The 72,089-nt window shown below is 36.9% G+C and overlaps 3 non-coding genes across 3 annotated transcripts; 2 read left to right on the top strand and 1 right to left on the bottom strand.

Moving 5' to 3' along the window:
* Positions 1-15,994: 15,994 nt before the first annotated feature.
* Positions 15,995-16,101, top strand: LOC121204319 (small nucleolar RNA R71). Its single transcript, XR_005899247.1, has one exon. It is a non-coding gene; the product is annotated as a small nucleolar RNA R71 (small nucleolar RNA).
* Positions 16,102-22,329: 6,228 nt separating this feature from the next.
* Positions 22,330-22,437, top strand: LOC121204221 (small nucleolar RNA R71). The gene has a single exon (XR_005899150.1). It is a non-coding gene; the product is annotated as a small nucleolar RNA R71 (small nucleolar RNA).
* A 6,371-nt stretch (positions 22,438-28,808) lies between these two features.
* Positions 28,809-28,915, bottom strand: LOC121204100 (small nucleolar RNA R71). The gene has a single exon (XR_005899028.1). It is a non-coding gene; the product is annotated as a small nucleolar RNA R71 (small nucleolar RNA).
* Between the last annotated feature and the right edge of the window lie 43,174 nt (positions 28,916-72,089).

Here is a 72,089-nt window from a genome sequence, read left to right as displayed (position 1 = left end):
CACCCCCATCCTCTACACATCATCTTTGACCATCCCTACACACCATGTGCAGTTTAAAAACACCCACCCAGCCCTACACACCATATTGTATCGATGCGGTACATAACAGATTAAGTGCAGCCAAGCTGCCAAAATATAGGCAATAAATGCCTTTCAGAACACTTCCTCTATAAATATATATATCATCCCAACCTTAATATCAGATATAGAATATTCAGTTTCAGACATATAGATTAACCATTTCACATGCTTACATACAGATATAACACACATATACTATCATGCTCAATATAGAATATCAGTCAAAAAGATCATACAGTTTAGGGTTTCGTTAGTCTTACTGATCCTACAGTAGGCAACAATTGTTTAGGACAACCCGTGCAACCCTAGGGAAAAATACAGATAAATAGGCCTACACGCCTAATCTGGCCTAGCCCGTGTGGCTCACATGACCATAATCTGGCCATCACACGGTCGTGTCTTGCGCACGGCCTAGCTTTCGTCGTTTACACGGCCGTGTTGACCACACGGCCGTGTAGTATCGAGAGAGAGGTTTTTCGGCTTTTGTCGAATTCCGTTTTTCTATGTTTCGGGTACACACCTGGTACTGTTTTGCAGCAAAGACACTCTCAAGCCTCCTCAAACCTAAAATTGACCAGTTAACCCCTAATTAATTGCTTGGAAATGACATTAAACCAAACCACACCATAATGGATAACCCAAAAAACAACTAAAACCCTTATCTTAGAATGCTTAACAACAATTCTGCACAATCAAAGCACCAATTGGGAACTTCCAGCCCCTTGACCTTTTCCTAAACATAAAACGAACCCCAATTAACTTAAGATTCATTAGCCAAAACAAAAATCACACTTATCAAACTTACTGATAACACCCAAGAACACAGATATAACGATTCATAGAACTTGATAATAAGTAGGAGATAAAAAAAAATTGGCAACAAGAAAGGAAAGGGAAAACGACAAGGGGAGAAAGAGAACGTCAGTTTTTTTTTCTGCAAAGAATTTTGGAAAAGAAAGATTTTCTCAAATTCCACTACCTACCCTATCATAACCACTAACTATCAGAATTCTAATTTCACCAAAACTCTGTCCCATAACCGATCAAAAATAAATACCTACACTCATGCAGGTTTCATACACAGGACCTCTCCACAACACACAGACTCCCTTACCAGTCAAACTAGTAGGCTCATTCTGATATGGTTTTACAAATAACTTAATATAAGCCCACTGAGGAAGTATAAAGCTTAAATCAGAAAAATATCAAAATTTACCAAAGTTAAGGCTTGATCTTGGGACCTCACACACACACTCAGAACACTTTACCACTGAAGTAGATACAAACTTGTGTTAAAACTATACAGAAACAAAAATAAATATTTCGGGACGTTACAACTCTACCCCCAAAAGAAATTTTGACCTCGAATTTACCTAATTAAAATAGGTAAGGATACTGATGACGCATCGAGTCCTCAAGTTCCCACGTGGCATTTTTAGTGCTATGATTCCACCGCAGAACCTTTTCTGAGGGAATGGATTTCCTCCTTAGAAGTTTAACGTCTCGCTCTAGAATTTGAATCGGCTCCTCCTCAAATGTCAAATCTGGCCCAACCTTGATATCCTCAATCGAGACAACGTTGTATGGATCAGAGCGATACTGCCTCAACATTGAAACATGGAATAAGTCATGAATATGGTCTAATTCAGGGGTTAACTTCAACTGATAGGCAACTGGTCCCACACGTTTCAAAATTCGGTACGACCCAATAAACCTAAGGCTCAACTTGCCCTTACGATGAAAACTTCAGATCCTTCTTTCATGGGGAGACCTTAAGGAAAACAAAGTCCCCCACAGAATACTCAATCTTAAGCCGCTTTTAGACTTTCTTGAATCAGTCTAACCTTATCCTCAGTCTTAGAAACTAACTCAGGACCCAAAACTCGACATTCACCCAACTTAGTCCAACATAGTGGAGTGCGACACTTTTGAACATATAGAGCCTTGTAAGGTGCCATCTGAATACTCGTTTGGAAACTATTATTATAGGCGAACTCAGCTAATGGCAGATAATCCTCCCAACTGCCTAGGAAATTAATCACACAGGTCCAAAGCATATACTCCAGTATCTGAATCACCCTCTCAGATTGACCATCGGTTTGAGGATGGAACGCAGTACTGAAGTCCAATCTTAAACCCAGAGCCTTATGTAATTTCTTCTAGAATCGATATGTTAAATGAGGATCTCTGTCAGAAATAATCGACACTAGAACCCTATGCATTCTGACTATCTCAGAGATATACAGCTTCGCCAACTTCTGAGGAGAAAAGTCTGTCTGAACCGAAATGAAGTGAGTAGGCTTGGTCAATCAATCTATGATGACCTAAGGCTTGGTCAATCAATCTATGATGACCTAAACAGAATCCTTCTAAGGGGGTTTTAAGGGAAACTCACTAACGAAATCCATAGTCACTCTTTCCCATTTCCATAAGGGAATCTTGACTGGCTGCAATAAAGTTGAAGGCAACTGGTGCTTAGCCTTAACTTGCTGGCACGTCAGACATCAAGCTACAAAGTCAGTAACCTCACACTTCAAACCTGGCCACTAGTATAACTCACGAAGGTCGCGATACATCTTATTATCCCCGAGATGCATAGTATGAGGGCTACTATGTGCCTACCTCAGAATAGACTGCCTTAGATCAAAATCGTTCGGCACACAAATCCAACCTCGGAAACATAAAATACCATCCCTATTCAACCCAAAATCAGAAGTAGTACCACTATCCACCTAATGGAACCGTACACCCAGAGTCTCATCCACTAACTATTTATTTTGAATCTGCTCAATCCAAGTCAGCTTAACCTACAACTCGGTTAATAGATTCCCATCATCAAACAGGCTAAGGCGAGCAAACATCGCCCTCAAATCAAACATCATTCTTCGGCTTAGAGTGTCGGCTACACATTGGCCTTACTAGGATGATACTCGATGGTATAGTCATAATCTTTGGGCAGCTCAATCCAACGACGCTGCCTAAGGTTCAACTCCTTCTGAGTAAGGAGACACTTAAGGCTATTGTGATCAGTGTAGATGATACACCTTTCACCATACAGATAGTGCCTCCAAATTTTTAGTGTAAAAACCACAGCAGCTAACTCGAGATCATGCATTGGATAGTTCCCCTTGCGTGTCTTAAGCTGACGGGACGCATAGGCCACAACCTTACCATCCTGCATCAGAACGCAACTCAGTCCAACATGAGACGCATCACTGTATACTACTAACTCCTTCTAGATTCAGGCTGTATCAGAATAGGAGCCTGAGTCAGAACAGATTTGAGCTTCTCAAAGCTCGATTGCTGTACATCAGTCTAGACAAATGTCACACCCTTACGCAAAAGCTTAGTTAACGGTGCAGCAATCAAAGAGAACCCCTCAACTAAACGCCGACAATATCCTGCCAGACCCAGGAAACTACAGATTTCAGACACATTCTTAGGTAGTTTCCAATCCAAAACCGCCTCGATCTTCTTAGGATCAACTCGAATCCCCTCAGCAAAAACTACGTGCCCCAGAAAAGTCACTTCACATAGCTAGAACTAACACTTGCTGAATTTAGCCTAAAGTTACTTCTCACGTAGAATTTGAAGCACTACTCAAAGATGCTCATCATGCTCATCCTCAGTCTTAGAGTATACCAAAATGTCATCGATGAAGACCACGACAAATTGATCCAAATAAGGCTGAAACACATGGTTCATCAGATCCATGAATGCGGCCGGAGTATTAGTCAACCTAAAAGGCATAACTAGGAACTCATAATGCCCATAACGAGTCCTAAATGCAGTCTTATATACATCCACCTCTTTAACCCTCAACTGATACCCTGAATGGAGATCGATCTTAGAGAATACAAAAGGCCTTCAAAACTAATTAAATAAGTTATCGGTCCTCGAAAGTGGACACTTATTGATGCGTAATATTCGTGTTAGGCTTTAAAAATTTATAATTAATCATTCTTGAAACTAACTATTATCACGATGAAGGCAAGTGTACCATCAAACAGTAGTATAGCTTTAGCAAGACCAGATTTTCGAACCCAAAGGAACCAAGAGTACTAGTAATTCCTTCCTTTTTACTATCTAGCCTAAAAATTAAGGGATTTGTTTATCTAAACTATTTAACTAAACTAAGGGTGCATAGAGAGAAAATTGGGAAAAAGCTTTTGGGAAAACTCGATTGATTAAGACAATACCCAAGGAAATATCCACCTAGACTTCACTTGTTATTTGACTCTGAACCAGACGATTTATTCATTTGACTTGATCCGTTGAAATCCCTAAGTTATATGATTATCTCTCTCGAGACTAATAACGTCTAACCCTAGGTTGATTAATTGAAATCCCTTTCTAATTAATGCCCTAGTGTTGCATTAACTCGATCTATGGATTCCCTTATTAGGTTTCACCCTAATCCGACAAAATCTTATCACCCTATCTTTAGGCGTGCAATCAACTCCGCTTAATTATGACAAATTTACTCTTACACAGGGCCTTTTTCCTACTCTGAATAAGAGCATTAACTTGAATCAATATCCTGGAATATTAAAACAAGAATTAAGAACACATAAGTAAGAACAAGTAAAATATTTATCATACAATTCAGATAATAATAACAAGATCCGCCTTAGGTTTCATTCCCCTTAGGTATATAGGAGGTTTAGTTCATAATTATAAAAGAAAACATCTCAGAAGAATAATGAATACAAAACATAAAGAAAACCTAAAACCCTTGAATCAATATCATAGAATATTAAAACAAGAATTAAGAACACATAATTAAGAACAAGTCAAATATCTATCATACAATTTAAATAATAGTAACAAGATTCATCTTAGGTTTCATTCCCCTTAGGTATTTAGGGGGTTTAGTTCATAATTATAAAAGAAAACATCTCAGAAGAATAATGAATACAAAACATAAAGAAAACCCAAAACCCTTGAATGGAAATTGAAGGGAGATCTTCAGTCTTGATGATGAATCCGACTTCTGAGATGGACCAATCGGCTTCCCTTAAGTAATTTCTTGCCTCCTACTCTGTGTGTCTCTTTTAAGTGTCTCCTCAGGTGTTTAAATAGACTTTAGAATGCCTAAGAGCCCTCAAAATTTCCCTTTTTCGAATAGGACTATACTATGGCTCAATAAGGACATGCCCATGTGCGATTACTCCAGCTCGTGGTCAAGACTATTTGAATAGGCACGGGCGTGTAGTCTACCCATGTAAGTCGTGCTTCAATCCTGCCAAATGGACACGACCGTGTGACATGCCCGTGTGAGGAAATCCAGGTAGTGTTGATTTCCCATGTGGGTCACTTTTCTCTATTTTCGGCCCGTTTCTCGCTCTTTTTACTCTCCTATGCTCACCTAAGTATAAAACATGAAATTAAAGAATTAAGAGCATCGAGCTCACCAAATATAAGGAGAAATCATCCATAAATGTGCTAAGCATAGGATAAAAATATGTATAAATTACGGTTTATCAAATACCCCCACACTTAAGTGTTTGCTTGTCCTCAAGCAAAATCCTCAACTCACAATCAAAATAAATTCTTCTCAATTTATAATCCCTACAATAATATCTCAAAATAATCCATAAGTATTCATACATTTGAAAATTTAACTCAAAGTACATCAAAGTTTCAAACATTCCAAGTTGAGCATTTTATCACGAAAACATAGGTGTCTCCCCTCATCTAGATGATTACCTTTGGTCAAAATATCACAGAGTTTAACATCCTCACTAAAGATTCACTCAAATCACTCAAGGTGTTTAAGGACATCAATTAAAGTACTCATTAGTCAATCTGAAAAGTTATTACCATAGGCTTGCTTGAAAATCAAATCTCCACCACTATATATTGAGATGATACATCAATCAAAAAGGCCTTTAGAGGGTTGTAACGTGGCTTTGGTTAGGGGGTGTGGTCACAAGCTGAAGGAAAAGGTTAGAATCGAGTTTGAATTGAAGAAATCACCTAACTAGAAAAATAACTAATTATCAGTTGAATACAAGTGAGCTTTAGAGTATCGAATTAACACTCAAGCTCAGAAACAACGAATTACTACTAATATGTATGTAAGTATTTTTTTTCTTTTTTTTAAAGAACAAGTCAAATAACATAGAACTTAATTATTGCAACGAAGAAATAAAACATAACGAGGCAATTAATTCAAATCAAATCTCGACAAAAATAAGGATCAAATTACGAGATTTCAACAATAATGGGTTATGGGTTAATATTGAGGGTAAATCAATTAATGGCTTGTTAGGCTCAAAGGGGATCACTAAGGGTTGATTATGAAGGTAGACTTTTGTGGAGTGAGTGGGTTAAACCGAAGTGCCTTTATCATCTTGACATATCAAATCAAATGGAGTGGTCTTGACATGCATAATCAAGCAAGTTCTAGAATAACAAATCAATACTGACGCACTCATAATAAAAGTGAGCATGAAAGAAATAACATATGTTCTATAGGCTCAAGATCTCACAAAAATTATGGCTTTTTAATGTTTTAAACTAGTGAATTTCAATTCAAGGTAATACCTAAACTTAGGGAAGTAACCTAAAAGTTTTTAATTCTTCAAAAATCAACTTATCATGCTTGATTCCCTAATGTCTTAAAGTTTAAACAATCAATGCATAATGCCCATGTTTTTATTCAAGACATATCAATAAAAATCATAAATTAATTAAAACTCATTCTAATAGCGATATGAGTGATTCACGTGAGAATAAGACAAAATTCAGGGATTTCTAATGATGATATGAAAGACCCCCCACACTTAAGATGTACATTGCCCTCAATGTACAAAGATAGATATATTGAAAAATATAGATAAATAATCATAAGATAGGGAGAGAAGTGAAACTTCCTGAATGATGAATGAATTCCTTGAATTGGAGTTATGGAGAATAATCAGCCAAGGCAATGATGAGAGTGGAGGAGGATACTCCAGTGGTGGTAGAGGTTCATTAGTCCATAAGTCCTGCGCCAAAAGAATATAATATCTAATAGTAGCTATGGTCGTGGTCAGGCAGGACATGGCAGTCGTGGAGAACTTTTTCCAATGGAGTTGCAAGTTCCTAAGTAATAGTGAGCTTTGGAGCTCCTTATAACTGTGATAAAATCGGGAACTTTTTAGGAAATATAAAGAAGCATAATTACTCGTAAAGAAATAGCCAATTAAAAATTAAAAAATCTCAAGATAAAATAGTATTAAAAGGAAAAAAAAAGTGATTTCAAAATATAAAGATAAAAATAAAATAAATAATAGGTGTTTATAAAGAAATTGGGGCACACGGCCGTGCCTCATTTTGGCTTGTGCATTTCATGGTCTTCGAAATTGGGTGCATTAGTGTACACGACCATGTTGCACGGTCGTGTCAATCTTCATTCGCTTCTCCCACGCCCACGTATGTAGGGGCACCCTCGTGTTCTTTTGACATGCTCTACCACGGTTGATGGGCACAGTCGTGTCGCACGCCCGTTTTAATTTGTCAGGATTGCCTACGGCCATGTCGCACGGCCGTGGCAACTTATCAGATCCCATGTTGGGGAAACATTTTTGCTCTGTTTGTACACGATCGTATCGCATGAATGTGTTGCCTCCCGTGGTATGTGCATGGCCTATGGCACACCCGTGTGCCTAACCGTGTGGTACTGGAAATCCTGTGTTTAGTGACTCAGTTAGTGAATTAAATGTTAAAGACTAAAATTTAAAGAGGTTAGCACTGTTAGTACTCAAGGTGCCTCTCGAGAAGCACTTGTTTATAGTCTGAGCTCGACTCTACCTTGTGGGTATATTTTGGTAACTTCGTGGAGCCATAGCTTCTTTTTATCGTCTTTGAATTTATCACCGTTATAAATTTTGAGACGATATCCATTTACCTTAAAAGTGCCTTATGATGGATGACTTACCTCTATTGTGTCATATGGAAACACAGTTTGAACTACGAAAGGACCTGGCCATCGTGATTTAAGCTTTTCAGGAAACAATTTAAGCCTCGAGTTATATAGCAGGACAAGATCTCCAACTTTAAATTGCCTTCGTTGCTTCAAATAGGCTCGTGGCAGCGCTTCGTCGTTTCTTTATATAGGCGTGAATTTTTATATGCATTGGCTTGCCACTCATCTAGCTTGTTCAACTGCATCAACCTATTTTCACCTGCAAGTTTGGGGTCAAGGTTTAGAAATTTTATAGCCCAGAATGCCTTGTGTTCTAACTCAAACGGTACATGACAACTTTTCCCATAAATGAGTTTGTAAGGTGATGTTCCTATGGGAGTCTTAAAAGCAGTTTGATCGCGTGATTCGTAACAAGTAATAAATATTTATAATGAAGATCAAACATAGACTAACTATTATCATGAAGAAAAGGCAAGCGCACCTATCAAACAATAGTATAGTAACAGCAAGACAGAGATATCGTACCCAAGGAAACCAAAAGTACTAGTAATAACTATCTTTTTATTATCTAACCTAGAAATAAAGAGGGGTTGTTTATTAAACTAATTAACTAAACTAATTAACTAATTAAACTAAAGTAAAAAGAAAGTTGGAAAAAGACTTGAAGAAAATTAATTTGATAAAGACGACACCCAAGGAGGAATCCACCTAGATTTCACTTGTTATCTGACTCTAAACCAGACGATTTATTCACTTGACTTGATCCGTGAGACTCCCTAACCTATGTTATTATCCCATTTGAGACTAATAACGTCTAACCCTTAGTTGAATTAATCAAAATTTCTTTCTTAATTAAAACCCCTAAGGAAGCAGTAAATCACTCTATGGACTCCCATATTAGGTTTCACCCTAATTCAGTAAAATCTCGTAACCCTATTTCTAGGCATTCGATCAACTCCGCTTAATTACGCCAAATCTACTCTTAGACAAGGACTTTTGCTCCTCTGCATAAGCATATCAAATCATGAACTAATACCCGGAATATTAACTCAAGCACTAAGAACACATAATTCAGAACAAATCAAGTATTTATCATACAGTTCAGATAATAATAACAAGATTCATCATAGGTTTCAACCCCCTTAGGTATCTAAGGGTTTTAGTTCATAATAAGATAAGAGTACATCTCAAAAGTATAAAAATAACAAAACATAAAGAAAACTCTAAAACCCCTGAAGGAATTCTGAGAGAGATCTTCAGTCTTGGGATAGCTCCGGCTTTTGGGATGGATCGTCTGGCTTCCTTCAAGTAATTCCTGGCGTGTGGTTCTGTATTCCAAAAAAGTTCTGGAAGAGGCCCCCCTTTCAAGGTCATACTTAGGGTGTTTATATAGGCTTTGGATTGGCTTTCTTCCTCCCTAAGTACCATTTCTGTGTAAAATACAACTCTTTGAAAAAGGAAAACGCCCGTGCGCCATTGCTGTGTGACGTGTTTGCCAGGCTATGTTTGATCCGTTAAATTACACACGGTTGTGTGGGTCAATGGCCAGGCCGTGTGAATCGTGAGAGCCTTGGTCGACACCTTCGAAGGACAGGCGTGTGAGCAGCTCGTGTGGCAAGGTTTAGGCCATGTGATCTTCTCGATTTGGTTCGTTTTGTCCCTTTTATCTCATTTTTGGCTCCTTTTGACTCTTGGTGCTCTCCTGAGTACAAAACATGAAATAACCGGATTAAGAGCACCAAAATCCACAAATCTAGTAGTAAACATCCATAAATATGCTAAGTATTTGGGGTAAAATTATGTACAATTTGGCGTTTATCAAATACCCCCACACTTAAGCATTTGCTTGTCCTCAAGCAAAACTCTCATTTACTGCTAGAATTCATTCCTCTCAATCACATAATCATTACTGATAATGTTACAAGTTACTCCACAGAAAATCATACAGTGAGAATTCAACTATAGGGGCATTAAAAACCTCAAACAATCTAAATCGAATATTTTGATAATAAAATCATAGGTAATCTCCTTTCTCTAAGTAAGTAACTTTAGTCCTAAATATACAAGAGATGACATCCGCACTAAAGATTCACTCAAATCACTCAAAGTGTTTAAGGTTCAAGATTAAGCACTCGATTTTCTAACATGAGAAGTTATTACCATAGGCTTGCATGAAAATAAAATCTCCACCACTTGTAAATGATATGATACACTAATCAAAAGGTCTTTGCATGGTTGTAACGGGGTTTAGGTTACAGGTATGGATACAAGCTGAAGAGACAAAGGTTAGAATCGAGATAATTTCAATATATTACCCCACTATCAAAAACTTAATTACTGAACCACAAACAAATATCTAGAACTATATTATATGAGCTCATGACAACTTTAGCTTGCTGAGAATTACAATAATAATACTAATTTTTTTTAAGAACAAATCAAGTCAATACAATATAGAAATCATACTTTATGATTCAGTAACAAAAAATGGTAAACATAGTGAGGTAATAGTATAAATTTAATCTCGATAAAAAAAGAAAAGAAGGTAAATTAAGTAAGAGGATTTCAACAATAATAGGTTAATGGGTTAATGATGAAGGTTAATCAATAAAAAAGTTTAGTAGGCTCAAAGGGGGTTATAGTAGGCTCAAAGGGGGTTCACTAAGGGTTTAACTATGTGGGAAGGCTTTTTATGGAGTAAATGGCTTAAATCCTAAGTGTCTTTATCATCTCAGTATATCAAATCATACGTGTGATCTCGACATGTGATCGAAGCAAGTTCTAGAATAACAATTCAATGTTGACAAACTCAAACCACAAGAGAAGTGAGTAAGAAAGAAAGCTATATGCTCAAAAGGCTCAAAAATCTCACCAAAAATTTGGGTTTTTGATGTCATTCCTGTATACTTAAGATTTCAAAATAATACCTCAATTTAGGAAAATAGTCTAAAGATTTTAGTTCTCAAAATATCAACTTATCATGCTCGATTTTCTAATATCCTATAATCAAATAATCATGCATAATTCTCATGGTCTAATTCATGACATATCAACAATAATTATAGATCAATCAGAATTCATTCGATCAAGATTATGAGAAAATCACTTAAGCACAAGACCAAATTCAGGGATTTGAGAATAATGCAAAAAGTTAGGTTTCATGTTCACCCCCCACACTTAAGATGTACATTGCCCTCAATGCATAAAGATAGATTATTCAAAATAAAGAAAATCATAAGAGAAAAGGAGGTGAAACTCCCTGTTATATGGATGCGGAGCTTGATTCTGAGGCTGGAGTGTTTGGGGAAAGTAGTAGCTGCCATTGTTCTTGGCTAGATGAAGAAATTGGGTCGTTGAACATGGCATTCATTTTGTATTATGCCCTATTTGTTTCCTCATTCTGTAAAATATTCCTAGCAGCTTTGCTTAGAAGTCTGTAGAATCATAAAGAGCTTATGAAGAGTTGGTGTGGAAGAGAGCGTAGTGAGATTACTTGCTAGAAATACCAGAAAAATGAAGAAAGTAAAATTTACTAATATAAATATGTCTTTCAAAAGAAAATAATAAAAATAAAAAGATAAGAGGATTCAATGATCCTCGTCAGTGGGGCCCTCAAGTGGTGTCGTTGGAGTGGCGATGTGAAAGTGCTGGCACAGCTGCTGCATCATGGCCTAGATGTTGTCCATCTACTTATCATGTCACCGATCTCGCTCGTGAATAATCTCGAACTGTGTAGTGCAATACTACTCAAAGTGAGCGAGTCGGTCGGAAAGATGTGCCAATGAAGTAGCCGCATGAACTGGACTTTCCCTAGGTGGCGTGGTCGAAGGCTCAGCGTGCTGTGGGGGGACATTATTAGGAAATTCCTCAAGATCCTCCTCGTCAATGGCTTGAGTGAGACGGTACTGAGGAGGATCAGTCCCAAGTCGCTCGATCATCCTCATGTGTAACATAGTCGTGATGCCCTGTGGGGACATTTGACCTATCAGTGTAAGCGCTAATGACTGGGCCACAGTGTTGAGGAGGCCAAAGTGTTTGGCAAGGCACGTCACGTAGGGGCCGATAGAGATTACTCCTTTCTGATGTCGCTCGGTTTGATGGCGAATGGCAAAGGCGATGAAGTATGCCAAGTCAGTCACGTGTGCATTCGCCATACACCATAAATAGTATGCGTCGTGGGTGTTAACAATGCCGGTGCTCTCTCTCCTTCCAGTCAAGGTGTGTGCCAATATGGCATGGAGATATCGTAGGGAAGGGGGAAGAGCTGAGGCCTTCGAGCGGATGGGGTCGTAGGTGGAAGAGAGTGGTGCCAAAGCCTTCCAGCACAAAGAGGGAGAAATATGGATATTACGTGGTAGTGCATTCATGTCCTCCACCTCCATAAACTCATCAGTGTAAAGTCCCATAGCGACTCCAAACTCTGGGGCACTCATCGCACGAACTAGACCACCTAATTGGAAGTGAATGGTGCCTGTGTCGTCATTGTTCGTCATCACCACCTGTAAATGAAAAGTAGAGCATAATTCTAAAGTTAGCTCTAAATAAGAGGGCTCGATAATAGCGAAGAACCGTTCCCATAGGTTTGTGGACAAGAGGGCGTGGATGGCATCAGCTAGCTAGACTTGCTCTACGGCAGGCCAGCCAATGCAGCGACTTGTAGTGAGGGGTTGCGCGCGTAGCATCTGAAATAGCTCCTCCTGCGAAGCTTGTGGAAACTCAAGGAATGGGTACCAGACTTCGGCTGTAGCATGTACCGAAGAAGAACCCGGTCCCCTATGTCTATTTGAGGATGGGACTGCGGCCTTCTTGTCTCTCGATGATGACATAATGGACCTAAAAATGTATAAACATTGACATAGTAGGTTCAAGATGCGTTAACATTTACCGATATCAAGCGAGAAGTGAAAATTTATATGATTATTCAGAAACATAGACTGAGATAAAAAATGCATCATCGGTTAAACAAGAATCCTAGAACTAGTATATGCTAATTAGTAGCTTAAACAATTTAAATATAGAAAAATACTAAAGCGAATTCCTAAGTCATTCAGAACAAATTGGTAACAGTAACAATATCTTTGTAAGGCATATTGAATACGAATGTAGTAACACAAATTGGAGAAACAATGTTGAGAAAGTGAACCAAAATTGCTGTAGGGTGGCACACGGGTGTGTTGATGGCGAGCACGGGTGTGGGGCATGAGTGTATAGCTGTGTGGAGGAAAAATGGAGGGAAAGTGAGGGGAAAGTGAGGATTGATGCAGGGGGAATGGATTTGAGGGTGGTTTGGGGGTTAGGAAGTGAGAATCTGGGGAATGGTGGCCGAAATAAGAATTAGGGAGTGGGCAAAGGTAGAGTTCGGCTAAGGTTTTGAAAGGAAGAAGAAGATGAACAGTGGTTTGCTTATATAGGGGAGGGTCACACGGCCTAGGGCCACACCCGTGTACTTTGAAGGTGAGCCCGTGTTTTTCAAATTTTGCGATTTAGGTCGTGCCTGGCTACTATCCCACACCCGTGTTTCTTGGGGGTGTGTGGCACACGGCCATATCACACGGCCGTGCCTAGCTTTGTTTGTTTCTCCCATGCCCGTGTGTTAGGGTACCACGCCTCTGTATTGTTGTCCACGACTTAATGGCATAGGCGTGTCTCACGCCCGTGTCGAAGAAACAGAATCGAACCTTGCCCCTAGCACGCTCGTGGTTGTTCATTCGTACGCCCGTGGTCACCTATGAAGTTCACCCACGGCCATGTCGCACGGCCGTGGGGATTTATCGCATCCCGTGTTTTGGGGAAATTATGTCCTACTTTTACACGGCCGTATTGCACGGCCGTGTCTCTTCCTTATTTTGCCACAGCTTTAGACACACCCGTGTGCCTGGCCATGTGTGCTAAAAAAAACTTTGCAATTCAAATATAAAGTTAATAATTCAAAGTGTTAGAAATTAAAAATAAAGAAATCAAAATATGTTAGTGCTTGGATTACCTCCCGAAAAGTGCTTATTTATAGTCTAAGCTCGACTTACCTCTCTAGTGGATGGTTAGGGTGGTTTGAGGAGTCCGTACTCCTCATTCCTGTTATTAGCCTTGACAAAATAAGGTTTTAGACAAGTATTGTTTACCTTAAAAGTGCCGAACTTGGGGTGACTTACCTCAACCGTATCGAATGGGAAAATACTAAGTACTGTAAGAGGGGTTTCTTCATTTGGGTTGGTCTTAACAATGTGAGGGTCAGCGGTATCTAGTAAGACTTTGTCTCCGACCTAAAGTAAATTTAGAGAGGTATCGAACTCATTCTGGCATAATTTTGGTTTATCGTGTGTTCTTGGTTTATGTGCTCGTCATTCATCTAACTCCTCTATTTGAAGCCTTCGTTCCTCATAGGTGTCTTTGCTCTCTACATGATAATAGTGCACTGTCTCCGTTGTCTTGGTTTGAGAAGTTTCCTGCAAGGATGATTGAATATTAGTTTTATCATCGACAGGTTTTATAGCATTATCTTGAGTTTTAGAGGTTTTGACTGAGTAGCGTGTTGGAGTGTTACTGCGTCGTCACCTGCACGAAGTGTTAGCTCTCCTGTGCCTACATTAATAATGGGTCTGGCAGTTGCTAAAAAGGGTCGTCCTAAAATTAAAGGTACCTCGTTATCCTCATCCATATATAGAACGACAAAGTCTACTGGGTAAATAAATTTATCAATTTTAACGAGAACAACTTCAATAATACCCTTAGGAAATCTAACTGTTTTGTCAGCCAATTGTATGCTCATCCTAGTCTGTTTGGGTTTATCGAGACCTAGTCATTTAAACATTTTATATGGCATAACATATATACTTGCCCCTAGATCAGTTAAAGCATTATTCACAGATAAACTACCAATTAAGCAAAGAAATGTAAAACTCTCTGGATCTTTCGATTTGTTAGGTAGCTTATTCTTTAGAATAGCTGAGCAGACTACATTGAGTTCCACATGCGATGTAGCATCTAATTTTCTTTTATTGGTCAGAAGTTCCTTTAAGAATTTTTCTGAGTTGGGCATCTGCGAAAAAACTTCGATAAAGGGTAAGTTAATATGTAATTTCTTTAAGAGTTTGACAAACTTACCAAATTGTTCTTCTATTCCGTCTTTCATCATCGCTTTAGGATATGGCACACGAGGTTCATAATTCGTACTTACCTGTTTAGGATCATCATCGTTTACCTCTACTCGACCTTTGTTCATCGCGTTGTCTTGCTGTAATTCTGGCTCAAGTGCAATGAATTCTTCCTTATCTTGAGTACTAATTGCATTAAGGTATTCCCTCGGATTAGGTTCAGTATTACTTGGTAAGCTACCTTGTGGTCGTTCGGAGATTAGTTTGGATAGCTGGCCTATCTGAGTTTCGAGTCCTTGGATCAATGCTTGTTGATTCCTAAGTGCTGTCTCGGTATTTTGAAAATGGGTTTCTGACACCGAGATGAATTTAGAAAGCATCTCTTCTCTTGTTGATAAGGTGGCTATTAAAAACCCTGAGGATGTTGTGGCTTTTGATTCCCTTGACCACCCCAGAAGAAATTTAGGTGGTTCCTCCAACCTGCATTATAAGTATTACTGTATGGGTTATTTTGAGATCGAAGTTATTGTTACCCATATAGTTGACTTGTTCTTCTTCGGTTGTAGGATTGAAGGATTGGTATTCTGTATGCACACCTCCGCCACTTGAGTCACACCTCATTACTGGATGTACCTGCGTAGAACCAAGTAAACCGTCAATCTTTTTGTTGAGAAGTTCTACCTGATTAGAGAGCATGGTGACCAAATCGATGTTATAAATGCCGACTATTTTCATTGGCTTTGTCCTCATAACTTGCCACTGATAGTTTTTCAGTGACATCTCCTCTATAAATTGATAGGCATCTTCTGGTGTTTTATTATTGATAGTTCCGCCAGCAGCTGCGTCAACCATTTGCCGAGTCGAGGGATTCAGACCATTGTGAAATGTTTGTACTTGCAGCCAAAGCGGTAACCCATGGTGAGGGCACCTTCTCAGTAAGTCCTTGTATCTCTCCCATGCATTGTAAAGTGTTTCTAAATCCATCTGCACAAAAGAAGAGATATCATTACGTAATTTAGCCGTTTTAGCCGGTGGAAAATATTTTAGTAAAAATTTCTCGGTCATTTGTTCCCAAGTAGTGATAGACCCCTATGGTAACGAGTTCAACCACTGTTTAGCTTTGTTTCTCAGTGAAAAGGGAAACAACCGAAGACGTATGGCATCATCAGAATCGCCATTGATTTTAAATGTATCGCAAAATTCCAGAAAGTTCACTAAGTGAGCGTTAGGATCTTCATCTTGCAAACCATCAAACTGAACGAGTTGTTGTATCATCTGAATAGTGTTAGGTTTTAATTCAAAAGTATTTGCAGCTACAACAGGTCTAACTATGCTAGATTCAGTTCCTGTTAAAGAAGGTTTAGCATAATCATACATAGTACATGGAGCAAGATTTTGATTAGCCACAATTGCAGGAGGTAGCTGATTGCCTTGGTTTTTAGCCATCTCGTCGGTCGGAGGTTGAGTATTGTCTTCTTGCTCGTTCTCTGTGTATCTTAAGTTGCGCCTTATTTCTCTTTGATTTTTGCGACTTGTACAATCGATTTCTTCATCAAAAAGTAATGGTCCCGACGGGTTTCTTTTAGTCATAAACTATAAAAACCTGCCAAGAGAGAAAAAGTCAATCAATAAATAATAAAATAAAATAAAATTACAAGAAAAATAAAAGGCTAAAGTAATAAAAATTTAGTGCTCCTAATATTCCAGTTCCCCGGCAACGGCGCCAAAAACTTGATCGCGTGATTCGTAACAAGTAATAAATATTTATAATGAAGATCAAACCTAGACTAACTATTATCACGACAAAAAGACAAGCACACCTATCGAACAATAGTATAGTAACGGCAAGACCAGGATATCGTACACAAGGGAACCAAAAGTACTAGTAATAACTATCTTTTTATTATCTAACTTAGAAATAAAGAGGGGTTGTTTATTAAACTAATTAGCTAAACTAATTAACTAACTAAACTAAAGTAAAGAGAAAAGTTGGAAGAAGATTTGAAGAAAATTAATTTGATAAAAACGACACCCAAGGAGGAATCCACCTAGATTTCACTTGTTATCTGACTCTGAACCAGACGATTTATTCACTTGACTTGATCCATGAGACTCCCTAACCTATGTTGTTATCCCTTTCGAGACTAATAACGTCTAACCCTCAGTTGAATTAATCAAAATTTCTTTCTTAATTAAAACCCCTAGGGAAGCAATAAATCAATCTTTGGACTCCTATATTATGTTTCACCCTAATCTGGCAAAATCTCGTAACCCTATTTCTAGGCGTTCGATCAACTCCGATTAATTATGCCAAATCTACTCTTAGACAGGGACTTTTTCTCCTCTGCATAAGCACATCAAATCATGAATTAATACCCGGAATATTAACTCAAGCACTAAAAACACATAATTAAGAACAAATCAAGTATTTATCATACAATTCAGATAATAATAACAAGATCCATCATAGATTTCAACCCCCTTAGGTATCTAAGGGTTTTAGTTCATAATAAGATGAGAGTACATCTCAAAAGTATAAAAATAACAAAACATAAAGAAAACTCTAAAACCCCTGAAGGAATTCTGAGAGAGATCTTCAGTCTTGGGATAGCTCCGGCTTTTGGGATGGATCGTCTGGCTTCCTTCAAGTAATTCCTGGCGTGTGGTTCTGTATTCCAGAAAAGTTTTGAAAGAGCCCCCCTTTCTAGGTCATACTTAGGGTGTTTATATATGTTTTGGATTGGCTTTCTTCCTCTTTAAGTATCATTTTCCGTGTAAAATACAACTCTTTGAAAAAGGGACACGCCCGTGTGCCACGACCGTGTGACGTGTTTGCCAGGCTATGTTCGATCTGTTAAATTGCACACGGCCATGTGGGTCAATGGCCAGGTGTGTGAATCGTGGGAGCCTTGGTCAACACCCTCGAAGGACACGGGCGTGTGAGCAGCCCATGTGGCAAGGCTTAGGCCGTGTAATCTTCTCGATTTGGTTCGTTTTGTCCCTTTTTTGCTCGTTTTTGGCTCCTTTTGACTCTTGGTGCTCTCTTGAGTACAAAACATGAAATAACTGTATTAAGAGCACCAAAATCCATAAATTTAGTAGTAAACATCCATAAATATGCTAAGTATTTGGGGTAAAACTATGTATAATTTGGCGTTTATCACAGTTCTATAAGCCCATAAAGCATTATCTACTTTCATCATCCAATCCTTCTTGTTTAATTCTACTATCTTTTTCAGGATAGGTTTAAGCTCTCGGTTTGCTACTTCGACTTGGCCACTAGTTTGAGGGTGATAAAGGGTAGCTGTTCTGTGATGAACTCCATATTTCTTAAGGGTCTTGTCAAATTGGGCGTTGCAAAAATGAGTACCCCTATCACTGATAATTACTCTAGGTGTACCAAATCGAGAGAAAAGTTTCTTAAGGAATCGTACTACTACTACTCTAGTATCATTAGTAGGCAAAGCTTGGGCTTCAACCCATTTGGACATATAATCAACAGCTACTAAGATATATTTATTCCTGGATGAACTAGGGAATGGACCCATGAAGTCAATAACCCAAATGTCAAATATTTTACATGAGAGCATATATGTCTGAGGCATTTCATCACGTTTGGATATATTACATGTCCTTTGACATTTGTCACAAGAAGTAACATACCTGTTGGCTTCTTTGAATGGAGTGGGCCAATAAAAACCTAATTCGAGGACTTTATGTGCGGTCTTATTTCCACCGTAATGTTCTCCAGTCGGTCCTAAGTGGCAATGTTTCAAGATTTTCAATGCTTCTGTCCTTGTAACGCATCTCCTAATGATTTGATCTGCACATTTATGGAAAAGAAAAGGGTCTTCCCAGAAGTAGTTTTTCACATCAGTGAAGAATCGCTTATTGTGCTGATGTGTCAACCCTTTTAAGATGATGTTAGTGGCTAAAATATTTGCAATATCTGCAAACCAAGATACCTCAGAATCCGATATAGAAAAAAATTGTTCTTCAGGGAAAGAATCATTCATTTCAATGTCATCTGGCTCTTTGGTATTTGAGTTTTCAAGCCTGGAGAGATGGTCAGCTGCAAGATTTTCAGCTCCTTTCTTATCCTTAATCTCTAAGTCAAATTCCTGCAATAATAAAATTCATCAAATGAGTCGAGGTTTTGCATCAGTTTTAGTCAATAGGTGGCGAAGAGCGGAATGGTCAGTATAAACGAAAACTTTAGACAATATTAAATATGACCTAAATTTATCAAATGCAAAAACCACAGCTAGAAGCTCTTTCTCTGTGGTGGTGTAGTTTTCTTGTGCGGCTATCAAAGTTTTGCTAGCATAATAGATAGGTTGAAAATGTTTATCTCTTTGCTATCCCAAAACTGCACCTACTGCAAAATCACTCGCATTGCACATTAGTTCAAAAGGTGAATTCCAATTAGGTGCAATTATAATTGGAGCTTTAGTCAGTTTATCCTTTAAAGTATTAAATGCTTTTAAACACTCTTGATTGAAATTAAAAGGCACATCTTTTTCTAATAATTTAGTCAAAGGCTTAGCTATTTTAGAAAAGTCTTTAATAAATCTTCTATAAAACTCAACATGTCCTAAAAAGCTTCTAATGGCCTTAACCAAATTAGGGGGAGGTAGTTTTTTAATGGTGTCAATTTTAGATTTATCAACCTCAATCTCTCTACTAGAAATTTTATGTTCGAACACAATACCTTATTGAACCATAAAGTGACATTTTTCCCAGTTAAGCACAAGGTTTGTTTCCTCACATCTTACTAACACTCGTTTTAAATTTTTAAGGAAAATATGGAAAGAGTTACTGAAAACTGAGAAATCATCCATAAATACCTCCATGGCGTCTTCTGTGAGTTTGTCAAAAATGGCCATCATGCAGCGCTGAAAAGTAGCAAGAGCATTACATAATCCAAAAGGCATTCTACGATAAGTAAACAGACCATATGCACATGTAAATGTTGTCTTTTCTTGATCTTCAGGAGCTACTGGGATTTGGAAATAGCCAAAGAGTCCATCTAAAAAGCAGTAGTACATGTGCCCTGACAATCTTTCCAACATTTGGTCAACGAATGGAAGGGGAAGTGATCTTTTCTCGTGGCATCATTTAGCTTCCTATAATCAATGCACACTCTCCAACCTGTGACTGTCCTTGTTGGGATTAATTCATTCTTCTCATTGGCTACAACAGTCATGCCTCCTTTCTTAGGAACAACCTGCATTGGACTCACCCAAAAACTATCAGAAATAGGATAAATAATTCCAGCATCTAGAAGTTTAATTACCTCAGCTTTAACAACTTCCTTTATGTTAGGGTTCAATCGTCTTTGGGCTTGCTCGCATGGTTTATATTCATCTTCCATTAAAATTTTGTGGGTGCAAAAAGAAGGGTTGATCCCTTTATTGTAAGAAGTTTTCCAAGCTATGGCCCTTTTATGCTCTCTTAATACTTGGAGTAATTCCTCTTTCTCCTTGGGTTGCCAGTTGGATGCAATAATTACCGATAATGTAGAATTATTTCCAAAGAATGCAAATTCCAAGTGATTCGGCAATTGTTTAAGTTCCAGTTTGGGAGGTTCTTCAATAGAGGGTTTTTCTTAAGTTCATCTTTTACCTTAATTCTCTCATATTCTGCTAGTTTTGGGGAGGTTTCATTGGAGTTTAGTTTGGTTCCTATCCCATAATTATCATCCTCCCCCTCTCCTTGGACGAGACATAGTTCTATCGTGGCCTTGTGTACGATTTCCTGAAAAGAATCTTGAGTAGCATGATCAATAGAGTCGATAAAATAACATGAGTCATCCTGTTCCCTAGAAAATCTCATTGCATCATAAATTTTAAAAATAATCTCTTCGTCACCTACTTTAAGTATCAATTTACCATCACCCACATCAATTACAGCCCTAGCAATGGCTAAAAAATGGCCAACCTAAGATTAAAGGTACCTCAACATCTTCATCCATGTCAAGCACAACGAAATCAACAGGGAATATAAATTTATCCACTTTTACAAGTACGTCCTCTATAATTCCCCTGGATATTTAACAGATCTATTAGCTAATTGAATACTCATCCTAGTGGGTTTAGGTTTCCCAAGACCAAGTTGTTTAAACATTTTATATGGCATCAAATTAATGCTGGCGCCTAAATCAGCTAATGCTTTATCAATATTCAAACTACTAATTAAGCAGGGAATAGTAAAACTTCATGGATCTTTCAGTTTGATTAGCAGTTTATTTTGGAGTATGGCTGAGCATTCCTCATTAAGTTCCACTATAGATAAGTCTTCGAACTTCCTTTTGTTTGTTAGAAGCTCCTTTAAAAATTTTGCATATGTAGGCATCTGCGATATAGCTTCAACAAAAGGTAAGTTAATATGCAGTTGTTTAAAAAGTTCAAGAAATTTATAGAATTGTGCATCTATGCGGTCTTTCTTCAACTTTACTGGGTATAGGATTGGTGCTTTATATTCTTTTGGCATTAGATTGTCACTGTTTTCGGGTTCAATCTCTTTTTTGTCAGCTTCTTGTGGTGGCTTCTTTTCAGATTTGGCTAACAGTTTCCCACTCCTTAGTGTAACTGCTTTCACATGCTCTTCTGGGTGGGTTCAGTGTTACTTGGTAGACTCTGTCCTATATGAGTTTCGAGCCCTTGGATCGATGCTTGTTGATTCCTAAGTCCTATCTCGGTATTCTAAAAATGAGTTTCTAACACCGAGATGAATTTTGTTAGCATCTCCTCAAGGTTTGGCTTTTTTTCTTATTGGTAGGGTGGTTGTTGGAAGCCTAGAGGTGGTGGTCTCTGATTCCCTTGGCTTCCCCATGAGAAATTTGAGCGGTTCCTCCAACCTGGATTATAAGTATTACTATAAGGATTATTTTGAGATCGGGGATTATTACCCATGTAATTTAATTGCTCGTTCTCCACGTTGAGGCCATAAGGTAGGTATTCTGAATTGCTTGATCCATCTCCACTTGCTTTGCACTGCATTGCTAGGTAAACCTGTGAAGAACTAAGAAAACAGTCAATTTTTCTATTCAAAAGTTCTACCTGATTAGAGAGCATGGTGACCGGATCGACGTTAAAAATGCCGGCTGTTTTCACTGGCTTTGTCCTTATGACTTGTCACTGATAATCATTCAGTGACATCTCTTCTATAAATTCAGAAGCATCATCAGGTGTCTTATTAATGATAGTTCCTCCAGCGACTGTGTTAATCATTAGCCAGAGTGGTAACCCATGGTGAGGGCACCTTCTCAATAGATCCTTGTATCGCTCCCATGCATCGTAGAGTGCTTCTAAATCCATCTGCACAAAAGAGGAGATATCATTACGTAATTTTTGACTATTTTAGCCAGTAGAAAATAATTTAATAAAAACTTTCAGTCATTTGTTCCCAAATAGTGATTGACCCTCGTGGTAACGAGTTTAACCATTGTTTAACCTTATTCCTCAACGAGAAGGGAAACAACTGAAGGCGAATGGCATCATCAGAAATGCCATTGATTTTAAAAGTGTCGTAAAACTCTAAAAATTTTTCGAAGTGAGTGTTGGGATCCTCGTCTTGCAAACCATCAAACTGAACAAACTGTTGGATCCTTTGAATGGTGTTAGGTTTCAGTTCAAAATTATTTACAGCAACAGCAGGCCTAACTATGCTCGATTCAGTTCCTGTTATAGAAGGTTTAGCATTATCATACATAGTATGTGGAGCAGGATTCTGATTAGCAGCAATTGCAGGAGGTAGCGAATTTTCTTGGTTTTTAGCCATCTCCTCGGTTGTGGTTGAAGTATTGTACTTTTGCTCTTCCTCTGTGTATCGTAAACTTTGCCTTATTTCTCTTCAGTTTCTGCAAACTGTGTGAACGATCTCACTATCAAACAGTAATGGTCCCGACAGGTTTCTTCTGGTCATAAACTAGAAAAAACTTGTCAGAAGAAAATAAATGAAGAATTTAGAAAAGAAAATAAAAATTTAAATTGCAAATAAAATAGAACGGTTAAAGTAATAAAAATCGAGTGTTCCTAATAACCTAGTCCCTGGCAGCGGTGCCAAAAACTTGATACGTGATATCTACGACAGGTTTTAAAAATTTATAATTAATCATTCTTAAAACTAACTAATATCACGATGAAGGCAAGTGTACCTATCGAACAGTAGTATAACTTTAGCAAGATCGGATTGTTGAACCCAAATGAACCAAGAGTACTAGTAATTACTTTCTTATTGTTATCTAGCCTAAAAATTAAGAGATTTGTTCATCTAAACTAATTAACTAAACTAAGAGTACACAAAGAGAAATTGGGGAAAAGCTTTTGGGAAAATTCGATTGATTAAGACAATACCCAAGGAAAAATCCACCTAGACTTCACTTGTTATTTGACTCTGAATCAGACGATTTATTCATTTGACTTGATCTGTAGAAATCCCTAAGTTATATTATTATCTCTCTCAAGACTAATAACGTCTAACCCTAGGTTGATTTAATTGAAATCTCTTTCTAATTAACACCCTAGTGTTGCATTAACTCAATCTATGGATCCCCTTATTAGGTTTCACCCTAATTCGACAAAATCTTATCACCCTATCTCTAGGCGTGCAATCGACTCTGCTTAATTACTACAAATTTACTCTTAGACAAGGTCTTTTCCTCCTCTGAATAAGAGAATTAACTTGAATCTGTAACACCTCGAACCCGAGACCGACACCGGAGTCGAACACGAGGTGTTAACAGACTTTAAGCCCCTTAAAAAAATTTCCCAGACACTGGCAATCTGCGTACTAGTCGCTTTAAAAATCATATGTTGAGTTTCAAAACTCAGAATCCAGTTCCGTAAATTTTCCCTGAAACTAGACTCATATACCCATCTACATATTTTTTTCTAGAATTTTTGGTCAGGCCAATTAGTACAGTTTATTAGTCAAAGTCTCCCATGTTACAGGGATCGACTACCCTGACCTTTGCGCATTACGACTTGGATATCTCCCTGTACAGGGCTTCAATACTGATTCCGTTTGTTTCTATAGAAACTAGACTTAGAGAGGAATCTATCCATATATGGTATGACTCCTAATTATCTCTGGTTAATTTATAATGAATTTCCAAAGTCGGAATAGGAAATCCAGAAACCGTTCTGGCCCTGTCTCACGAGAACCTGAATATCTCTTAACATTCTGTCCGTATGATTGTTTTGTTACTTTCCTATGAAAGTAGATTCATCAAGGTTTGTTTACATAATTTATTCACTATTTAATTCCCTTCATACTATTTTTAGTGATTTTCCAAATCTACATCACTGCTGCTGTCAGCATCTGCCTTTAAGGTAGATTTTACCTATTTCATGGTTTCCATGATTCAACTAGCCCTTTTTGCATAAATAGCACAATTTATGAAAGTGATTAACCATCCCCATGGCCAATCCTTGTCAAGCATATCCACACCAAATGATTATAACAATATAATCAAACACATATAAGCCATTTTCGCATGGCTATCCAAAATGTATACAAGTCCAAAGGGTCCACGACCCACAACAAACGGGTAGTCCTATACATGCCATTTCGAAGTTCAACCAAAATTGTACCAAAAGGGGGCTTTGATAGTGTGGGCGACTTTGACCTCAAGATCCCGAGTCCGATAGCTGGAGAACCAAATCTATAAAACAGAGGAGCAATGAAACGGAGTAAGCAATTTATGCTTAGTAAGTTTTGAGCAAGGAATTCCAGCACAACAAAAGTATAGCATTCATATAGCTAAACGGATAATTTCATATGCACAAATTTACGATATCGTACTTGCTTCACATTATCAACCCTTATGTACATACACAAAAGATCAACTCAGCCAAAGGCCGGTAGCTCGTTTATCAACTGAGCGAATACTTATTTGTAAGGGCTCAACTAAATTCAAGCACATACGAAACATACCTCAATGTTGGGATGTTTCGAGAGTATTAACTGGAATTTTACAGCAAGTTCATTCATTCCCAAATCACGTACCTTCGGAATTTAACCGGATATAGCTCCTCGTTCAAATGCCTTCGGGACATAGCCCGGTTATAGTAATTCGCACAAATGCCTTCGGGACTTAACCCGGATTTAGTAACTCGCACAAATGCCTTCGGGCTTAGCCCGGAATTAGTATCTCGCACGAATGCCTTCGGGCTTAGCCCGGAATTAGTATCTCGCACAAATGCCTTCGGGCTTAGCCCGGAATTAGTATCTCGCACAAATGCCTTCGGATCTTAGTCCGGATATTGTCACTTAGCACAAGCCTTCGGGACTTAGCCCGGACATCATTCAAATAACCATGCACATTTAACAATAAATCATGGCCCATTCGTATTTCATTTTCGTTAGCGAAACTCAAACACAAGACATTTATCATTCTTGCAAATTCGGCTCAATAGCCACACAAAGAGCATGATTTTAATTTGCTCAAAACATGATCTAATCACATCATAATTTAAGCTCTTTTACTCAAGAACTTACCTCGGGTGTTGTCGAACGATTCCGATAGCTATTCGACCACTTTTTCCTTCCCTTTATCGGATTTAGTTCCCCTTTGCTCTTGAGCTTAATTAAACAAATAAATTGATTTAATCATTTGAGCATCGAAAAGAGGAACACAAGGCACTTAGCCCATATTTATACATTAGACATTAAAGTCACATATGTACGGAATCATGAATCAAACTCAACATTTTAGCTAATTTTTCCCCCTTGGCCGAATATGCATGTCTATTTTGGGGCCGATTTCAACACTTAATACATTCTACAAGTATGGTCACTTGTATTGACTAAACACCCTTTTGTTTCAAGTTCAAAACTTGGCTAATACACACATATACACACTAGTAAAGCATCCTCTCCCTTTCCATCAATTTAACACATGCATTGCTCATTAACATGCAAAAGTTATATTCGGCCTTAGCACACAACTTGCTAGCCGATTCTTCTCCATTTAGCAACCAATGCACATATGTGCTCACTCAAAAATGCTAAAAAGGAGGTTCAAGAATCATCAAGCCACCATCACATGCATCATTAACAAGCTTCATATTTAGCATGCAATGGCATTAACACAAACTCCACCTAGGCCGAATCTTAACTCATCCTCATGCCTCATCACCACAACATCAAACATCAACCAAGAATGATGCATCCATGGCCGAGTGTCATTTCCATCACATAGCAAGATTTAGACCATGGGCTAGGTAGAACTCAAGCTAACAACTAAAACATGCATGCATCTCATGGAACATCATCAAACATACCTTAGCCTAGCTACATGCATGGCCGAACCTCTTCAACCTTTCTTCTTCCTTCCTCCTTAAAATTTTTGGCCAAGGATGAACCAAAGGATGAGCATTTTTTTTTCTTTGTTTTTTTCTTTCTAGTTTCGGCTAAATGAAGATGAGAAAGGATGAACAAAAATTTTCTCCTTTCTTTTCTTTAGCTCACGGCAATGGGGGGGGAACAACTACACACATTTTTTTTTGTATTCATCATACTCCTTTTCATTATTTTATGCCCATGCCCCTTATTTTATTTTTTTCCTACATACCTCACTAGGCCAACATGTTCCCAACATGTTTCCACCCATAGCATGGCCAACCACTAGCTCAAATTTTGGGTAATTTGACATGCAAACCCATCATTTTCACAACATGCATTAATAGACCATTTTAAATTAGCCTATCATATTTTCACCATGTCTCATATCAATCCCTATTTAATAATTTCTCATGCAATTGGCAAAATTGGAGAATGAAACTTCCACATACTCATGTACACACATAATAAGCATAGAATATGGAAATCAAATATTTTTTTATGACTCGGTTTTGTGGTCCCGAATCCACTTCCCGACTAGGGTAAATTTTGGGCTGTCACAAATCAATATCCTAGAATATTAAAACAAGAATTAATAACACATAATTAAGAACAAGTTAACTATTTATTATACAACTCAGATAATAGTAACAAGATCTATCTTAGGTTTCATTCCCCTTGGGTATTTAGGGGGATTAGTTCATAATTACAAAAGAAAACATCTCAGAAGAATAACTAATATAAAACATAAAGAAAACTAAAACCCCTGAATGGAAATTGAAGGGAGATCTTCAGTCTTGACGATGAATCTGACTTCTGAGATAGACCAATCGGCTTCCCTTGAGTAATTCCTTACTTCCTACTATGCGCCTGTGTTCTAAGTGCCTCATCCAGTGTTTAAATAGGCTTTAGAATACCTAAGAGAACTTAAAAGTGGCCTTTTTAGAATAGGGCTATACTTGGGCTCGACAGGGAGACGCCCGTGTGACACGCCCGTGTGCGATTACTCCAGCCCATGGTTAAGGTTGTTGAATAGGCATGGGTGTGTAGTCTACCCGTGTAAGTCGTGCTTCGATCCTGCCAAATGGACACGGCCATACGACATGCCTATGTGGAAGTCCAGGCCATGTTGATTTCTCACGTCGGCCCATTTTCTCCGTTTTCGGCCCATTTCTTGCTCTTTTTACTCTCCTATGCTCACCTAAGTATAAAACATGAAATTAAAGGATTAGGAGCATCGAATTCACCAAATTTAAGGAGAAACCATCCATAAATGTGCTAAGCATGGGATAAAAATATGTATAAATTACGGTTTATCACTTATTCTTAACAGTCAGCTTGTTCAACTGTCGAAAGTCAATGCATATCCTCATGATTCCTTCTTTCTTCTTAACAAACAGAACTGGTGCTTCCCATGGAGATACACTCAGATGGATGAATCTACGTTCCAACAACTCCTGCAGTTGAGCCTTAAGTTCTGTAAGCTCTTTCGGTACCATTCGATAGGGAGCGATAGACACCGAAGCTGTACCTAGAAGGAGCTCAATCACAAATTCAACCTTTCAGCTCTGAGGCAATCCCGGTAACTCCTCAGGAAAAACATCTAAAAAATCCCTTACATTTCTGATATCTCTAATCGAAGAGTCCCCAGACAAATTTCTCATCCACGAGCACGGAGATCACATTAGACATATAATCTCGACGCTCTCGGATCACAACCACCTCATCGTCCACCTCAGTTCTGGTGTCAGAACTTGCACCTAATCAACCCTTAATGGGCACTCCTGAATACGGTGCTCTAAAGACCCACATCTCAAACAGGCCCCAATCTACCTCCAAAACTCGTCCGGTTGGCACCTACCACAATCACTACATGGCTGTAACCCAGTAGGAGCAATAGAAGAAATAGGGGCCCCCACTCTAACTGTCCCATTAAATCTACCCTTTTTTTAGGCCTCAGAACAAAATTAAAGGGATCTGAATCCCTCTTGTTTTTACCTCTCTCCCTATCTCTATTCTGGCGCTAAGCACATTTAACATCTTTAATAGGAACTGAATCTAGCATAGTTAGACCTGTTGTAGCTGCAAATACTTTTGAATTAAAAGCTAACACTATTCAAATGATATAACAATTTGTTCAGTTTGATGGTTTGCAGGATGAAGATCCCAACGCTCACTTAGTAAACTATCTAGAATTTTGCGATACATTTAAAATCATTGGCGTTTCTGATGATGCCATTCGTCTTCGGTTATTCCTTTTTTCATTAAGGAACAAACTAAACAGTGGTTGAACTCGTTACCACGAGGGTCAATTACTACTTGGGAACAAATGACCGAAAAAATTCTTACTAAAATATTTTTCACCGGCTAAAACGACTAAATTAGGTAATGATATCTCTTCTTTTGTGCAGATGGATTTAGAAACCCTCTACGATGCATGAGAGAGATACAAAGACTTACTGAGAAGGTGCCCTCACCATGGGTTACCGCTTTGGCTCCAAGTTCAAACATTCCACAATGGTCTGAATCCTTCGACTCGGCAAATGGTTGACGCAGGTGCTGGTGGAACCATCAATAGTAAAACACCTGAAGATGCCTATGAGTTTATTGAGGAGATGTCACTGAATAACTATTAGTGGCAAGTCATAAGGAAAAGCCAATGAAAATAGTCAGTGTTTATAACGTTGATTTAGTCACCATGCTGTCAAATCAGGTAGAACTCTTGAATAAAAAGATTGATAGTTTTCTTAATTCTTCATAGGTTCACCTAGTAATGCAGTGCGAAGCAAGTAGCGGTGGAACAAGCCATCCGGAATATCAACCTTATGCCCATAACATGGATAATGAGCAACTAAACTACATGGGTAATAATCATCGACCTCAAAACAATCCATTTAGTAACACTTACAATGCAGGTTGGAGGAACCATCCCAATTTTTCGTGGGGAGGCCAAGGAAATCAAAGACCACAACATCCTCCGGGTTTTCAGCAACCACCCTACCAACAGGAAAAGAAGCCGAACCTGGAAGAGATGCTCTTAGAGTTTATATCGGTGTCAGGAACTCGTTTCCAGAACACCAAGACAACACCTAAGAATAAACAAGCGTCGATCCAAGAGCTTGGAACTCAGATAGGCCAGCTTTCCAAACTAATCTCCGAATGACCACAACGTAGTTTGCCAAGTAATACTGAACCCAACCCAAGGGAATAGCTCAACGTGATTAATATTCAAAATGAAGAAGGATTTGTGGAACCTGAACCAGAACCGCGGCAAGAAACTATGGTAAGAAAAGGTCATGGTGAGGTAGATCAAAACAAAAATAAATTAGTAAATGTCGAATATAAACCTCGTATACCATACCCCAACGCGACAAGGAAAGACCGCTCAGATGAACAATTTGGTAAATTCCTTAAACTCTTTAAAAAATTACATATTAACTTACTGTTTATTGAAGCTCTATCGCAGATGCCAAACGCAATGAAATTCTTAAAAGAGATTTTAGCAAATAAGAGGAAGTTGGACTAGGCGTCACATGTGGAGTTAAACGTAGTGTGCTCAGCTATTCTAAAAAAATAAGCTACCGCACAAACTAAAAGATCCAGGGAGTTTTACGATTCCTTACTTAATTGGTAGTTTAGATGTTAATATTGCATTAGCTGATTCAGGGGCTAGTATCAACGTCATGCCATTTAAAATGTTCAAGCAACTAGGTCTCGGGAAACCCAAACAGACTAGGATGAGCATTCAATTAGCAAATAAAACTATAAGATTTCCTAGGGGTATTATTGAAGATGTGCTAGTCAAAATCGATAAATTTATATTTCCCGTTGGCTTTATTGTTTTAGACATAGAGGAGGATAGCAATACTCCTTTAATCCTAGGAAGGCCCTTTTTAGCAACTGCTAAAACAATTATTGATGTTGGCATAGGTGAGCTCACGGCTCGCGTAGAAGATGAAACACTCACCCTTCAAGCTCGCAATTCTGACAACACATCGAAAATTGAAGGTGATCGTCTAAACCATTCTATTTAAATTGACCACATGATACAACCTACATTGTAGGAGCTAAGTCTGAAGGAAGTACATGAGCCACTCTCAAACAATAGTAGAGGTTCTATTCATGAAGAACGAATGCTACAAATAGAGGAGCTAGATGAATGGCGAGCACATAAACCAAGAACACATGATAAACTGAAACTATGCTCGAATGAGCCCGATACCTCTCCAAATCCACTTAAGGTTGGTGATAAAGTCTTATTAGATGCCGGAGATCCTCACATTGTCACTGCTACACCGAATGAGGAAATCCCTCTTACGGTACTCAGTATTTTTCCATTCGGTACAGTGGAGGTGAGTCATCCAAAGTTCGGCACTTTTAAGGTAAAAAATACCCATTTAAAACCTTATTTTTAGATTGATAGTAGGAATGAGGAGTATAAACTCCTCGAACCACCATGATCATACAACGGAGAGGTAAGTCGAGCTTAGACTATAAATAAGTGCTTCTTGGGAGGCAACCCGAGCACTAACTGTATTAACTTCTTCCAAAATTTAGTTTTCAATATCTAACTTACTAACAGAGCTCTTTAATATAAGTTTTCCATAGAGACACGGCCAGGCACACGGGCGTGCTTATGGCCGTGTGAAAATAGGGTAAGGATTTCCCCAACGCGGGATACGATAAAATGCCACGGCTGTGTGACATGGCCGTAGTCAAGCCTGCCAAAACAACACTGGCATGCGACACGCCCGTGTGGAAGACCCATGGTTGAACCTGTTAAAATAGCACAGGCATGTGACATGCCCGTGTCTAACACCCGTGGTCGAACTTGTTAGATTGACACGGGTGTGGGGCTTGCACACACGGGCGTGGAAGAAGTGAACGAAACTAGACACGGTCGTGAGATATAGCCATGTGAACCGACATGCCTGAGGTACATGGGTGTGGGACGAATTTTAGACTCGCCCAAATAGGAAAAACGCAAAACACAAGGGCAAAATTTGGGGAACACGGGCTTGTGCCCTGGCCGTGTGGCCCAAAATCTATAAATACCTTGCACTATTCACTTTTTTCCCATTCAAAAACCCTAACCCTAGCCGTTGTAACTCCACATGGCCTCCCTACCACGCTCGTGTGGCGCTTCCCATTTCATTTTTGATGCTCAATCTCTTTCCCTTAGTGTTTGTTTACTCCTTTCACTTCTATTTTACTTATTTCTAATGCTTATTATCAACATAATCTTCATATCTTTTGAACTATTTTTCATTTTTCTATCATTTAATTTGCATTCTTAGGTTAGTTATCATACATGTCGTGTTAAATCAAGTTATTAGAAACACCTCATACCCATGACATTACTATGCTTATTCTCATGCTTTTACCATGCCAATGTCTATCATTTAATTTGCATTCCTAGGTTAGTTATTATACATTTCTATGTTAAATTGATATTAGAAAAACCTTATACCCATTACATTTCTATTCTCATTCTGATTGTTATTGTGGTTAAGTTTGCTTCATAGTCTTGGCTGAAATAGTTAGTTCCAAATTCATGCCTTTTACTTCTTCGAATTCGTTTACCTATTATTATTATTCTTTATATTACATGCTTTTAATGTCGTCTTCATAAGGAAAGAAAACTACCATACCTGCTTCAAAGAAGAGGAAAGGAGCGTCCTCTTCTGCGGGTCCAACCGCAAAAATTCGTCACCCTCTCCTACAGTTGCCCTGAGGGCGCCAGGGAGAACTGTTCCAAATACTTCAGGCCCAACCTTTAATTGCGGGTCGCTGCATCGACTGGGCTGCTGTAGAACAAGTTCAGTTGGTTGATTCGATTTGAGCCCTCCTAACCGCTGACCCTTGGAAGCTATTCTTTGGGATTATCGAGCCAACATACCTTGAGCTCACAATGAAACTATGCTCAACGTTCCATCTTTAGACCGTAATGACGAACTACGATGATCCCGGCACGGTTCAATTTTGCCTAGGCGGATTAATCCGCCAGCTAAGCATCCTAGAGTTTGGTGCTGCACTAGGCTTATATACGGAGGAGTTCAAGGAGGAAAATGAACTACATGCTCTCACTCGCCACATACACTTTTCTCCCTCGAAGTGCTGGTACACTTTGGCCCTTGGCGCAGCCTCCTACAATCCTAGCCACTCCAAGGCATCAGTTCTCCCACAATCCCTGAGGTACCTACATGCTGTTTTAGCTAATACGATTACAGGAAGGTGAAAGAGCATTGGCATCGTCAACACCCACGATGTCTACTTCTAATGGTGCATGTCGCACAGGCACGTCATCGACCTTGCCTATTTCATCGCCCTCGTGATTTAGCACCAGACGGAGTGACATAAGAAGGAGGTCATCTCCATCGGCCCCTACGTGACTCGACTGGCGCGACAATTCGGGCTCCTCAACACCGCAGCCCAAGAATCATACCTCACCCTCATCGGCCAGATGTCTTCACAAGGCATCTTGAGCATGCTTAGCATGAGGATGATCGAGAGGTGCCGAGGAACCTACCCTCCCCAGTATCGTCTCGCCCAATCTACTAAGGAGGAGGCCTATGAGGACATTTCTGATGATGTCCCCCTACAGCACGAGGACCCACCGACTCAGCCACCACCACCCTCTCGTCCAATTCATGCGGCGGCTTCATACGTTGACATCTTTGAGCGCCTCATTTGATTCGAGCAACAGTGTTTTCAATGATTTGATGACATTGATGCTACTCTACAGTAGATTTGTCAGCACCTCTACATCTCATTGCCAGTCCCACCTCGCGAACCATCCAGCGATGAAGATGTTTAAAAACATTTATTTATTATTTTATGTTTTTAATTTTTATTAAAACTACTTTTTATTTTTAATTTTATTTTTATTAGATTTTAGAATTTTATTTTTAATTATCAATTTTGGTTTTTCTTTATGAGTAATTATTCTTCCTAATATCCTCTAAAAAGTTCTTGATTTTATCACAGTTATATAGAGCTCTTAAGCTCAACATCACATAGGAACTAAAACTCCATCGGGAAAGGTTCTCCATGACTGCCATGTCCTGCTTGCCCATGACCATAGCTACCACTAGAGATAATATCCTTTTGGCACATGACTTATGGCCTAATGAACCTTTACGACCTCCAGAGTATCCTCCTCCACTCTCGAACCGATTCCTCTCCAGAACTCTAGTTCGAGGAATTCATTATACAGGAAGTTTCACTTCTCTCACCATCTTATTTTTATACTCTAATATCTATCTTTGTACATTGAGGGCAATGTACATCTTAAGTGTGGGGGTATTTATTTCATTATCAGAAAAATCCCTAAATGATTGCCTTGTTCTCTTGAAAAGCTTTCAAACATATTTAGGATAAATTTTAATTAATTTATGATTTTGATTGATATATCTTGAATTAAAACATGGGCAATTATGCATTGATTGTTTAAACTTTAAGACATTAGAGAATCAAGCATGATGAGTTGATTTTTAAGAATTCAAAATCTTAGGCTGTTTCCCCAAAGTTTAGGTATTACTTTGAATTGGAATTCACAAGTTTTTACCAGAAAAAAGCCATAATTTTTGTGAGATTTTTGAGCCTTTTGAGCATCTATTAATTCTTTCATGCTCACTTTTATTATTGCTTTGAGTGCGTCAGTATTGAACTGTTATTCTAGAACTTGCTTGATTATGCATGTCGAGACCACACCATTTGATTTGATATGTCAAAATGATTAAGGCACTTAGGATTAACCCACTCATGCCATGAAAAGTCTACCTCCACAATTAACCCCTAGTAAACCCCCTTGAGCCTAACAAACCATTCTTTGTATTACCCTTAATATTAACCCTTAACCCATTATTGTTGAAATCCCCTAAATTAATCCCTATTTTTGTCGAGACTTGAGTTGAATGGATTGCTTAGCTATGTTTTGTTCTTAATAGTTAGTCTATGTTATTTAACTTGTTCTTAAAAAAAACATGTATACATATTATTAGTGATCTCCTGTTTGTAAGCTTTAGAAGTTAAATTCCTTAGTCTGAGAAGAAGCTCTGTTGTACGCAAGTGATGATTAACTCTTTTTCTAGTTAGGTAATTTTTCAATTCAATCTTGATTTTAACCCTTTGTTTCAGCTTGTGACCACACCCCTAACCAAACCTCATTACAACCCTTTAAAGACCTTTTTGATTAATGTATCATCTTAAATTATAGTGGTGGAGATTTGATTTTCATGCAAGCCTATGGTAATGACTTTTCATTATTGACTATTGAGTGCTTCATTTATTGTCCTTAAACACCTCGAGTGATTTGAGTGAATCTGTAGTGAGGATGTGAAACTCTGTGATATTCTGAATCAAACGTAATTACTTAAATGAGGAGAGACACCTATGTTTGCATGATTAAATACTCAACTTGGAATGTTTGAAACTTTTATGTTCTTTTAGTTGAATTCTCAATGTATGGTTACCTATGGATTATCATGAGATATTATCGATAGAAATTATAAGTTGAGAAGAATTTATTTTGATTATTAGTTGAGAATTTTGCTTGAGGACAAGCAAATGCTTAAGTGTGGGGGTATTTGATAAACCGTAATTTATACATATTTTTACCCCATGTTTAACGCATTTCATGGATGATTTTCCATTGGAATTAGTGAATTCGATGCTCCTAATGCTTTAATTTCATGTTTTACACTTAGGAGAGCATAGGAGAGCGAAAGGAACAAGAAACGAGCCAAAAATAGAGAAAATGGGCCAAAGTACAAAATCAACACGGCCTGGACCTCTTCACACGGGTAGACCACACGGCCGTGTCAATTTGGCAGGCTTGAGCACGGCCTGAAGTAATCTCACATGGGCGTGTCACACGGGCACGTCCCTACCGAGCCCAAGTTGAGTCCAATTCAGAAAAGGCTAATTTTGAGGGCTTTTAGGCATTCCAAAGCCTATAAATACACCTTAGAGAAGGAAGAAAAGGGAGACGGAGAATAGGGAGTAAGGAATTACTCCAAGAAAGACGATTGATCCATCTCAGAAGCCGAATTCATTATCAAGACTGAAGATCTCTCCTCAATTTCCCTTCAGGAGTTTTGGGTTTTCTTTATGTTTTGTATTCTTTATTCTTCTGAGATGTTTTCTTATTTAGTTATGAACTAAAACCCCTAAATACCTAAGGGGAATGAAACCTAAGACGAACCTTGTTATTATTTTCTGAATCGTATGGTAAATATTTAACTTGTTCTTAATTATGTGTTCTTAATTCTTGTTTTGATATCCCAGGATACTGATTCAAGACAAGCTCTTATTCAGAGGAGGAATAGACCCTGTCTAAGAGTACATTTTTCATAATTAAGCGGAGTTGATTGCACGCCTAGACATAAGGTGACAAGATTTTGCCGGATTAGGGTGAAACCTAATAAGGGGATCCATAGATCGAGTTAATGCAACCCTAGAGTGTTAATTAGAGAAAAGTATTAGTTATTCAATCTAGGGATTAGACGTTATTAATCTTGAATAGGGATAATAACATAACTTAAGGATGTCTACGGAACAAGTTGAATGAATAAATCGTCCAATTCGGAGCCAGAATAACAAGTAAAGTCTAGGTGGATTTTTCCTTAGGTGTTGTCTTAAGTCAATCGATTTTCCCCAAAAGTAATTCCCCAATTCTTTTCTTTGTGAGTTCTTAGTTTAGATAATTAGTTAATTAAAACAAAACCTCTTTATTCTTAGGCTAGATAATAAAAAGATAGTCATTACTAGTACTTTTAGTTCCTTTGGGTTCGACAATTCGGTCTTGCTAAAACTATACTACTGTTCGATAGGTACACTTGCCTACATCGCAATAATAGTTAGTTCAAGAACGAGTAATTATAAATCTTTAAAACCTATCACGAAATCACGCGATTAGGGTTCATATTTAAAATTTGACCCATGCATGACATGCTTGTGTTTTGATGTTTAATGGAAGAATATGAAAAAGTTTGATACGTGTTTAACGTCTTTTTTACTAAGTGATTTTGCATAAAAACACCTAAAAATGACCAAATTGTAAAATATGTAAAAGTGGGTAGTAGAAATGTGAAATAAAGAAAAATGTGGGTTGCTATGAGAAGGAAAATAAATCGGCTAGGCTTGGGTAATCAAGAAAATGCATGCATTTCATTTTACAAGTCTAGGGACTAAAGTGTAAATATGTAAAAATTTAGGGGCAAAAATGTAAATTTTACAAAGTGTGATTTTTGGACCAATTTGATCGATGTGATTGTTAAATAAATTATACTTGATATGTTAGATCAAGAGAAAGAGAATTAGGCTTAGATTTGGAAAGATTGAGAGTATGGACTAAATCGGAATAAATAGTTGTATTCGCATTCGAGGTAAATTCGTGTGATAATAATAATGCAACGTTATGCTTGAATTGTAATATTATACTATTATTTCATAAATTGAATGATTTTTTGTATGATGTACACGACGAGAACTCGACAAGCAAGTACTTACGATAATGTTATCATTTTTTGTGATTGAATCTAATTTGGTATGTTAATTCGATTAAGTGGAGTTAAAGGTTATTGATGCTAGGTATGTAATGATGACATCCCCTATGAAATTATATTGTATGTTATGCATATGAAGTGATCTAAAATATGTCTATGATACTTAATGACATTGTGATGAGCTGTAATTTCATGTTTAAATGTGATTATCTTTATTATTATCAATATGAAGAAATATGTGATTAATCATTATCATGAGTTATATGGTTGGTCTTCTGGACAGGTTCAACGAATACGTGCAATTAAGGAAATCCTGTTTGAACCTTAGGAATAGTTTAGGATACAAGTGACATGTTACTAGGAACTATGTGATCTGAACTCATTGAGTTGTGGTATGAGTTCGTGATATATGTGACGCATGTTTTGGCGTCTGGGTACTGGTCTCATATATCTCATTGATGGCGAGGTATTCCGGCATGTGTTGTTGATACTTGACAGCCTGCATGAATAGACTCGTGAATAGCTCATAAACGAGCAACATGTGATCAAAGATATGAAGTAGCATTGGCTACATATGAAGCACTTAGGTGCAAACTTCCGATGTATCCAATAGTATTCTGAGTTTTCAACGAGTAGTCCAAAGAGAAGCTCAATGAGTAATCTTATTGAATATGTCAAAGATGAGAAAGTAAGTGAATATGATGTGAGATAGTACAGGTACGTACTCAAAACTCATGAGCAATGAGCTTAAAATGTGATGAACATGTGGCAATGTTGTACATTAGAAAGTTATGATTATAAGATCTTGATGAGATGTAAGTGAATGAATCATGATTATAAGACTTTATTGTACACTATGCTAATGATATGATTTACAATATGTTTAAGATGCTTGATCTTGTGGTGAAATATGTTTGAACGAGTGATGAGTATGAAGTAATATATAAATTAAGTGTTCATAAGTTACAACATGTGTGGTAAGGGCTGTGAATGGAAAGTATGTAGGTATATCCATGAAATACTTGTGATTTATGTTATGTTATGTTGACATTATTGATCTAAGTAAAGGAATGACATGAAATGCTTATTATTTTCATACGAGCTTACTAAGGTTTAAAACTTACTCCTTCGTTCCATTTCTTTCAGTGTTGTCAGTTAGCTCGGGGTTAGAGATCATCGGAGGCACCATCACACTATTAAGCTATCAATAGAGGGTATTGATATATTTTAAGTGTTTCCGAGTGAGTGGCATGTATAGGGACTTAGTTATTATGATATGTGTTCTTATGATTTGGTCAACTGTATTGGCTGATATTGATCTATTTGTATATGGTCATAAGATGTGGCTCATAATGATTATGGTTTGTAAGTCTATCTACCAATGTTATGTGCTACTACTTTAGGATGTGATGTGATTCTGCATGTTGTCATGAATGATTAGTGCTATGACATAAGTGCTTGATGAATGCACTATTACCAATCGAAGTGGTCATAGCCATGGAATTAAGGTGTAATATGGTAATAAGATAATAATGCCTTGAATAAGAATGCTTGATGATTAAGTTGAGATTACTTGGTAAGTTGATAATCATGGTATAAAGGTAAAAGTAGTCATCAAAATGACAAGGCTAAATGAATGTGAATGGTTTGTTTAGATGTGGTATAATATGAGTATATGGAACACATGGATGATGGCATGTAAATGCTATAATTGTGCCTTAAATAAGGATGTTTAATCCTTAAATTGATGCTATGTTAGATGCCTTTTTTGTGTATAAGTATGGTTGGGATTAAGGGTAACAAAAGGCTTTGAAGATAGCTTAAGTATTGGTCACACGGGCAGAGACACGACCGTGTGTCTCAACCATGTGAAGGACACGACCTGGAGACATGGGCATGTGCCCAGGGTGTGTGAAGTCTACACTTAATTCGTGAGAATTTAATTCGTCACACAGCCTAGCACAGGGGCGTGTGGCCTGGCCATGTGGTTCATTTTGTTTACTGACATCATAAACAGAGAGTTACACGGCCTGAGGACATGGGCGTGTGACCTTGTTTCATGAAAAAATTTCTAAGTTTTCCCAAAATTCCTCAAAGTTCTCAGTTTAGTCCCAAACCACTCCTGATGTATATTTTGGGCCTCGTAGGCCTATAATAGGGAACTATGATTGAATGTTGATGGCTTTAAAGTTGAACGGATTTTTATGGTCCGATTTTGTGTGATTATTTATGTTTTAGTTCGATAATGCCTCGTACCCTATTTCGGTGTCGGAAACGGGTACGGTTTAAGTAAACGAGTTGCTGAATAATACCATAGCAAGGCTATGGCAAATCAGAAAATAAGACCATAACTGGGTTATGGCAAGTAAATGTAAGACCACAGCAGGGCCATGGCAACGTATGTGTAAGACCATAATTGGACTATGGCATCGAAAAATCGACGTGCACGTGCCGTAAGCATTTATAAAACTAGAGTTATTTGGTAAGTGAATTGATGATAAATAGTTACGTATCGATATAGGTATTTAAAAAAAATTTTATGTAACGAATTAAAAGAAAGCCTAGAACCTATGCTTAAATATGTGGTTAAACTTTATGTTAACTTGGTGATTGAGGTTTTAATACAATTTATGTTATCTACTTAGAAATCTTAATGAATGAAAAGATTATTTCATATTTACATACGAACATACTAAGCTTCATAGCTTACTTTGTTTACCTTTCCATGTTTTATAGTCTTATAAAGCTAGTTTAGATTCAAGGATCGTCAGAGACTTCATCGCACTATCGAACATCTATTTTGGTACTTTTGAAGTTTGTATATATGGTATATGGCATGTATAGGCTTTGGTCATTTTGGCATGTTTGATGGAAATGTATTTTGACCTTTAGAAGTAACTTATAAATGTTATGTAGTTTGTTATAAATATTGTTATATGATATGGTGGATGTTGAATTATGGTACTCAAATGTTTATTATGGTTTAAGGTATTTACTTAGTTGAGATATGTTTGTTGTGGATTGATGTTGGATGATGAATTGGATAATTATGGTACATGATATATATAGGTGAGCTATGTTTATTAAAGTAAGATGAGTATTGAAATGGTAGAAGTAGATATAATATGATTTGTATATTGGTTGATGACTTTTGGCTGCATATTTGTGTTTTGAAATGATACCATTTGAGTTATGTAGGTATATGAAATTTTGGTGGCAAAATCGGCTTGGTAAATAGCCTATTTTTGTCCACACGGGCATGTGTCTCAACTGTGTGTGACAGACGGTCTTGTTACATGGCCGTGTGTCCCTTAGTTTTGATTTTGAAACCAAGTCAGTATGTTCCACAAGGCCTCACACACAGGCGTGTGACTTGCCCGTGTGGCATAAGTTAGTATACCCTACAGGATTGGCACGGCCTAGCACATGGCCTAGCACACAGGCGTGTGTGGCCACTATTAAGGAACACCGTCTAAGCACACGAGCATATGTGTTGGCCGTGTGACCCAAGTCAGAGAGTTAGATGGGGTCAGACACGGGCTGGGACACGGCCATGTGCTTTCATTCTGAATGTCCACATGGCCTGTGACATGGGCATGTCTGGTGGCCGTGTGAGACACATGACCTAGCCATACGGGCGTGTGTCCCTTGCTTTGAGAAAAATTTTCAAAGTTTCGTTAAAGTTTCTTGGGTTTTTGGTTTAATCCTGAACCACTCCCAATGCATGTTTAGGGCCTCGTAGGCTCGTATAAGGGATAAATTGAATGATGAATGCTTGAATTGTGAAAATGTATGCTAAAAGTATGTGTAAATGTATTGTAACTCGGTAATGCTCCGTATGCTTGCAGAAATAGCTTTATTTTATATCTTTTGTGAAGGATTCTTACTCTAGGAATTGGTACGTCCGGAGGCAATCAACAAACAAAACACACAAAATAAAAATTTTGAAAACGACTAAAAACCTATAAAAACAAAATGAAATAACAAAAATTTTAAAAATTATCTATGTTAGCCGTCACACTTTAATCGACACATTGTCCCTAATATGCAATGAAATGTAAAGTATAGAGGTTACCCAATTAGCATTAAAGTTCCATTGCGATTGGTGGGACTAACTCTTCCTTCCGGTTTTAGATTGAATTTTTAGTGCTTCATAACTTGTTGGGTTCCTACATAGAAACAAAAAATGCACAATTTATATATCCCTCAATTGTCGGTAGATTCGTCAGCATTGAACTCTTCTGTGCCGCCACCCTCTTCCGAGATGATTCATGGCTATTTTCCTCGAACAACGGATGGTCCAGCTTTTGCAGGTTGAGTGGTGCTGGATGGGGCTGTCCAAAATAGTGGAGGTTGCGGGCCTCGAAATGACTGTATGTTGAATTGCTAGGTTAGATGGCTCATCACCTTCCCGTATTCATAGTTCTACTGTAACACCCATTACCCGTTTCCGCCGCCGGAATAAGGTTACGAGGCAGTACCAACCATATCACATCATTCACAAACAAATTCCATGCACTAATCACATATATTATCATAGCTCATTCATTCATAAACACATTGTCCCTTTTATAGTTTACGAGACCTTAAAACATGTTTTAAAAAGGTTCGGGAATAAACCGATAACATTTACAAATTTTAAGAAACATAGAAAATTTTCTTTAATTATAGGGTCAAATGTCCGTGTGAACAGGCCGTGTACCTCACACGGCATTAGACACGCCTGTGTGTCTAGGCCGTGGAAAAACAGGGCATACATACTGACTTTACCACACGGCCACAAGACACGCCCGTGTGCCAGGCCGTGTGAAATTGAGGGAGGTTACTGACTTGGCCACACGGCTGACCACATGCCCGTGTGTCTAGCCCGTGCTCGAAACTGACTTGTATAACTAAATTACATCAAACACGTGGTCGAGGCACATGCCCGTGTGTTCAACCGTGTGGGGCGAAGTTAGGCTTGGTTTAAGCCACATTTCCCACCTATCTTAAGCACACAAAAGCCACAACATTTTTGCATCATTTGCATACATTTAAAGGCAACCAAAACATGCCAATTCAATCACATATCAAGCTATATAATATCAAGCAATTCAATATGCCAACACCATCACAACTTACCAAAGTTCCAAATGCATAAATTCACTACTTCAATATCCCATAATAAATCATTACATAAGCATTATAAACATCACATAAATTACTTATCCAACACATCATTTAGACCAACTTATAGGCCATATATATAACAATATTAACAAGCCAAATTTCATGGCTAATATTCACAACACAAAACATACCAAGACAACACTATCCTATACATGCCATATACCATATATACAACTCTCAAAATGGTACCAGAATAGATGTCTAATAGTGAGATTGAGTCACTGAAAAATCCCGAATCCGAGCTAACTTTATAACACTGTAAAATAGAGAACATTTCACACAGTAAGCTTTAAAGCTTAGTAAGTTCATGATATAACACATTTAACTCATCAATCAAATATAATTCAATCAATTAACTAACACTTAATATAGCTCACCATATTACTCATTATTATTCAAGGATATATCTTACTTTCATACCACATCTTTAAGCTTATAATAAGCATTAATAATGCTATTCAATCCAACTCATTTCATCATTCATTTATATAATTTTTCATCTACTTGTACTTAATATCATCAATCATATAGGTTCCGTACATACCTGTACCATCACGTTTTTATCTATCACATTTATTACATCAATGCTCGATGCACTAATTCATTCGATCATTCTTAAACGTTCAATGAACTCGCACACTTAGTGCCATTTAATTAGCTGAAGCTATAAGAATATTGCACACTTAGTGATATTATATTAAACCAAATTTATATCAGTATCGCACACATAATGCCATTTAGTTAGCCAACGTTGTTATAATCCCGCACACTCAGTGCCATTTTTGGTAGCCGTAGCTATTTCATTTTTCACACACTTAGTGCCTCATATTCAATCCAAATTTCACATACTCCAACTTCACAATCACATTTCTATTCATTTCATCACATATAACCATTATTTAAACAATATGTATTATAAACGAACTTACCTCGGACGTAAAAACGACGATATTAGTCGATCAATCAAGCACTTTGTTTTTACCTCGATCTAGGTCCGAATTTCTCCTTTCTTGATCTATATAAATTCAAATTTGACTTATTCAATCTCATATTCATTCAAATTCAATCCATATACACATATTTAGGGAATTTTGCAGATTAGCCCTCACATTTTCACATTTTAGTCTGTATTTCATGAAATCACAAAATGCACAAAATTTCTATATACACATGCTTAGCTGAATTTTCCCTTAGTTCATGTAAGCCCTCATATTGCATTTATTTCACATTTTAGCCCCTCAATTTCACATTTTCACAAATTAGTCCAAAATATACATTTTTACTAAAAAATCACTTTATACAACATGGATATCAAGCACCAAGCTTTCATAATTCATTAGTAAACTTCATAAAACACATGAATCCATCCATGGAAAATCTCAAAATCAAAATCAATTTCATGAATTAAGGCATGGGCTTGATAAAACACAAAGCAACGATCACAAAAATGTAGAAATGACTAAAAAGTGAGTCAAAATGAACCTTTAATCAAGCTAGATGTTGGACGAATGTTTCAAACACATAAACCCTATCTTTTCTTCTTTAATTTTGGCAAAACAAAGATAACTGAAGCACTAATTTCATTTCTTATTTTATTATTCATCATTAATAACTAGTTTACCATTATACCCTTGCATTATAACATTAATAAACCACTAATTCATGTCCAACTTTGTCCATGCATTAATCTTATGGTCTAATTACAACATAAGGACCTTTCATTTAATAAGACATAATATTTAAGCAATTTTAACAAATAGCATGCTAATTTTGCATTTTTTGCAATTAGGTCCTTTTTTCTAAATTAAACATACAAACGATCAAATTTTTATATGAAATTTTCACTCATAATAATTCACATATTATAAGAACAGAAAATAATATTAAAATATTTTTTTGACTCAGATTTGTGGTCTTGAAACCACTGTTCTGACTAGGGTCTAAACTGGGTTGTTATATCTACGAAGTGTTGTACTTAAGGTATGCCTCGATCTGTTGAGTCATTTCATCAATCATCTGCACTGTTGAAGTTGATGTCACCCTTTTTGTCGTACCTTGGTGGTACGGGTTGGGGTTCTGTCATGGACTATAGCAACCCATGATCTCGTGTATACTCCCGATATGCCGCCACTTGCTTGTTTCGCTACCCCACCCGATCGGCACACTGATTGCAGAACATCATTTAATATACCCTTCAGTGGGGAGGTCGATTCTTCTTAGTCCATCTCCACTCCGGCCTTCTTGCACATCTCCATAATTAAGTATGGGTACGAAATTCCTCGTATGTGGCCTCCAACACACTGTCTCATAGTGTAGAGGATCTAGTCCCTCACATTAATCTATCATCCCTGCAAAATAGAATACAACAAGAGAGTACGATTATGGGTAACTTTTGTGGCATGTTTGTGTAGGAAAAAAATTGCATAAATAAAATATATCCACATTTTTTCCTCCGGGGTCATTATTGATTGCTGAAATCGTAATGGTTCCCAAATCACCTGCTTTTGGAGCCAATGACCTTGACCCTTGATTAAAAGGATAATGACCTCATCATAATCCACCTCGTCCTCATTTAATTTTTTTTAAAAATCGGGGGTATAACAAGGTGTTTTATGAACAACATCGATTGCAATTAGAAAGACTTTGTTGTCTTGAGCTTTATAAAAATTCATGTAAAATTCCTGAATGATCGAAATTACCATTAGTTTGGGTGGTTGTCCGCAAAATGTATTCCACCATAATTGGTCGATCCTTGTGATTATTAGGTCGTGGAACAATTACGTGGCAAAATCAAAGCCACGTTCGAGGATTAACGATTTATCAAAGTTTCCAAATCACTTGGCCACTTTGTTGTAGACAAATCATTTTCTAAAGTCATTTGGAAAATCGCGTTTCACAGATCGTCGTGATGTCATTCGCTTTCAAGACGACATTTTAATTGATTTCAATGTATTCAACAATCAATGAACACAATATATAAAAAAATATTTCCTGATTCGTTAACCTATCAATCTAACACTAATTTTAAAAGTATTAAAAGAAAGATCGAGTACCATTGGGCTTTGTTACGGGTGATTGGATTAGTTTCTAGTGTTGTCCCTATCGACTATTGTTGTTCCTTAGCTAAAATGTTGTCACGTCACTCAACGAAGGGAGTTTTGATCCTAATCTTATGTAAAATGAAAGGTTAATGGCTAAGAATAAAAGGAAACACTAAATAAGCAAAAGATTTGGGAGCGTTGGGCTGGAGAACGACAGAAAGAAAGTAAAAAACTATTTGGGACATTTTGGGAGGGTCTTGTCATGATGAGATCCTCTTATAGTCATCGCCTCTTTGAGACGTTAACTCATTTCTCGTCCCAACATCGCATAGACATCACGACACTCTTCATCCTGACGTCACAAATTTTTTTGGCGTCCTCTTTGCTCAAAATTTCAACCCATGACTTGTATGTTTTTCCCCGATTTTGAGCTCAATAACCACTATAAAAAAAACATAAAAATATCCTAATTAAACATTAAATTCAACAATTAAAATATTTATATGGAAAATAAGGATTTAAAATTAAAATAATTATAAACAAAAAATTATTTTTTGAGATCGGGACAATCCATATCACCTCTATAAAAGAACTTTCAGTTGATCCTTGAGACTTTGATTCGTCATTTGTTCCACTATTGATAAATTTGAACCAGTACCCTCAGTCGAATCCAATGATATCACCTTACCTTTGACCAGCATTGTCTCCACATTACGGGCCATTTGATGTCAATTCTAAGCCAACCCTAAATTGTCTTCTAGGGTATTATTATCTCAAGCTTCCTCCCATCCATGTCACGAAAAGCTTTGGTTGCCCAAGTTTTATCTTCATTGTTGCACAAGAATGAGATAAACTCATTGATTTCTTCGGTTGGCACCTTCTCGGTTATGGCCAAGAAGTGTATCAGCTTGTCTACACTTTTGTTCAGAATCTATTGTAGCTTAAAGTTAGTTGTTAATTCTATTTCTACTTCTACATCTACATCTATGCTAATTAGATCGGAAACATCTTTTGGTATATTCAATTTATTCTCGTCTCCAATCCCAAACTCTTGTTGACTTTGAAAATTTAATTCTGGAGGATTGTTGGTAATATATTGGTCATTTGGATCGAAATTGTAGACATCATGTACGACCTCCTCCAATAGAGTCTCTACTTCTATTTCCTTTCAAAGTAAATCCTCTAACTGGTCCACCCGTTTTCAATTTCTCCTAAATTGGATTGGGTGAGAGTTCTTCCGAATAATCGGACTACTTGTCTTTGTAATCATGACTCCATAGGTTTGTCGAAGCTCCATACAACCTACTCGATTTGGATTGTTCATACACAGACCTATAAAACTCAACATCCATGATTAAATTTGATAATCAACAAGGTAAGTAAAAGTAATAATTGTAATAATATCTTTTTTCTCACTAAAATAAATAAATTAAATAAAAAGTTAGAACACTATCTAGCTTGTTCTTCTTTTGGTTAATATTATTTCACGGTAATCAATCTAACAAAAACTTCACTGTAGCAATCCCCGACAATGACGCCAGCAACTTGATCGCCTATAAATGTGTTATCGTTTAGAGTAAAAATATCACACAAAAATATAATAAATTAAATTGGCAATGTCCACAAGCTTACGGGTGTAACACCTCGAAATATTTATTTCTATTTCTGTATAGTTTTAACACAAGTCTGTATCTACTTTAGTGGTTAGGTGTTCTAAGTGTGTGTGTGAGGTCCCAAGATCAAGCCTTAACTTTGGTAAATTTTGGTATTTTTCTGACTTAAGCCTTATACTTGCTCAGTGGGCTTATATTAAGTTATTTGTAAAGCCATATCAGAATGGGCCTGCTAGTTGGAGTGGTTAGGGAGTCTATGTGTTGTGGGGAGGTCCTATGTTTGAATCCCTGTGTGAGCGTGGGTATTTATTTTTGATTGGTTATGGGATAGAGTTTTGGTGAAATTAGAATTCTAATAGTGAGTGGTTATGATAAGGTAGGTAGTGGAATTTGAGAAAATATTTTTTTTCCAAAATTCTCTGCAGAAAAAAAAATTGACGTTCTCATTCTCCCTTTGTCATTTTCCCTTTCCTTTCTTGGTGGCTATTTTTTTTTTTTGATCTCCTACTTGTTATCAAGTTCTGTGAATCATTATATTGGTGTTCTTGGGCGTTACCAGTAAGTTTGATAAGTGTGTTTTTTGTTTTGGCTAATTAATCTTAAGTTAATTGGGGTTTGTTTTATGTTCAGGAGAAGGTCAAGGGGCTGGAAGTTCCAAATCAGTGCTTTGATTGTGCGGAATCGTTGTTAAGCATTCTAAGGTAAGGGCTTTAGTCATTTTTTTGGTTATCCATTATGGTGTGGTTTGGTTTAAATTCATTTCCAAGCAATTAATTGGGGGTTAATTGATCAATTTTAGGTTTTTGGAGGCTCGAAAGTGTCTTTGCTGCAAAACAGTATCAGATGTGTACCTGAAACACAGAAAAACGGGATTTGGTGAAAGTAAAAAAAAAATTTCTCAACTCCACACGACCGTGTGGTAAGCCGTGTGTAACGACACAGCCATGTGAAAGACGAAAGTCTGGTCGTGCGCAAGATACAATCATGTGATGGCCAGAATATGGTCGTGTTATTCATTTGACATTTTAACCATAAAGTTTCAACATTTCTCAATTTAATCCTTATTTTGCATTTTCACTAAAAATCACTTAACAAAACTTGTATATCTATCAACAAGCATTTAAAATCTATCAAGAAACTTCAAAATACACATGTATTCATCAATAGCAACATTCAAAATCTTTAGCAGTTTTGCAAAATAGTCCCTAGGCTAACTAAACCTAGCTGCGACAATCTCAAAAACGTAGAAATCATTAAAAACGAGACAAAAACTATACCTTAATTAGTTATACAAGCTTGGCTGAACTTATCCATGGTTTCTTTTGGTTAAAATTGGCTAAGGTTGATAAAAAATGTAGAAGATGGATGTTATTTTACTAGTTTTAATTATCATTAATTACCAAATTACTATTATAACCTTTAATAATAACCTTTAAACATTACAAAACCTTGTCCAAGAATGTCCACTCAAGTTTCAAATGGTTTAATTACCATTTAAGGTCACCATATTTAAAAACCAAAGCTATTTGACACCTTAAACTAATAGAACAACATTTTTGCACTTTACGCTATTTAGTCTTTTTTATCAAATTGAGCAACCAAATGCTGAAATTTCTTAAAGAAAATTTAACACCATCATATATTCATGCTTTAAACATTAAAATATTAATAAAATAAATATTTCAACTTAGGATTTGTGGTCCTAAAAACACTGTTTCGATTTGACTAAAAACGGGTTGTTACAACTCTCCCCCTTAGGAATTTTCGTCCTTGAAAATCTTACTAGTGAAAAGGTTAGGGTACTATTTTCTCATAGCTTCCTCAAGCTCCCACATAGCCTCTTCAACACCATGACGTTTTCATAAGAATTTTACTAAAGCTATGCATTTATTTCTCAGCTCTTTGATCTCTCGAGCAAGAATTCTGATAAGTTCTTCGTTGTATGTCATATTAGGTTGAATCTCAATTTTTGACGAGGAAATAACATGTGATGGATCCGACCTATATCGATGCAACATCGATACATGAAACACATTATGGATTTTCTCTTATATCGATGCAACATAGATACATGCGACACATTAAGGATTTTCTCTAACTCAATCGGTAACGCTAGCCGATATGCCACTAGCCCTATTCGTTCAATAATCTCATACGGCCCGATGAATCGCCGACTTAATTTGCCTTTAAGACCGAAACAAAGCATTTTCTTCCACAGAGACACCTTTAAGAACACTTTGTCACCGATCTGAAATTCAATTTCTTTCCATTTTAAATCTCCATACGATTTCTGTCAATCTGAAGCTGCTTTCAAACAGTCGCGAATTATTTTCACTTTCTCTTCGATTTCTCTAACCAAATCAACCCCGTGAATTTGTTTTTCGCTAAGCTCGGTCCAGTACAATGGAGTTCAGCCTTTGCGACCATACAAAACTTCTACGGAGCCATTTTTATACTCAATTGGAAGCTGTTATTTTACGCAAATTCAACTAGCAATAAATATTTCTCCCAGCTGCCTTCAAACTCTAAAACATAACATCTGAGCATATCTTCGAAAACCTGGATTACTCTTTTAGACTGTCCGTTATTTGCAGATGAAAAGTTATACTGAAATTCAACTTTGTACCTAAAGCTTCTTGCAATTTCTTCCAAAACCATGACGTCAACCTCGGATCTATATCTGAAATAATCAAAATTAGTACACCGTGCAATCTCACAATCTCAAATATGTACAATTCAGCCAATCTATCAAGTGAATAGTCTGTACATACAGGAATGAAATGTGCAGATTTCGATAGTCGATCAATGACAACCCAAATTGCATCTTTCTTCTTCGGAGACAGGGGTATTCCCGACACAAAATCCATTGTCACTATATCTTATTTCCACTCCAGTATCATCACTTGATGAAGTAGTCCCGACGGTACTGGATGTTCAGCTTTAACTTGTTGACAAACTAAACATCTTGATACAAACTCTGAAATGTCTCGTTTCATACCCGACCACCTATATAATTGTTTCAATCATTGTACATTTTAATGCTTCCCGAATGTACGGATAAACAACCACTATGTACTTCGATTAAAATCTTCTAAATAAGCTTAGGATTTCTCGGTACATAGATTCTGTTTCTGAACATTAAACAATTATCGACTTAGATTTGGTACTCTGAATCACTAGTCGACACACTTTGCACTCTTTTAGCTTGCGAATCACTATCATATTTCTGAGCTTCGTAAATTTGCTGAATAAATAACGGTCTCGCTTTCAACTCAACTACAATTGAACCATCATCATACAAGGTCTCGCTTTCAACTCAGCTACAATTGAACCGTCATCATACAAAGCTAACTGTGTATTCATCGTGCGCAAAGCAAATAATGACTTTCTACTCAAAGCATCAACAACTACGTTCGCTTTCTCGGAATGATAATCAATTACTAACTCATAGTCTTTCAGTAATTCAAGCTATCTTCGTTGTCGCAAATTCATGTCTTTATGAGTCATTGAATATTTTAAGCTCTTGTGATCTGTGAAAATGTGGCATTTCTCACCAAATAAGTGATGTTGCCAACTCTTTAATGCAAACACAATCGCGGCCAACCCTAAATCATGCGTCAGATAATTCTTTTCATGCGGCTTCATCTATCTAAAAGCATAAGCTATTACTTTGCCTTCCTGTATCAATACACAACCTAGACCGTTCAATAACATATCACTAAAAATTATGAATTCTTTACCTAACTCAGGCTTTATAACACTGGTGCCTCTGTCAATAACGCTTTCAACTATTCAAAACTCTGCTGACACTTTTCAGACCATTCGAACTTTACATCTTTCTGAAGTAATCGAGTCAATGGTGCTGCAAGCATAGAGAATCCTTTCATAAAATATTGATAATAGCCAACTAGTCCTAGAAAACTTTGGACTTCAAATACATTTTTCAGAGGTTTCCAATCTATAATTGCAAAAATCTTGTTCGAATCAACTCTAATAACTTCAGCTGAAACAATATGTCCTAGAAATCCAACCTCTCAGAGCCAAAACTCACATTTATTGAACTTCGCAAAAAATTGCTTATCTCTTAAGGTTTGCAATACAATTCTCAAGTGCTCAGACTCATCTAGAGAATAGATCAGAATGTCATCAATAAACACAACAACAAATCTATCTAAATACGGTCTAAATATCTAATTTATCAAATCCATAAAAATGGCAGGAGCATTAGTTAATCCAAAAGGCATAACAAGGAATTCATAGTGTTCGTACCTCGTTCTCAATGCAGTCTTCGGCACAGTCTTTTACTTGCAATTGATAATAACCCGATCTCAAATCAATCTTTGAAAACATTGTTGCCCCTTTTAAATGATCAAATAAATCCTCTATTCTCGGTAACGGATACTTATTCTTTATCATAACCTTGTTGATCTGACGATAGTCAATACACATTCTCATTGACCCGTCTTTCTTCTTAACAAACAACACTAGTGCACCCCAGGGCGAGAAACTTGCTTGTGTAAATCCTCTATCAGTTAATTCTTACAACTGAGCTTTCAACTATTTCAATTCTGTAGGAGCCGTTCTAAACAAAGCTATTGATATCGGTGAAGTTCTTGATACTAAAGCAATAGCAAATTCAACCTCTCTAATCGATGGCAAACCCGGTAACTCTTCTGGAAATACGTCTGGATACTCGTAAACATCTGGTACTGATTCAATCTTTGATTCTGACACTTTAATATGAAGTACATATGCAAGATATGCGTCGCATCCGCTTTTCACATATTTCTAAGCTAACATCGATGAAATTACAGCTGGTAAACCACTCAGATCATTTGATTTGATTCAGAGAGCCTCATTATTCTGACATTTCAATTCAATTGTCTTTCATCTCCAATTTACTACTGCATCATGCAATGTCAACTAGTCCATGCCCAAAATTACATCAAACTCATCAAATGACAACAACATCAAATCAGCCATAAAACAGTAACCCCGAGTCATTAATGGACAATTCTTGCAAACTTTGTCAACCAGGACATATTTGCCTAAGGGGTTCGACATTTTTATAACAAACTCAGTAGAATCAACAAGTAAATTCTTACGAAACACTAAGTTCACACATATATATGAATGAGTTGTTCCAGGGTCTATCAATGCAACTACATCAGTGTCATAAAGAGAGAATGTACCGGTAATAACATTTGGAGATGATGCTTCTTCGCGAGCACGAATAGCATAGGTTCTGGCAAGTGCTCTAGCTTCAGATCTTACAGCAGTGCCTCATGTTGCACCTCTATCACCACTCACATTTCAAACATTACGGTATGGTCTTCCTATCGCAGTCGTGTTGCTTGGTCTTGTATTTTGAGATTTATCTTTCTCATCTAATTTAGGACAGACTCGAATGAAATGTTCATGTGAACCACATCTAAAACAGGCTTTGTCATTCATTCTGCATTCTCTAAAATGTCATTTTTCACATCGTCCACATTCAATTTTATTCGATCTAAAACAACCCACACTTGCCATTGACATAGCTGGAGTTTTTGAACTCGTAAATTGCTTCCCACGATCTCTATTAGAGTACTCTATCAATGCATTTGATCGACTATAAACATCGCGTGATTTCTTGGATAATGAGTGGTAGGGTTTATTCATCAATCTCTTTCTTGAACTTCAGAATCAACCTTTCTCTTTTCTTTGCCTAGTTCTTCAGCCTTGCAAGCACGATCAACGATTACCATAAACTCTTTCAACTCTAGAATTTCGACTAATAATCTGATATCTTCAGTCAATCCATCTTCAAATCTTTTGCACATAATAGCTTTCGTTGAAACACTTTCTCGAGCATATTTACTAAGCCGCACAAATTCTTGTTCATATTCTGTCATGGACATACAGCCTTGTTTTAATTCTAGAAACTCTTTACGTTTCTAATCAATAAACCTTTGGCTGATATATTTCTTTTTGAACTCAGATTGAAAGAAATCTCACGTAACCCATTCTTTCGGTACCACTGATATCAAAGTATTCCACCATCGATATGCAGTGTCTCTCAACAAGGATACAACACATTTAATGCACTCTTCGGGTGTACACAGCAACTCATCAAATACTCTGATTGTATTTTCAAGCTAGAATTTAGCTCTCTCGGGATCATCGTCAACTGTAGCCCTGAACTCTTCAACCCCATGCTTACGAATTTTATCAACTGGTGGCATGTTCAATCATATAGGTTCAATAACTTGAGAAAATACAGGGATTGTTTAAGGAATTGGCAGGGGTGGAAGTTGTTGAGCAGCCAGACTTGTCCAGACATATTGAGCGAACCACTCATTCATTATTTGGAAAAAGGCTTCTTTAGCCTCACTTCCGTGACTACTCGACACGGGTCTAGATTCTGAAGGCCCTATCCCTTGAGCGGATGCAGGCGCATTACTCTCGACATCATCTGCTACAGCTCGTTTGGGATCCATTACTATAGGAAAACATAGTTTATAATGTCAGGATTCATCACACTATCATAGGTTATATATGGCATGTATAACTAGACTCTCACACAAGCTACGTTTTCCCTAGAATCGACTAAATCTTAGCTCTGATACCAACAAATGTAACACCCCTACCCGTATTCAATGCCAGAATAGAGCTACGGAGCTTTACCAACTTACAATACATTTACACATACTTTTAGCATACATTTTCACAATTTAAGCATTCATCATTCAATTTATCCCTTATACGAGCCTACGAGGTCCTAAACATGAATTGGGAGTGGTTCGGGATTAAACCGATAACCCAAGAAACTTTAACGGAACTTTGAAAATTTTTCTCAAAACAGAGGACACAGGCCCGTGTGGCTAGGCAGTAAGTCTCACACGGCCACCAGACATGCCCATGTCACAGGCCGTGTGGACATTCAGAATGAAAATACACGGCCGTGTCCCAGCCCGTGTCCAACCCCGTGTAACTCTATGACTTGGACCACACAACCAACACATACGCTCATGTGCTTAACCCGTGTGCCCTAAAAATGGTCACACACACCAGTGTGCCAGGCCATGTGCTAGTCCATGCCAATCCTGTAGGGTATACTGACTTATGCCACATGACCAAGTCAAACACCCGTGTGTGAGGCCGTGTAGAGCATACTGACTTGGTTTCAAAATCAACACCAAGAGACACACGACTGTGTAACAAGACCATCTGTCACACACAGCTGAGACACACGCCCGTGTCTCTGCCCGTGTGGACAAAAATAGCCTATTTACCAAGTCAATTTGCCATCAAAATTTTATATGCCTATTTAACTCAAATGGTACCATTTCAAGACACAAATCTGCAGCCAAAAGTCATTAACCAATATACAAATCATACTATATTTACTTCTACCATTTCAATACTCATCTTACTTTACTAAACATAACTCACCTATATATATCATTAACCATAATCATCCAATTCATTATTCAACATCAATCCACAACAATCACATCTCAACTAAGTAAATACCTCAAACCGTAATAAACATTTGAGTACCATAATTCAACATCCACCATATCATATGGCAATATTTATTACAAACTACATAACATTTATAAGTTATTTTTAAAGGTCAAAATACATTTCCATCAAACATGCCAAAATGACCAAAGCCTATGCATGCCATATACCATATATATGAACTTCAAAAGTACCAAAATAGATGTCCAATAGTGCGATGAAGTCTCTAACGAACCTTGAATCCGAGCTAGCTTTGTAAGACTATAAAACATGGAAAGGTAAACAAAGTAAGCTATGAAGCTTAGTAAGTTCGTATGTAAACATGAAATAATCTTATCATTCATTAACATTTCTAAGTAGATAACATAAATTGTATTAAAACATCAATCACCAAGTTAACATAAAGTTTAACCACATAGTTAAGCATAGGTTCTAGGCTTTCTTTTAATTCGTTACATAAACATTTTCTATACATACATGTACCTATATGTAACTATTTATTGTCAATTCATTTACCAAATCACTCCTGTTTTATAAATGCTTCTGGTACAAGCACATCGATTTTCTAATGCCATAGTCCAACTATGGTCTTACACATACATTGCCATGGTCCTACTGTGGTCTTATATTTACTTGCCTAACCCAGTTATGGTCTTATTTTTTTATTTGCCATAGTCATGCTATGGTCTTATTTAGCAACTCGTCTACTTAAATCCTACATTTAAATTTAATTCTACAATTTAGCTATATGATAATTACAATCTCAATACAATCCATCAATTGAATAAACACATATCTAAGTTCAATTATACAAACTTACCTCGTGTACGGAAATGACGAAACGGACCGACTATTCAATTACTTTGCTTTTTCCCCTATCTAAGTCCAAACTCCTCTTTTCTTGATCTATAAGTAATCAAAATTAGCTTATTTATTCTTCTAATTATTCAATTCAATCCAAAATATGCATCTGAGCTATTTTACCATTAGCCCCTAAACTTTCACATTTTTACAATTTAGTCCTTATTTCACAAAATCACAAATTCATGAAATTCAAGATTAACCCATGCTAGCTAAATTACCCTTATACCTGTAACATCCCACATTTTTCATTCATTTCACATTTTAATCACAAAGTTTCAACATTTCTCAATTTAATCCCTATTTTGCATTTTCATTAAAAATCACTTAACAAAACTTGTATATCTATCAAAAAGCATTTATAATCTATCAAGAAACTTCAAAATAAACATGTATTCATCAGTAGCAACATTCAAAATATTTAGCAATTTTGCAAAATAGTCCCTGGGCTAGCTAGACCTAGCTGCAACGATCTCAAAAAACGTATAAATCATTAAAAATGGGGAAAAACCATACATTAATTAGTTATACAAGCTTGGCCAAACTTATCCATGGTTTCTTTAGGTTAAAATCGGCTATGGCTGATAAAAAATGAAGAAGATGGATGTTATTTTACTAGTTTTAATTATCATTAATTACCAAATTACTATTATAACCTTTAATAATAACCTTCAAACATTACAAAACCTTGTCCAAGAATGTCCACTCAAGTTTCAAATGGTTTAATTACCATTTAAGGCCACCATATTTAAAAAACAAAGCTATTTGATAGCTTAAACTAATAGAACAACACTTTTTCACTTTACGTAATTTAGTCCTTTTTATCAAATTAAGCAACCAAATGCTATAATTTCTTAACGAAAATTGCACACCATTATATATTCATGATGTAAAAATTCGAATATTAATAAAATAAATATTTCAATTTCAAAATTGTGGTCCTAAAATCACTATTTCGATTTGACTAAAGACAGGTTGTTACAACTTTAATCGACTCTAGGCAAGGGTGATTAACTTGCTTTAGTGGTCATAACTAATTCCTATTTTGGGTTTCTACTCAATCAACTAGTCATTGCCATAGCAGGATCACTCGATCTTCCACTAAACTAAAGAGTTGGCAAGAACTAATAAAATTGCTACCTAAATAACTTCCTAGGGTCGTCAAGCCTAAGGTTCAAGTTCTTCCTCTCCCAAACAGTTAATCTGCTAAGAAAACCCCATTTAACAATCAACTAGTGATTAATTGATTCTTATATAAAAATACAATTAATTGAAATACCTAGGGATGACCTAACCAATCACTTATATTTCTACAAGCTCAAACACATAATTAGGAATAAAAATTAAAAGAAAAGCATTAAAAAAATTTTCTATGTTACTCCTCACACTTGAGAGAACACATTGTCCTCAATGTGTAGCTCAAGAAAGATAAGGAAAGAAGTTACCTGATTGGTTGTGATTGTTTTGTCAGCTAATGATGGGTACGCCATCCTTTGTTCGTTGTACATTCGAAATTGTTGTGCTTCTTTCATATAGGGTTCCTACACCAAAAATTCAAAATAGAATAACAAAAAAATAATATTCTACTATTACTCCTAAAATAAAAATTATCCTAAAATTATTTACAGTCTTCAAAAATAAAATTTCTATTTAATCATCATCTGAATCCTTAAAATGGTACGAATCCCCTTTTTCCATAGGTGCTTTCTCCTTCCCTGAGACATTTTTTTGAAGAGCCACCACCCGACAGATTTGCATACCAGGTCAAGCTACGAATGATAGGACCTTTTGGCGTGGAATACTACGACTAGAATGTTGCCTCATAATTGTCCCCCTCCCTTTGAAAGTCTCGCACAATAGCCTTATCCTCTTCCTCTCATTCTTCCTCATTCTTTGGCTCCTTGAATCTAGTGTTGAATGATCTAGACATATCCAAGTTTGGCAAGTAGTTTGGTTCTTTGATATGGTTTTACTGTGCAAACTCTTGAATGACTGATCATGTTTGTTGCATCTAGTAGAGCATCCAGTGGATCATCCAATCTATCTTCGCGATCTCACTCGTTATTTCTTTTCAAGTTTTTGTTGTTACTTTCTTTAATGATGCAGAGATGTTCATTTTATGCTTTGTTCTTTGGCTCCGATCTGCAATTTGCTGTCTCTGAAGCTCAACTTATTTAGTGTACATGGAGTCTCCAATAAAACTCTTTGTTAGATTCATGAATTGCTCATGATCTTCCATTGGAACTTTAGCCTTTTTGCATAAATTTGTCATAAGGTTAGGAAACAAAACCCTAACTTTTTGGTTACTAATGCATCACTTTATGTTTTGATGTATTCATCTCTAGACACATCTATTTTTTCTGCAAAATTTTGTACAACAAGATAGCTTGAAAAGTATTTACGTTAGAGACATTCAATGTAGGGGCTATTCTAGTACAAATAAGTTGCATCCATATCTTATCCGCTAGGAACATAATTTCTTGATTAAAATTAGTCGAGAATTCAGTATCCGGTCTATGGTTCGATATGCCTCTCCCTTAAGTTAAATATTTTACATCATCCATTTCTATGTTCCTAAATATGTTTAAATCAGTGTTATCTAGGAAATCCACTACACAGTATAGGACATTGTAAAATTCACATATTTCTTGAGGAGTAACCTGTACTTCTTTACCTCATATTGTAACAATTTCTCATATTTCATAATACGGTCTCCTTATCTTTTGATCCCTAAAAGAGGCACAGAGCTCTTGAACTACCAAGATAACTACATTGCCTTTAGGAATGACACAAAATCACCTCCATCAATGATACCAGGCCAATGTCCAAATCTGATTACATAGAACCATCGATGGCTTTCTTGAATAAATTTTTTTCCTTGTAAATAAAAAATATATATTTTTCAGCATTTGGGTTTTGAAATTTTGAGGGGTCTAAAACCATGGGTTTTTCTTGTGCCTTAGTCTTTCTTAATTTCCTAGAAGGCATTTTCAATATAATTTTTTCTAGGCATACTAAAAAATTAACAAACAATGTATTTCAAAGGCAATAGAATATATATTCAAGTTGGAACTCTTAACGTTGGCTTTGAAATCATGCTGCTCGCTTTCCTAATATTGTGATGACTTCCCTTGTTAGTGATTATAGTCAAACCTGCACCAAATAAAATGAGAAAAGATTGTAGCAAAATAGAAGAGAAAGGAAGAAGAAGAAGAAAAGGTTAAGCTAGGTTTTGAAGAATTTTGAGATAATTTGAGAGAGTTTAGAAGTTAAGAAAGGTTTAGGGTTTGGTTAAAAGAGTGTTAAGAAATTAAAAAGGGGATTTGAAGATTAAAAATGGGTTACAGTGAAGTTAAAGGTCGGCAGTTTGTGTAATTGGGTCGGGTTGACCCTACAAAAATTGCAGCAATGTCGCAACATAGTGGTTTTCTGTTATGACACAATGGTTTTGTGTCACGACACCCCTAATAGGATGCCGATGTCCTGAAATCAGGGTTCAATGTCGCGACACACTCTAAAATTTTGAAAACCTGGGTAAACTTCCCCCTGTGCCATGATAGTAAGACAACTTTCTCGATTCTTTCGATTTTGGTAGAGGTGTCATGACACAAGGGTGCTGTGTTGTGACATTGACTCTACTTTCGCCCAATCTTCCTATTTTCAATACGTCTCATTTTTTAAAAAAAATTTAATACAAATTAAGGCCTAAAATACTAATTATTTAAAAATAAAATAATATACATAAAATTAAAATCCAAATAAGAATATCAAGTTTTGCTGACAGGCTCATTTGTCAGCTCTATTAGTATATAAATGGACGCTTCTTTGGTTTCGTTTCTGTCGACATTAGTCCAACATCCGTCATGCCATTCCACTTTTCTTTGTTTATCCTGCTCTTTGAATCTACTCTTTGTTCCTGCATTTATCACTAAAAATACCTTCTATAGATTAAAGTAATTAGCCACATTTGTAAATATTCTATAACCTAGTGGTTCTAACTACCTCTTGTAGTCCTGATTCCATGAAGTATTCTCGTTATATGTTTCATTTGCACTTTTAATTTTCTATTCTTAAAGTTATTGATAATCCTTGTAGGACCTAGAAAATCTTCCAACACTAGGTATTTTTCAAAATTAACCTTGAAGTCTAAAGTTATATATTCATTCCACATCTTATACTTACATTGTTCGATTAAGCCCTCTTTTAATAGTTATATTAACTGGGTGCTGGTTTTATCATATGATTCTAATAAAAATTGGGTGCTTTCTAATTCTCTTAACTCTAGGTTAGTATTTCTTGGTAAGGTCATTGGGTTAAGAGTAGCCTCTAAGTTACTAGAAATTCTATCAATACATATGGTCCCTAACTTGATTAATATTGTAAAATTCTTAGGGTTTTTGAAGTTTTAGGAAATCTGATTAAATATTATTATTTTAAAAAATTTATCCATATCGAATGAGCCTTCCTTTATGTAATTCTCAGTTTCTTTTACAGGATTTGAAAGCTTTAGTAAGCCATCTATCAATTCCATAAAGGTTAACATCTCACAGAAAGTTTGAAATAGGGTCGAGACACTTATCTCGTCATTTAGGGCTTGATGTTGTTTATCCTCTAATTTTGTTGAAACCGATGTTGTCAGGAGAGCAATTTCAATGTTTGACCCAATTTTCATTTCTACTGTTGGCTCTGTCTCACTTTGGACACCCTTTTGTAACATTGTTTCTTCTTTGAACTCACTAGGTTCTGTTTGATTACTTTCACAACTTGGGGTTTCCTAGCTACTCAAGATTTCACCTTCTCTAAGTACTATTACTGTTTGGTTTTCCTCTTCATCTATGCTTTTATACTGAGTTTGTTCATCCTAATGACAAATTATACTCACACTTGTGCCCTTGTCATTGTCCTGTAGGTCTGTTAAGCCTTCCTCTCTAACTTGGCTCAATCCTAACATTAGCAATCTTTGACTTTCCTGAATTTCCCATTCTTCATAAACTCCTTCTTTATAGATTTCATCGTCATAGTCTATTTTATCATTGGACCACATGTAACCGAATTTGTCCATGATTTTTTTTAACAACTCTTACCGAAATCTTTCCTATTTTCAAGTGTATATACTTCTGAATTTCTTGAAGAAAAGAAAATTGTTAGTAAAATGAATAAATAAATACAGAGTATTGAAGATTGCATCTATCATTTATAAATTTCCTAATTATTCTAATAAATGCAAAAAATTAAAATCAATATACTGACATTGCCTCTTCAGCAATGACGCCAACAACTTGACTGCCTCTAGATTTACCAACGTCCAAAGTAAGAATCCTGCATAAAAGATATAGAATAAAGCGGTGTTCGTAAGTATACAGGTCAGGTTGTAATATAGTTACAACAAAGTAGGTAAGTACTCTAAGAATAGTACCCAAGGGAGGTTAGTATTAAATAATTTCTAACCTAATCACAAATAGATTTAATTAGTAATTTGAATAAATTATAGTACGATAAAACATAAAAGAAAATGTTTTTAGATATAAATAATGAAATCTAAATAACAAAAACCTAAATATAAAGGAATTCGAAAAACTTAAGTTATAAACTTTAATCAACTACAGGCATGGGTGATTAGCTTGCTTTGGCGGTCATAACTAATTCCTATTTTGGGTTTCTACTCAATCAACTAGTCATTACCCTAGCAGAATCTCTCGATCTTCCATTAAACTAATGAGTCGAAAAGAACTATTAATCTCTCGACCTCATAGTCTAGACCGGTTTGGGGCTAAGGTGTTCACGGATAGGCCATACCAATTTTGGGTTAATTCCCACCTAAATGACTTCCTAGGTTGTCAAGCTTAGGGTTCAAGTTCTTTCTCTCCCAAATAGTTGATCCGTTAAGAAAACCCTACATAAGAATCAATTAATCACACTTCCACTCGCTAATCCCTTATAAGAGGATTAGTTCCTCATAGATCTCATGAACATAATAGACTTGAATCTAAAGAGAAACATGAATAACAACTCAACAATAGAGTTTGGAAAATCCTGTTTGTATTTGATAGATAAAGTACAGAAAATCCACTAGTATTTGATCGCATGTACAAACCACTTTTTTGAAGAACATAAAAAGAGCTAAAATAAACCTAAAGTCTAAGAATTGAGAACTGAAATTACAAATAAAATTCTTAAGTCTAAAAATATGTCCATAACAAGTGCTAAATGAGCCTATTTATAAAGTTAAGGTCTTCAACCCTAGGTCAGTTGATGCTCTCGTGTTAAATATTTGATTGTGCAAACCAAAATGCTTTTGGCTATTAAATAACTCCTGTATAGGACTGATGTCGTGACACCTTGGTGTTTGTGTCTTGACATTGAAGGTAGTATGCTGAGGTTCAGGGTTGCTTTAGAGGTGCACATCCCATGGTTGTGTCGTGACACCAAAGGCAATCTCAATATTCTTGTATTCTGCTCCCTATGTTACGACATCAAACTTCCCGTATTGCAACATAGAAACCTATATTGAGTTTATACGTCCTTTGATGGTCTCCTGCACACTCACTAAGTATATTAGCTCACCTTCAGGCCGCATCCGGCCCCTAAGGTCAACAAAAGACTCATAATACACTTTTTATTGCATTTAGAATAAATTATGAAAATTAATAAAAATATAATGAAAATGCTTGAATTGAAGCTCTTCAAGTGCAAAAACTAGTTTAATTTGCTACACCGAATTATGGAAGATCATCTGTGCTTGAGCTTGTAGAAATACAAGTGATTGGTTAGGAGCATGTTAATAGGATTTTATGAATAAGCTATAAATTTAGTTTGATAATAATTGATTGTAAATTATCTAATTTTAGATTAATTTGTTCAATTTATTACATTATGAATATATATATGATGTTAAGTATACCACATGCTAAATAGGTATATAAATAACATGCATGTTTCATTGAATTATAAGTTGTAAAAATTTACAGACTTGGTCGATTTAGTCTATGTACCGAATTACCTAGGGATGACCTAACGCATTGTTTGCTAGAAAATTTTTCAGAGCCAAAAAAGCTATCTCGTAAATTTTTTCCTAGTACCTATTTTAAGCATGAATCTATTTTCTTGATGAACCAAAAATGAAACCTTAAGCCTATTATATATTCTATTTGATCATTTATTTCTTGTTACCTGCACGGATTTAGACATCCGACCATTAATATTAAGGGATTAGGTAGATACATCACAGTGGTTTCAAAAGAAAAGAAAAAAAATGAGTAAACTAAAGAATTGTATGGTATAATGAGTATAAGATTTCTTCAGCTTGTAGAAAAATAAAGTAAAATGCCAATTGAGAAAATCTCAATGAAAAATAAAGACAAAGTGAGTTGGAAAAAGAATAAAATAAAATATGATCTCGGATGATTGCACTCATGGATACTATACGAGGCCTTGGAAATGGAGAAATAAGGAAGGTGAGGGAAGTGAATATAAGGTGGTGAGATTATTCAAATATTATGGGAGTATAGGGGACAATATAATGTTCCAAACTACTTTCATGCTTTGCCGTTTTGTCGAGCCTGTTCTTTGAATTCTGAACCAACCTAAGCCACATAACGCTACAAGTTAAGAAGTCTTATGTGGCTTAGATAATACTCTATATGGATGACATTTATGCCAAGTTTTGATTTTTTTTTACCACTTATATTCATTTGAACATAATTGTATATTTGTATATCTATTTTGATGGATACTTATACTTAATATTCTTTTATTTGTTTGCTTTCTAATTTATTAAACTAACCCATCTAATTTTAGAAATTATGAGTCACTTGTATATCATCCTAGAGTTATATGTTTACTTACATTATCTTGTTAATATGTTTCTATTCAATTTCGTGTATTAAACTAGTTCTAGTACATTTTATCTTTTCCATGTTTATTTCTTATTATTAGTTATTTTGTTTTCTAGTTTCTTTTGTTTTACTTATGTTTTTGTTTTGTTTGCTTGAGGACAAGCAATGATTTAAATGTGGGGGTATTTGACTTGACATCAAATGTAGTAGTTATTTTAGGTCATTTCCGCACTAGACAAGCTTTTTTTCTAGCACTTTTATAATTAATAATTACATTTTCAATATTAGTAGGTTAGGAATAAAATAATAATAAAAATAAGAAATTTTATGCATTTTTTGCTATTTCAATGACCCGTAAGGCCGACTTGGGCCTCGTGAGTGACTAATGGGCTATTTTACTGTGTATGATATCAATTTAGGTCTAAGAATACAAGGGATAATGATCGAACAGTGAGACATGGGAGCCCGATAGCAAGCTGCCAAGGCTGGGAAAGCACTTGATTTCATGACGAGGAGCTTCCTCTTGTCACAAAAATGCAATAAATATAAGAGGGATTTTATGATGGCAATGTCGTGACAAGGAGTCTTCCCCTGTTAGGACGACACGAGGATGGCAAGTGAAAATAAAGAAGATTCCTTGGACGACCTGTAACACCCCAAACCCGGCCCAGACGTTATGGCCAAATCTGACGTTCCACATTGAAGTTAAAAATCCATGTCTCATTTTAGTATTTTATAAACCGTCTTTTGTTTAGCTAACAAAGTGAATGGAAGCTGGGCACCAGGTAGGAATCCGTAACAGAGGAGGTGAGCCATGAAGGCTGCTTAAGTACCAAGCTCTTGATTGGATCCAATGCTAGACATGCCCACAACCGTTGCCACACTTTGGTGCGAGGTTAGGTTTTGAGAAAAACGAGTTGGAATTCATTTAAATAGATATTTTTGATAAACCGATTAATTGTATCATTGCGTTATTTTGAAAACAATTATCATTTTGGAAACGCGCCCTAAGTCTAACCCATTTTGGATTGTTATCAGTAAAATATAGGGTATAAAATAAAATAATCCTAGAAAAATAATTAAAATGGCCTTATTAAAACCCAAAACCAAATAATAATATTAATAAGATAAAACTTATAAAGAAATAAATCGGCTACTTATTGCAATTAAAAGAAATAGAAACAGTAGTGTGGCCATCTCCGAGTCCCTCGCTGCTCCAAACCATCTAAGCTTAGGGATTACCTGCACAGTTAGAAATGGTGTGAGTTTACAAAAACTCAGTGTGTAACCCCCAACAACAAACAAACAGTGAATAACACAGTGTCAGTACAATTTGGGCCAAAGCCCTATTCAGTAACAGTACAGTCTGGGCCTTAGCCCTTAAACAGTAGCAATATGGGCCTAAGCCCTAATTCAGTCTCGACATATACTGGGCCGAAGCCTTTTCATAAATCATATCACTGGGCCGAAGCCTTTTCATAAATCATATCACTGGCCAAAGCCTTTACTGCAAGCGGTATGGCCCATAGGCCTATTTCAATATCACATGTAATATCAATGAGTGCATGTAAGCCCATTTGGGGAGACTACTCAACCCACCATCCGCTACTCTCCACCCGTACCAACCAACACACCATGTGGGGAATAACTCAACCCACCCAACTAAACTCTCCACTGGCAGCATATCTGCTTTATCATATAACTGGAGGCCTAGCCTCTTTTAATAACTAGGGCAAAGCCCTTTCTGATAAGCTAGGGCAAAGCCCTTTTCGGTAAACTGGGGCAGAGCCCTTTTAGCACTTCCTCCATCAATATAATCCATATCCCATGCAATATGTCATGTATGCAGAATGTCATGCCCATATTTGAATCAAACAATCACAGTCAAGTCATTCATATTACCAACATATATTCACAATCAAATCCGTCAACCACACAGTCCAAGTCAGTCACTTGCCCACAAGGGCAAAACAGTTATTTTTCATATTATAAGGGTATTTTCGTAATTTTACCAAAAATCAGGGTTTTCCATGTTCATTACAATTGTCAATATTTTCGAGTGTTTAAACAATGATCTTTAACCCACATTATCAAATGGGCCCAAAACCCCTAATGGGCCCTACGAATGCTGATTTAGCCCACTAAGCCTGCTTAACCCAAATTTTACAACAATACTAACTGTGTTAACATGCAACTTTTCCAAGTTCCATTTTCTATCAATTTTACCCAAATGGGCCCAAAAGCCCATTTAGCCTAATTCCTGCCCATTGAGGTCCAACTTACCATCGTGTACAAAATTGAGTTCTTACCCGCTCCATCCATCCAAACACCGATCTTATCGTATTTATCGCATCTATACCCACACGCAACATTACAAGTTCTCGAAATGCCGGTATTTTAGCATTTCGACTTCTCAGCAGATATTAATCTAAGCCACTACGAGGGTTAGTACACACCTGTTATGGGTTGAAGTTGAAACGTTTCCACAATCAATCACCTACGATAACCACCACCGGTCACTCAAACTTAACTAATCCAATATCAATATATGTAAATCCTAAGCACATCAGTCATACGGAACATAAGGGCGTATTCGTCATTTTACCATATAAGGGTATTACGGTCACTTTACCCTACAAGGGCTTTACGGTCTTTTTACCTATTAGGGGTATTTTAGTCATTTCATCCTACAAGGGTGTTTTGGTAAATCTACAAACCAAGGGTATTTCAGTAATTTTGTAAACCAATGGTATTTCTATACTTTTTAGAAAGTCAAGGGTATTTCTGTAAATTTGTAAATCAAGGGTATTTTGGTAATTTTACAAATTGAAGGTATTTCGGTAATTTCACAAACCAGTGGTATTTCGGTAATTTTACAAACTAGGGGTATTTTGGTAATTTTACAAACTAGGGGTATTTTGGTAATTCTATCCTATAGGGGTATTTCAGTAATTTCACAATCGAGGGTAAAACGGTAATTTTGTAAACTGAGGGTAAAATGGTAATTTTGTAAATCGAGGGTAAAACGGTAATTTTGTAAATCGAGGGTGAAATAGTAATTCTATAAATCGAGGGTAAAATGGTAATTCTACAAATCGAGGGCATTTCAGTAATTTGGTAAAATAAAGTATTCTAAACAGGGATAACAATACGAATGGGACTAAAGCCTATTCTCGGCCCAAATGGGCCCACACGCTCGTGTGGCCCTTTTAGCCCAAATCTAGCCACAAATATGAGATTCACCTAGCCTAGTCCAATATTTACTACACAATCAAACAGCTTATCCAATTGGGCCCGTAGGCCCATTAGGCCCACATGACCCCTTTCGACCCATCACTGTGACAGCCCTAAAGTGACCCTAGTCGGAAAGCAGTCTCGGGACCGCTAGACCGAGTCACCAAATTATTTGAATGTGATAATTATTGCCTAAAATATGTGAATATAAATGTGTGAAAGTTTTAAGCTTCGATTTAGTTAATTGCATGTGAATTTAGTTGATAGGACTTATGTGAGAAAATTTAGAAATGTGCTAGGCAAATGCAAGTGGCCTAATAGTGCATGTAATCAAAGGGGTGGACTTGCATGTCAATTTCCCCCCATTTAAGTACTAGTGGCCGGCCATGACAAGGGATGATGGGCAAAACATGTCATGAAACATGTTGTGTTAATGGAAAAATAAAATAAGAAGCATGGGCAAAACATGTCATGAAACATGTTGTGTTAATGGAAGAATAAAATAAGAAGCATGGGCAAAACATGTCATGAAACATGTTGTGTTAATGGAAGAATAAAATAAGAAGCATGGGCAATAAACTAATAAGAAATGGAAGGAAGAAAACAAAGAGAAAAAAATGTGTTCATCATTCTCATGCATGACCAAAAAAAAGAGAAGAGAAAGGCTCTCATGTTGTTCTTGGCCGAATAGGAGAAAGAAAAGAAGGAAAAAGAGCTTTGAGGAAATCGGCTATGGTGGTTTGATAGACTAAGGTATATTTGATGATGTTCCATGAGATGCATGCATGTTTTAGTAGTTAGCTTGAGTTCTAAATAGCCCATGGTTCAAATCTTTATTATGTCATGGAGATGATATTCGGCCAAGGTGGATTGGTGTTGATATCATTTGCATGCTAAAAGTGAAGCTTTGTAATGGTGCATGTGATGGTGGATTGATGATTCTTGAATCTTCTTTTTAGCATTTTTGAGTGAGACATTAAGTTCTTTGTTTAACCATGACCAAAAATTGAAATGGTATGGTGTTGTGAAGCAATCGGCCCCAACATAGACATGTATGTTCGGCCACATGAATAAGTACATAAGTTATGTGTATGTTCGGCCATAGGTAGCCTATTGATGGCTTTAGCTTGACTTAGAAAATTCGGCTAAGGGGAAATATTAGCTAGTATGTTGAATTCGATTCGTGATTTCGTACATATGTGACTCTAGTGTCTAATGTATATATGGGCTAAGTACCTTGAGCTTCTCTTTTGATGTTCGAATGAATTGTATTAAATTGCTTGATGTGATTAAAAATGCGTATGACCATTGTGTATTTGAGCTAAAAGGTGGCCATATGACCTATCAAACTCCTTGTCATATTCGGCCATAAGCTAGCAAAATGAGACTTTAATGAGTTAAATTTGTTTGAATTAAGCTCAAGAGCAAAGGGGAACTAAATCCGATAAAGGGAAGGAAAAAGTGGTCGAATAGCCGTCGAAACCGTTCGACAACATCCGAGGTAAGTTCTTGAGTAATAGAGCTTAAATTATGATTTGATTAGATCATGTTTTAAGCAAATCAAAATCATGCTCCTTGTGTGTGGCTATTGAGCCGAAATTGCAAGAGTGATAAGTGTCTTGCGTTTGAGTTTTGCTAATGAAAATGAAATACGAATGTGTCATGATTTATTGTTAAATGTGCATGGTTATTCGAATGATGTCCGGGCTAAGTCCCGAAGGCTTTGTGCTAAGTGACCATATCCGGACTAAGATCCGAAGGCATTTGTGCGAGATACTAATTCCGGGCTAAGCCCGAAGGCATTGGTGCGAGTTACTAAATCCGGGTTAAGTCCCGAAGGCATTTGTGCGAGTTATTAAATCCGGGTTAAGTCCCGAAGGCATTTGTACGAGTTACTATAACCGGGCTATGTCCCGAAGGCATTTGAACGAGTAGCTATATCCGGTTAAATTTCGAAGGTACGTGATTTGGGAATGAATGATCTTGCTGTAAAAATTTCAGTCAATACGCTTGAAACATCCCAACATTGAGGTATGTTTCGTATGTGCTTTGAATTAGTTGAGCCCTTACAAATAAGTATTCGCTCAGTTGATAAATGAGCTACCGGCCTTTGGCTAAGTTGATCTTTGTGTATGAATAAAAGGGTTGGTAATGTGAAGTAAGTATGATATTGAAAATTTGTGCATATGAAATTATCCGTTTAGCTACATGAATGCTATACTTTGGTTGTGTCTAAATTCTTTGCTCAAAACTTACTAAGCATTTAATGCTTACTCCGTTTCTTTGATTCTCTGTTTTATAGATTTTGGTTCTTCAGCTATCGGACTCGGGATTTTGAAATCGAAGTCGCCCACACTATCAAAGCCCCCTTTTGGTACAATTTTGGTTGAACTTCGAAATGGCATGTATAGGACTACCCTTTTTGTTGTGGGTCATGGACCCTTTGGATTTGTATAATTTTGGATAGCCATGCGAAAATGGCTTATATATGTTTGAGCATAATGTTATAATCATTTGGTATGGATATGCTTAACAAGGATTGGCCATGGGAATGGTTAGTCGCTATCATAATTTGTGCTATTTATGCTAAAAGGGCTAGTTGAATCATGGAAACTATGAAATAGGTAAAGTCTACCTTAAAGGCAGATGCTGACAGCAGCAGTGATGTAGATTTGGAAAATCACTAAAAATAGTAGGAATAGAGTTAAATAGTGAATAAATTATGAAAACGAACCTTGATGAATCTATTTTCATAGGAAAGTAACGAAACGTTCATATGAACAGTATATTATGAGATGCTAAAGTTTTCGTGAGACAGGGCCAGAACGGTTTCTGGATTCCCTGTTCCGACTTTGGAAATTCATTATAAATTAACCAGAGATAATTAGAAGTCATGCCATATATGAATAGATTCCTTTTTGAGACTAGTTTCTATTGAAACAAACGGCATCAGTATTGAAGCCCTGTACAGGGAGATATTCAAGTCGTAATGTGCAAAGGTCAGTGTAGTCGATCCCTATAACAGGGGAGACTTTGACTAATAAACTGTACTAATTGGGCCGACCAAAAATTCTAGAAAAAAATTTGTAGATGCATATATGAGTCTAGTTTCAGGGAAAAATCACGAAACTGATTTTCGAGTCGTGAAACTCAAGATATGATTTTTAAGGTGACAGTGACGCAGTTAGCCAGCTTGCCTGGAAAATTTTAAAATGGATTGTGCAAAGAAGTGATTTAAGTCTGCAAACCCCTCGTGTCCGACTCCGGCGACGGACTCGGGTACGGGGTGTTACAATCACGGCCCGAAGTAGCCATCCTACAACTAGAGTAGCGAGAAAATACACACCTGATAGGAGACTGGAGTTAATCCACGCTCTGAGCACTCTTAGCCGACGTCCAACCCAAACGAGCACGCCATACAGCGAAAGGGATCAGCCAAGAAAGGTACCCTTACTCTCCTCATGGTTCCCTCTATTTAAAGCCAGCTTCGCAACCACTCTTATGTTAGCTTCCCGATGTGGGATCCCTCCAACATCAGAGTTTAAATTCAACACCAACACTTTCCGCCCCCTGTTAGCAAAATAAATGCTCCTTGCTTGCCATGGGATTCGAACCCATGCCTCCTCTTAAATCTCCACACGCTACTTGCCACTAAGCCACAAGGCTTTTTGTGTCATATTTTATCCCCAATTAATTATAAGGTCTAAAGGCCAAAGTCCAGGTTCCCTTAAAAAAAACCAAAATAAATTGCAAGAGCCAAGGCTTGAACCCAGGCTCCCATACAACCTTAATGACGCCACAACCACTAGACTACATGCTTCCTTATGTCATCTATTTAACACAATAATTTAAAATCCCTCATCCAAGCATCTAGGTTTTTTTTTTCTTAATACCAAAATTTTTTCTAAAGCCCAAGTTTGAACCCAAGATTTCTCTAACACTTCTCAGGGCCATTAACCACCAAAGCAGACATTTAATTGTGTCATTTCATTGCACAATTAAATACATATATACAACCTCCTTACGGACCCGCACTCAAGGCCCAATACTTCTAGGCCCAAATTCGGGGTGTTACAATTCTACCCCCCTTAAAAAAATTTCGTCCTCGAAATTTTCCACTCTCAGACTACACCACCATACTTTCCGCTGCGCACTCTGATACTAATAATACTAACATACACCCAAAACATTTATCCATCGGAGCGGATAGATTTCACATGCAAACAATTTCTACATTTCCAAAACGCACACCAAATAAATACTAAATCTAAATTCAAGCGTTATAGTTTACTCTAACTAGAGAGTTCCAGTATTGTGCTACTATCTATAGTGGTTTCTCAATACAGCATTTCAATCTATAACAGTAAACAGAGTTAGAGAACTTACAGATTTGGTGCCGGAGACTCGGTGTGCCACACTTCCAGTAACATCTTTTCAGAAACAAGTCAAGTTTCGTTGATAAAATTCAAAACAAAATTTTAGAAAAACCCTTTTCAAACCCCAATTTCGAAAAAAGAAAAAAATAAAAAATAACAATAATTTTCTGCTACCCATACCACAGCCGAGTTCTGTAACTTGGCTCTAATACCACTAAATGTAACACCCTAAACCCGGCCCAGACGTTATGGCCAAATCTGACGTGCCACATTGAAGTTAAAAATCTATGTCTCGTTTTAGTATTTTATAAATCGTCTTTTGTTAAGTTAACAAAGTAAATGGAAGCTGGGCACCATGTAGGAATCCGTAATAGAGGAGGTGAGCCATGAAGGCTGCTTAAATACCAAGCTCTTGATTGGATCCAATCCTAGACATGCCCACAACCGTTGCCACACTTTGGTGCGAGGTTAGGTTTTGAGAAAAACGAGTTGGAATTCATTTAAATAGATATTTTTGATAAACCGATTAATTGTATCGTTGCGTTATTTTGAAAACAATTATCATTTTGGAAACACGCCCTAAGTCTAACCCATTTTGGATTGTTATTAGTAAAATATAGGGTATAAAATAAAATAATCCTAGAAAAATAATTAAAATGGCCTTATTACAACCCAAAACCAAATAATAATATTAATAAGATAAAACTTATAAAGAAATAAATTGTCTACTTATTGCAATTAAAAGAAACAGAAACAGTAGTGTGGCCATCTCCGAGTCCCTCGCAACTCCAAACCATCTAAGCTTAGGGATTACCTGCACAGTTAGAAACGGGGTGAGTTTACAAAAACTCAGTGTGTAATCCCCAACAACAAACAAACAGTGAATAACACAGTGTCAGTACAATCTGGGCCAAAGTCCTATTCAATAATAGTACAGTCTGGGCCTTAGCCCTTAAACAGTAGCAATATGGGCCTAAGCCCTAATTCAGTCTCGACATATACTGGGCCGAAGCATTTTCATAAATCATATCACTGGGCCGAAGCCTTTTCATAAATCATATCACTAGGCCGAAGCCTTTTCATAAATCATATCACTGGCCGAAGCCTTTACTGTAAGCGGTATGGCCTATTGGCCCATTTCAATATCACATGTAATATCAATGAATGTATGCAAGCCCATTTGGGGAGACTACTCAACCCACCATCCGCTACTCTCCACCCGTACCAACCAACACACCATGTGGGGAATAACTCAACCCACCCAACCAAACTCTCCACTGGTAGCATAGCCGCTTTATCATATAACTGGAGGCCTAGCCTCTTTTAATAACTGGGGCAAAGCCCTTTCTGATAAACTAGGGCAAAGCTCTTTTCGGTAAACTGGGGCAGAGCCCTTTTAGCACTTCCTCCATCAATATAATCCATATCCCATGCAATATGTCATGTATGTAGAATGTCATACCCATATTTGAATCAAACAATCACAGTCAAGTCATTAATATCACCAACATATATT

This window comes from Gossypium hirsutum, chromosome A07, assembly GCF_007990345.1.
Source record: "Gossypium hirsutum isolate 1008001.06 chromosome A07, Gossypium_hirsutum_v2.1, whole genome shotgun sequence".
Taxonomy (NCBI): domain Eukaryota; kingdom Viridiplantae; phylum Streptophyta; class Magnoliopsida; order Malvales; family Malvaceae; genus Gossypium; species Gossypium hirsutum.
Note: the sequence above shows the minus strand (reverse complement) of the source record. Positions and strands in the feature narration are given on the sequence as shown.